The 51,666-nt window shown below is 32.7% G+C and overlaps 4 protein-coding genes across 6 annotated transcripts; 2 read left to right on the top strand and 2 right to left on the bottom strand.

Moving 5' to 3' along the window:
* The first annotated feature begins 4,145 nt into the window (after positions 1 to 4,145).
* On the top strand, positions 4,146 to 8,654 carry LOC123705465 (uncharacterized protein DDB_G0272720). Its single transcript, XM_045654243.1, has 4 exons — positions 4,146 to 4,267; positions 4,358 to 4,419; positions 7,030 to 7,337; positions 8,178 to 8,654. The coding sequence occupies exons 1-3, from the start codon at positions 4,250 to 4,252 to the stop codon at positions 7,310 to 7,312; spliced, it is 363 nt and encodes a 120-aa protein (XP_045510199.1). The 5' UTR covers positions 4,146 to 4,249; the 3' UTR covers positions 7,313 to 7,337; positions 8,178 to 8,654.
* A 1,300-nt stretch (positions 8,655 to 9,954) lies between these two features.
* Positions 9,955 to 13,307, bottom strand: LOC123705295 (mitochondrial thiamine pyrophosphate carrier-like). The gene is made up of 5 exons (XM_045654030.1): positions 13,024 to 13,307; positions 12,624 to 12,715; positions 12,011 to 12,206; positions 11,266 to 11,490; positions 9,955 to 10,195 (listed from the first exon to the last, which is right to left on the bottom strand). The coding sequence occupies exons 1-5, from the start codon at positions 13,255 to 13,257 to the stop codon at positions 9,983 to 9,985; spliced, it is 960 nt and encodes a 319-aa protein (XP_045509986.1). The 5' UTR covers positions 13,258 to 13,307; the 3' UTR covers positions 9,955 to 9,982.
* Positions 13,308 to 17,998: 4,691 nt separating this feature from the next.
* Positions 17,999 to 38,026, top strand: LOC123705262 (probable 3',5'-cyclic phosphodiesterase pde-5). 3 transcript variants are annotated; one of them, XM_045653968.1, is made up of 15 exons: positions 17,999 to 18,144; positions 18,842 to 18,922; positions 26,969 to 27,023; positions 27,836 to 27,964; positions 30,179 to 30,315; positions 30,959 to 31,015; positions 31,297 to 31,470; positions 31,956 to 32,111; positions 32,580 to 32,800; positions 32,919 to 33,203; positions 33,422 to 33,986; positions 35,045 to 35,203; positions 35,985 to 36,169; positions 36,551 to 36,746; positions 37,164 to 38,026. In XM_045653968.1, the coding sequence occupies exons 2-15, from the start codon at positions 18,848 to 18,850 to the stop codon at positions 37,623 to 37,625; spliced, it is 2,856 nt and encodes a 951-aa protein (XP_045509924.1). In that variant the 5' UTR covers positions 17,999 to 18,144; positions 18,842 to 18,847; the 3' UTR covers positions 37,626 to 38,026. The 3 variants fall into 3 exon arrangements, with proteins under 3 accessions (XP_045509924.1, XP_045509925.1, XP_045509926.1); XM_045653969.1 differs by having other exon boundaries at positions 17,999 to 18,151; XM_045653970.1 differs by lacking the exons at positions 17,999 to 18,144; positions 18,842 to 18,922; positions 26,969 to 27,023; positions 27,836 to 27,964 and adding an exon at positions 29,558 to 29,677.
* An 827-nt stretch (positions 38,027 to 38,853) lies between these two features.
* On the bottom strand, positions 38,854 to 42,535 carry LOC123705130 (macrophage migration inhibitory factor-like). Its single transcript, XM_045653766.1, has 3 exons — positions 42,382 to 42,535; positions 39,514 to 39,689; positions 38,854 to 38,955 (listed from the first exon to the last, which is right to left on the bottom strand). Exons 1-3 carry the CDS (start codon positions 42,487 to 42,489, stop codon positions 38,889 to 38,891), a joined length of 351 nt encoding a protein of 116 aa, XP_045509722.1. The 5' UTR covers positions 42,490 to 42,535; the 3' UTR covers positions 38,854 to 38,888.
* Between the last annotated feature and the right edge of the window lie 9,131 nt (positions 42,536 to 51,666).

The following is a 51,666-nucleotide window of genomic DNA, read 5'->3' as shown; positions in this document are numbered from 1 at the left end:
TTAATTATGGGTTTTAAAGGCACAGAATTGGTGAAAATTTTTACGAGTTGCGTGCCTCTTTCGTTACATATTTCCATTGTGTGGATTTGCATACTGTTTCACAATACATTCTCATTTAATCTCACATTATGAACAATAAATATAGGATTTATGTAATATCACAGATTAGATGCTGTAATATGTATCAAGTGTAGTCATCCAGTGGTAATAAACATTAAACATATTAAATTAGTACCTATTCCTTTAAACGAGTGTGTGTAATAGTGTGTGCAGTTTTCATGTTATTGATAATTTATTTATTTAACCTGCAATCATTGTACCACACCATTTAACATTACATAGTTGTATAGATTCGAGGTAAATTACAAATGGTGACCTTATCGTTTAAAAGCGATTTCTTCCAGGCCACCTAAGGTAAAGTATAGATATATAATAATTATTAAAACATAAAAATAAAAAAGGAAGTACTATAACATATTACATATTATTATTATTAATAATGATAGTTAAAATTATCACTCTAAGATCACACAGCCAATACAAACATTACCGGTTGTTAATGAAATCAGTCATCATATTTAGCGTGTAGGTGTAACATAATATGATACGACAGTTTGTTATTAATTTCTTAACGGAATGAATATATTGATGTTTAGGTTAACATTTAACTAGACTAAACACTGCGATAAATCAAAACACATAAACAATAAATATATTTGGATAGGATAAAGCAATAAGGAAGCATTTGTTTATTTATAGGGCGAGTCGCAGATTTAATATTAACTAGCTGTTTATTAACCGACTTCAAAAAAAAGGAGGAGGTTATCAATTCGGCCGGTATATTTTGTTTTTTTTTTTTTTTTATGTATGTACACCGATTACTCCGAGGTTTCTGAACCGATTTACGTGATTCTTTTTTTGTTCGATGCAGGATGGTGTCGAATTGGTCCCATAAAAATTTTATTCGGCTAGGCCCAGTAGTTTTTATTTTATGAGCATTTTTGTCTGTACTCGATGACTTAATTGGAATGTAGCAAGTAACTTTGATTCACTTCCCGGTAACCGATTGAGCTGAAATTTTGTATAAGTGTGTAAATTGGATAGCGATGAAACATTATCATGACATAGAGCTGATTTGATGATGGAATCGGAAGGTGGCCATAGGAACTCAGTAATATATTGACTCAACTTTATCGAGTTTGGGCTCGTTTGATTCGTGTTGAAAATTACACTAAAAAGTATTAAATAAAATTAACTGCGTTAAAAACAACCGACTTCAAAAACGGAAAAGTAAAAAATAAAAAAGATTTGATATTATTAATTGCTACATATTATTTAGATGTAGGTTTGAAGTCGGTGCCAAACACTAAGCACTTAGTATTAAGCCCGTGCACCGACATCAAACCTATTTAATAAATAGCATATCTAAATAATATGTAGCAATTAATAATATCAAATCTTTTTTATTTTTTACTTTTCCGTTTTTGAAGTCGGTTGTTTTTAACGCAGTTAATTTTATTTTTACCTACATTGCTCCGCGTGATGATATATAGCCCTAGCCTTCCTCGATAAATGGTCTATCTAACACCGAAAGAATTTTTCAACTCGCACCAGGGGCTTTAGAAAAAGTAACAATTACAAAACGATAACGAAGTTAGAAATCGCAAAAATGTATGGGATTGACATAGATTATAGATAGACCACGTGATCTAACGCGGCGTATGTCAATCCCATACATTTTTGCGATTTCTAACTTCGTTATCGTTTTGTAATTGTTACTTTGTCTAAGGCCCCAGTAGTTCCTTAGATAAGCGCGTTCAAACAAACAAACTCTTTTGCTTTATATTATAGATTTTTACTGATCGAATATATTGTTGGTTATGACTGAATAGCCTACTGTGCTTCCCCACGTCGACCTTTTGTTACATAACAACGACACAGATAAATAGATAATACTTATAATACCCTCAGAGGCCAGGAACTCCCCATAGATTACAAGTGAAGCAAGGGGTCATGCTTGTCTATTACACTAAATATATCTAGATTATAATTTTAAAGTACTGACCTTCCTATAATTACGCAAATCTTTATAACCCGGCAACATAGACCCAGCCATATTTTAATACATAAATATCTTCTGGAAAAGCAATCACTAAACAGATTAAGATAATAGTAATATAATTTATTTAACAATTCGTAATGTGTTGATAATTGCAAAAGATCCGGCGGGTGCGTGAGACCTCAAATTTGGAGGTTCGTTCTAATGTTATAAAAACAAGCGACTTTTTGCAACTCTTGCTAAATGAGTATGCTTTAATATCTAAACTTAATATTATAAAGCTGAAGAGTTTGTTTGTTTGAACGCGCTAATCTCAGGAATTACTGTTCCCATTTGAAAAATGTTTCAGTGTTGGATTGGGATAGCCAATATTGGGATATCGAGGAGGGCTAATATAGCATCACGCTAAGACCAACAGGAGCGGGTGTCAGAAATGGGGAATTTATTAATTATGAAAATATCATCTATGGATAGTTACTAGTTAGTCTTATAGTTAGTAAATCACCACTGTCTATTCTAGAAGCTTTTGTGTAAGAGGTATTACGCGTTAACAGGATATGGTATAACAGGGAAGTCCGGGGCTTTAAGCATAGGATAAGCGTAATAAAAAATAATATTTTAATAATACAGCATTCTACTTTTACACCCTTTTCTCAAGTAAAATACCTAAATATCTACTCCCATGCTTAGAGCTTATTGTCACAAATTTCAAAGTTCACCAAATTATTAGCATTGTTCATAAAGTTCTGATGAAAATAATATCAGAATATCTAGTTTGCTAATCACTTATTGGAATGGAGGCGTCAATTTACAGAGATATGATCGCATATTATTTTACGACACAAATATCTTAAACATTGCTTAATTCGCGCCAATTTTGACGCAACCTCAAGTATTGTAATGCATTAAATAATTTTACTATTAAATTTGCTTAAGCTATGCAAAATTTTTATTATCTGCGTTTTTTATGTAACACTTATTAAAATATTTTTTGGCGAAAATAGAAAGTGACACTTAAAAGCTGATTAAAATATTCTACAATTTTAATCAACTTTTTAATGACTGATGTATGATTGTATGATAAGATTAAAGGAATGAGTAAATGTTTGTATTGTAAATTTAATTCTTTTTTCATGTTTATTTTTTATTTTTTTTATGAAAGTTGATTTCACACTTGACCAAGCAAATTTTTCTTGATTGTATGACTGAATCAATGACATAATTTTATTATTTGGCGGTAATTTCAATTTCTTCTTGTTTTGTGTTAATTATGGGTGGGATTTTACTTTAGGACTATATAAATTAAAATAGATATGAATATTTTAATATAATAAGGTTAAATATATACAGAATAATTATTATAAATGTTAAAAATATGTGTTATTGTTGTGAAAACCACTCGCATAAATCGCAAAGCGTGCGCAAAAAAATAAGTCGCATTAGCAAGCTGATGTTATAACAATAAAATAATTATAATATAAATTATAATAAAAATTTGCTATTTTTAATGGCATAACTTTTCTTACAGAACTATAAGGTCTACAGAATATTCGAGAATACTAAGGTTAAAATTTGCTATAGATTATAGTTAAGAGTGTCTATCAAAAGTCAACATAATTCAAATAAAGTTTACGTTAAAACTCAGTTAACTTATAATGAACCATACATTAAATGTTAATGTTTACAAAATGAGAAAAGTATCACAATGTTTCCAAGACCTGAAGTTCTCCTAAGAGTAACATATTAAATTGAACTTAAATAAATCACTGTTAAACTATTGCAATTAAATTACCTGTACCTTAGGGATATGTAACTATCTTTCACATGTGGACACGCGATGCATCCAATTGCGTGAAGATTTTCGAACAGTTGCACATGAAACATTCCTTGTACACTTTAATAGCCCCACGTGGACCTCAACGCATCTAGAACTAAGCTACGTTTCACCCCACCTGCGGCTGCCCCACCAAATTGCGGAGTCGCCTTTCGATTCCCATACCTCCAAAACGAGCGCCTTTCTAAAATAGCCGGGTTAATCGGGCTAGTAGGGATGAACCAAGGGGCAGTATTATGCAATCCTTGGACACGAGACCGCTGTATATAAGCTTGGTTAAGGATCGATGTGAGTATAGACAGCCAGCAAGTGTCAGCAGGCAAAGTGTAACAAATCAGTCCAGCCAAATAAGCAAGATGTACGCGAAACTCGCTGTAAGTTTCGTGGCGAGAACAAATAGTAAACACATCGTTTAATTTAGTATTTACATATTATTTAATGTTTAATACACATTGTGGTTTCAGCTCGTTGCCCTCTTGGTAGCCGTTGCCGTAGCCGCGCCCACTCCTGGTGGATACGGTGGACAGTAAGTTTCTTTTTTATTTACTACCTAATCATCAGGCAAATGCAATAATTAGCAGGTCTAATAGACTACTAAATTTTAAAGTTAATCTTTGATTAAACTCATTTTAAACGACGCGATTGATCATACATAAATATTTGAAAAAGTCTATCAAACTTTTGCTTTAATTCGGGTGCAAAAAATAACTGTGTGTTGATGATTCTCGCCCCATTAACATAGTTAATGTTTGTTAAAATGTGAATTGTCTGGTTTAAACCATTTGTAAACAGCTTTTTTGCAAAGTCATCTCACGCAATATTATCACTAAACTCCTTAACATCTTCATCATTACATAATGCTAATCTCGAGCTCTAGTAACGGTTTTATTTCCTAATACGCAAGTGTTTTATATGTGCAATTATATATTATACGAAAACATTGTGTGTATAAAAACAACGGAAATTTAAAAATGTAAAAGTAAATCAAACAATTAATTAATAACGCGTTGGCACGCAATCACTTAGTATTATATTATGTTAAATTATATTGTTTATCTATTATAAGTCATGCTATAAAAAACTATTTTTACAATCTTAAAAATGGCATCTGTACGGACTCCAATATTATGCGAGTGAGTGATCTCATTTTGTGTTTAATAGCATAGTTTATAATAGTATAAGCTTCTATTAACGAATTTTTTCAAAACATAACTTTTAGTAATTATTTTGTGTAGGTACCCATATATTTGCTAATAAGTAATGTTCCTACATTGTTCCAACAATGATTGCCCTTATTGGAAATTATCTGCATAATCCTAGTGAAAGCCCAATACAGACTTTGTTTATTAATGCACCTTCCAGCTTATGTAATGCTAAACGCTTTGAATTGTGATCAAATACCAACATTGAATAAGAAGCACTATACATATAATCAAAGTGTTTCCTATGATTCTTAAACATTGTTATTTAGTGTCCATCAAAACTTTGGATATACCTATGCATGTGGTTATTAAATTATGTCATATCTAGGGTTATCAACTCTTTTTTAAATTAAATTAGTAAATATTCGATTTACTTATCTGTGATGTCGTACATATTTAAAGTAAAACTTTAAATAACTTTTTTTAAACATATTCTCTAAAGACTTTTGCCAAAAATTAATTTTCCAGTCTTATCGTACGTAAATCTTAAAATTCAAAACAATAATTATTAATGTTGAAACAATGTTTATGTTATCGTAACTTTTAGATAGAAGTTTTATTATAAAATTCTTGAATTCGTGAACAAGCCCTTGTTATATTTAACACAAAAAACAGGGCTGGCAAACCTAAAGCGAGATAGTGTTCTACATTCGGCGTGTTGAAGTTTTCAGAACCGGTTCAAGTAATCGCAAAAACAAAACATTCACTTGTTGTATAATAAGCTTATGGTGTTAAGGAAGTATTAGCGATCTTTTAGGTTACATATTTCTTGATTGGACGTGGTCATTAATCATTAACTTATGAAAATTTGACACGGCTTAACGTAAAATTAAATCAAATTTTAGTCATCATTTTAATAAGATTAATTATGAAATATACTTAAAAATTAAGCAATATTTTTTACTGTGAAACATAAAACAGATTTATTTTTATTTTGTAGATTTTAGCATTAGGAACAACCGGTCATTAAGACAGCAGTCTAAATTATTTACGATTATACGTCGGAAGCTGTGAACAATTCACTTTAACTGTTTCTTTTATAGCAATAGTAAAATGAATGTTGAGGAACGTAAGCTATTTAAAGATAAATAACAAACGTTCTGTATTCATGAATGAACGTAGTATAATTAAAAGAGCAGGTCAACTATCTATCGACCAACTATCGCAATCATTTGCATGGGCAATTTGCATTATATTTTTAAATCTTCCATGCTTTCTATGAGAACTATAGAGTGATAACAATAAAGCTATAAAGAGGGAAGTACACATGAATCCGTAATAATATTATAAATGCGAAAGCCTATCAGTCTATCTGTCTGTTACGCTTTCACGGAGCCACACCGCTAAATATAGGCTAACCATAACTTCATAAGCAAACATACTTTATTGTCAAACTAAATAAAGGATGGCATGTAATAAAGTAAAAAATAAATGTGAATTAAAAATAAATCTTTATTACCGCAGTAGCATCAGTTAATTCGCCGACGTAACCTTCAAGCGCAATGATAGTAATTTAGATAATAACAATGACAATTGCGGGTCGAACGTATCGCTTTCACTGAAGAAGTACATTTTCTTGCGGCCCCCGAGCCCGCAGTTACTTAACTCGATGCAATTGTCCTCGTTTCACACAACTTCACACATTAAGTGTAATTGGAAATAGTTCAATTGCGAATCTTCTTCCTTATTACCTGTAACATGCTCATGCCTGTTAGATGAGAAAATTCTTCACTTGACATTTAAGTAAAAACGTATTCAATTGAAGTGCTAGACTTTAATTGCAGTAAGGAAAAAAGGCATCATTGATATCAGCGTATAAAGGTCATCAAACGGAAAACTATTAGCTCTTTGTCTATCTGATTTTCGACTTCTTAAATACCCCCCATGGTTTTGTAGACTTGACATTATGACTAACAGACGCCCATTTGTTTCAGCAAACACGTGACCATCCACGTCCCCTACAAGGTGCACACGATCCACCACCACCACGTCTCGAAGGTGCACGTCCCCGTGCACGTCCCCGTGGTGAAGGAGGTGCCCGTGATCAAGGAGGTGCCGATCTACAAGCACGTGCCCGTGCCGGTGATCCAGCACGTGCCGTACCCGGTGATCAAGAAGGTGGAGGTGGAGAAGCAGGTGTACGTGCCCGTGCACCACCATGAGGAGCACGTCCACCACGGGTGGGAGGGCGAGTCGCTGTCACATGGCTGGAACTGATCGGTGCATTGTTTTTTAGGTTAAGGTGCGTATTTTTGTTTTTCAAGGACCTACACATAGGACTTGAAGTGGTTGGAATGATCAGTGATTGGTTATTAGGTTAAGAATTAAGATAAGTAAGCTTTATGTTGAACTTACATTATGACGGCATTGTGGTTCCCAGTTTGTATACACTTTACACATGCGCTTAATTCTAAAATGTCTGTAATGGGTGTTAATTTTGTAAATCTTGAAAATGGGTATTTATCGTTATCTAGTATACTGTATATCTAAATATTTAGAAGTGTTCCAAACAATATTAGCTAGTTACAAAACATACGTTTATTGTCTTAAATAACTCCAATAATTGCGGGTTACCAACTTACAAAACGTAGATAACATCTCATAATAAAGAGAATTAAATTGATTATTAGAAGAGCTGATTACTCAAGACTGTTTGCTCCACTTCAAGATTAGCAAATACAGAAGTTTTCGTATTAATATCTGTATAAAATTCGGTTATGTAAGATACGTTGCAAGATTCGTATGTATTTAAAGTAATTTAATATAGAATGGATGCGTCGCACTAAATTTCGCGTTTATTGATAGATAAGAAAGCAATATCTAATAAGAGGTATTCACTATTCTTAATACTAATAGATAGAGTAACAGACGTCTTGTCTTAACTCTTATTGTATTTGAGAAAAACCGGGTACTCACGTACCTGGAGCAAGGCCAATCAATGTGTTTTAAATGTATTCTCAACTAAAACCAATAAATCACTAATGACTGTACCGTACTGTGTATGGTACTGTACGTGTACTGTGTATGGTATTCTTCATGTACATAATACATAATAATTAATATAATTTCTTCTTATTTCCAGATAGCAGTAAGTTCACGCTTCAAATCATCGTCATTGTAAATACAAGAACATCAGTCATTTTTGGTACAAGCAAAGTTCAAAAAGTGTACAATATAATATAATGGAGTTTTGTGATATGATTAGGCTAGATACATACTATAATATGTAGCTGCGTATGATTTTTTATGATACCATAGATCGTGTGTAACTTGACTTTTTGAAGGCATTTTTCTGTTAGTTCATTTTAATAGTGTTAAATATTTTTGATAAAAAATAGTTTTGATGATTAATTTACAAATACTAGTCAATGAATTGAATTTCATTCGACCATCTTGTTAACCATTTGATTGTTATTCAGTATTAAAAAATGAAAGTAATGATACCTAATTAAAAGATTTCACAGCGTGTATCCAGCCTAATCAAATGTTTGCTCAAATAAAAAGTACCTTATTGTATATACAGGAACCAAAGAAAATAAACGATGAATGTTTGTTTTTATATGATTTTTTCATTGCATTTTCCCCAACATTATAAATACCCATTATACTTACCAAAAATCATGATACTATTAGAAGCTCAGTATTATTAACATGCAGATTACGTGACATTTGAGCATTTAACTTATAATCTAACTTAGACTCAAACTAAACAACACTTCACACTACATGAAATTAGACCACTTATGCAAGTTTTCTATTTTCTTATATTTAATACATATAATATAATGTGAATATTGAAAAAAAAATTAAATCTAAATACAAATATACATTTTCAATTCCATTAATTTTAAATCCACTGACCCTGAGTCTGAACTCATGGAAAAGACGTAGCAATTAAAAACCGACAATTTAGTGAATGTGTTCTTTTTTTCGATAAACTTATAATCGCATTTTAACACGCTTTTAGCATATAAGCTTCACCTGTATGAGCTGTATGTTTGTATGTAACCGTCCTTTAGACTTGATTTTAATCCATTCAACTTTGTACACTAAATCGGGATGACACTACATAGTATAAAACAAAGTCGCTTACTCTGTCCTTATGTCCCTTTGTATGCTTAAATCTTTAAAACTACGCAACGGATTGTGATGTTTTTTTTTAATAGATAGAGTGATTGAAGAGGAAGGTTTTTGTATATAATTTATTAGGTTTTAGACAAAGCGGGCGAAGCCGCGGGTGGTAAGCTAGTATCACATAATGACTTAGTTTTTTTTGCTATGTAATTTGGATAATAATCCTAAGTGTGAAAGATACTCTTACATGCCTTTTACTCCAAAACTTAGTCAATCTGGATTAATTCACATAAATTATTTAATTCCGGTTGTCTTGGAATAAAAATAAAATACACACAATAAATATCTTTAGCTGGTGAAATGTTAAATTATTCATATCGGTCCAGTAATTTCGGAAACTTCATTTCAAACAAATACACAATCATTTTTTTCTTTTCAATAATAATAGTGTAGACGAGGGAATGTATTAGAATAATTAAGTATGGGTTTCACAATCTCGTGATATGTATAAAAATATTTTATTTTAAAATCTCAAACTTATTGCATGTTAATCTTCGTAACGGAATTAATTTCGATATGACTGACTACGTCGAGTTGGTCAGGCATCCGCCCCGGAATGGCGCGAAAGGATGCGGGTTCGAGTCCCGCCTCGTGATCGATTTTTTTCTATTCTTTATAAATTGATATAACTAAATCTATTTAAAAAGAACTTTCATTTAGCGCCTAAAACCCTCTGATACCAAATAAAACCAAATAATTAATAACAAAGCATATAATTCCCTGAAACTATACAAAATTCAATACAAAACATTATTACTTCACTAAAAAATAGCAAATTAGTTCATACGATGTAAATGTTATTATGTTTGTCGACAGCGCTTTGTACACCGTGACTTGTAAGCCCCTGTAGAGACCAAGAAATCCTTCTACTTTCACTGTATCCGAGATACACTGTATTAAATTTGAGCATTTCACCAGGTTCCTTGATGTTGTGGGCGTGTAAAATTTATTTTCCGTTCTGTGGCTCTGGAAAAATAAAATATATATAAATAATGTAAGCTTGAAGTCTGAACTCTGAAGAGCATTTAACACGATACATCTAACAGCTTAAGTTATAAAAGAAATATAAACCTGAGTAACATAACCAGGTACATCAAAATTCAAAAACATTAAAGATTCATCGAGAACTTTTTTAAGTCGTTTAAAATTAAATTTAAAAGATGAGATTAATATTGAGTATTGAATATTGAAGTGATTTATAATTCATTTACGTATGTGTCTTTTACATATTGTGATCATTATTACAAAAGTTTGGTTAAGTAATGCCCTACATTATAAATTCCTTCAATGTACAGACACTGGGGAAAAAACAACTAACTTGAATGCTAATTATGTCGTGTTGAATTGAACAATTGACACATACGTTTATCAATCAATTATAATCACATTATGCTTCATTTCTTTTTTCATATATCAAATAAGTCAAGAGTAAAAGAGACGGGACAGTCCCGACAATCAATGTCAAAAATTATGAACAAGTATGAACATAGAAGCGACTAAACTATTTCCTAATAGATAGCGATTGAAATACGTGTTACATAATGAGACGGTAGTGAGCCCGATGCAGGCATTACTCGCACAAAATATCACCAGTCGACAGAGCCTACTTAATGGACGTGATTGGTTCATACTTCCCTCATTACGTATAGGAATATTACTGTTTCCATGTAGTTATAGCGATTTTATATTGTGTTCCTTGTTGTCATTAGTTTGAGCTTATAAGAGCAGTTGTAGAATATTTATATCTGTGTATCCCATTTACATTTCAAGTCACTATATTTCCTACAATATGCTAAAGCCCGATAATATAAAGTCAAAGTATCTGCTGCTAAGGGAAGAATAATGGATAGGGAGCACTATAAGTTAGTTGCATTCGAACAGAGATACAAAAGGTAGTGTGATTATTTATCTCTATTTATACGATGGACCTTTGCACTTACAGGCATATATTACACAATATACGATCTCCTTGATAATCCATCGCTCTTTAAAAGCTTTTCCTATGAAACGAATGCTACAAAAGTGACCATACTCACTGCGATTTGCAATCTCCTCTTCGCCAAATCAAACGGGTACATGATCACCTTGGACACGAACCCGGACACCAGGGCCCCTATACTGCTCGCCAATAGCAGATGTTCAGGCCTGTGCTCGTAGATCTTCACCTGCTCGCACAGCTCTGTGCACTTATGCAGGTAGTCCAGGATTATGGGCTGGATGAAGCTGAACACTGAGAATGTTATGGCCACTTGGGGACCCAGCTGAAACAAATTATGTATTGGGTTAAAGTGAGCTTGGTATAGTTTTAAAAATATAGTACCAAACAAATCTGAAAGATTCTACACTCTGACTGAAAATTAGTAGGAAGATAAATTTTATGCATGGAATTAAGGATATTATTATAAGAATTAACATCATATTTTCTGCGGCTGATGATGAGAACTTTACGCTTGTTTTTCAGTTCAACAACAAATATCCCTAACTTACCAATCCATAATGTGAAATTAAAATGAAACATCAATCATTTTTACCTATTAACCTTTCATAATTTATATTAATACTAGGCTTCGCCCGTGGAACATTAAATATAGTCTATATTACTCGAGGATATTGTAGATTTCGAATGGTGAAAGCATTTTTAAAATCGGTCCAGTAGTTTATGAGCCTATTCATTACAAACAAACAAAGTTTTTCTATTTATAATATGAGTGTAGATAAATAAAGGCTATACGGATCTTAACCAATTTAGAGCTAGGTCAACGTATCCAGCTACTATCTTACCATTAGCACACCAGCAGCCCAGCCCTCAAAGAAGGCAAGCGGCCCTCCCGACCTGTACACCGCTCTGGCTCCATTGAAGAACCCTCTGTACTGCTCCTTCACTAGCATCTGTCGAACTCTGATCACTTCGAGCGGAGTGACGAGGGTCGCGCTGCATGAGCCAGCGCATATGCCACATAGGAACTCTATGGTTCGTCTGTGACGTATTGGAAATTATGGAATACCTGGCTTTTGTGTTTGTTGGATTTGTCTCCATTTGGATTAGAATAACATTTGATAATTTGTAAAACTTAGGCGAGTAGCTTAATATGTATAATATAAAGCTTTTTTAGAATATTATTAGCTTGTGTTTCATTTGCCCCGGCAAAATTAATAGAAACATGGCCAATTAGTATTAAAATTACAATAGTTTACTAGACGATTTTTACAACCAAAGTAGATTTATATATTAACTATAATTTGCGTAGTTTGTTGTAAAATCTTTATTGCATTATTGTTTAGCTAATCAATATCTTTAAGTGATTGCTTTCATTGAATGCCAGGAGTTTAAATAGTTAATAAAGTACCTACAATATATTTTATAGCAAATACTACAAAGCGAAAATGTTCTTACTTATATTTAGGGTCATCAGTCGATTGAAATGCATATTTTGTTGTTAATTCATATACATAGAACTGACTGCCAGTTGATAAGATTGAGTGCATCTGGAATGGTACAGTTATTATTATTTTTTTTTGCATTTCAATTGTAAAAACACTGTAAGATTCTGTAACTCTTAAGTCTTAATGTAATTTGTAGATCATTAAACTTTATGTGGTGTTCATGCTCTCTTCTTTCAATTAATATATTATATACTTCCTTTTAGATATTATCGTTCTATTAGATAGTTATTTTGCTAATATATTATATTTAGCTTTAGCTTGGATTATTTGAAACTCTTCTACAAGATTTCTTAATAACGAAGATATCACAGTCTTGCATACAAAGCTTGTCAAATCAATAAATAATTTACCTGACCAAGATTGTGACCGTGCCAGAAAGCAAAGATGCCTTCCTCATGAAAAATCTTTTTAGAGGTCTCGAATAGCGTTCTTTGTTTCCGTTTGCTTAACTTCTTTTCTAACTGAGTTCTGATTTTGAGTACATCGAGTGGCTGAGTTACGAAACGTGTTACTGCACCAGACACGGCCCCTGCTATGATCTTTTGATTAGGCGTCATTGCATCGTCCTTAGAATAGCCTACCATTTTTCAAACATAGTGTCTGGGACGGAATATTAGTTTGTCTGTTCGGCATGTTTCCGTTTCATATTGTTCTGGTGTTTTGGCTAAATACGTCAGCTGCGACGTGGAACGGCTTGACAGAATATTAGTAAGCGATCGACGTGCAACCTCTTTTTGCATTTGAAAAGTTTGTACATGACCATCGATTGGTTTTAGATTATTATCTATGACTGTCGTAAGGCATAAAGCGTGTCCCAGACAGACGCGGCCTGCGGTGGCGGTGGCGGTGGCGGTCAGTTGGATGACTTGAAAGTTCTAGGAACGACATAGACAGACGCGGCCTGGACGCGGTCACAGCGCGGCTTACCGCGGCCGCAAGCCCCGCCCTCTCCGCCACCGCTTCTGTGTGAATGAGCGCGCGGACATGAGGCGGTCATTACGCGATCAGTTGTAAATTTTTGCAACAGGCCGCGTGTACCGCGTGAAATTATGCCTATAAACACTGAGTTGTTTATTCAAACAGTGCAAAATTACCCAGTTTTGTATGATACATCACATAAAGACTTACTACTCTTAAGAAATAGCTCTGTATAATTGGCGAATGCTGTGTTAACCTCTAATTATTTGTTACTTTATCGCAAGAACTATATGTTTTATAATAATTATATTAAAGAATCATTGTAAACAAATGTTGGTTGACCAAATAAATAAATACTAAAAAAACAACAGAATTAAAAACAAAATATGGGCAATAAAAGCAATAAAACTTCGTACGATTGGCCATTACTAACGTCCACTTGCAGGTGAGACTCGAGAGCTAATGTGCCGCTGTAGGTTAGAATGACCGCCACCGCGGCCGCGGCAGTATATTGTTATCACGGTCAAGCAAGAAGGCAACAGCAGATCGCCACCGCAGGCCGCGTCTGTCTGGGACAGGCTTAACTGTGGGCATAACGCACTGTGGGCACAGTATAACGTTAGATATGGAGTACTTTTGTGGAGTATATGACGTATTTTAGCACTAGTTAGGATATTAGCGTTTCTAGAAGTAGGTACATATGTATAAAACAAACGACTTGTAATAAATATTTGATTTTATAGAAATAGCGCAATGATTTAAACTATAATAGCTTTATAGTATTTTTTATAAGGTACTATAATTATTATAGCGTTTCGAATGGCTGGAAACGCATTCGCGATTTTGGATGTTTATTTTTGTGGAACATTTAATTTTTTATCTCTCTTTTAATTTTATTTTTATAACCTTAGATTACAAAATAAAGTACAGATGGAGCATGACAACCGCCCGTCGCCCTTGTCAAAGAAAATACGAAATCAAAAACAAATACGTCGCTGCACCAGTGCTATAGCGCATATAGTGTCATGCAATACGTCAAAAAGGGTTTGCAATTTTAGTAAAACAATGCCGTCTTGTGATAATAAAACGCTGTAAAATTTGTTCCCGAAAACAAAAAAAAAGATAAAACATCGTTTCACAGGTTTTCTGTAGATTATTTGGCTGATTTATTTCTTTATACGAATAATAATTTTACAGATATGAAGGAATACAAAACTTCAACGTATGTTGCCAGTATTTTGAAAATGAATTTGCCATTTTTATTGGTAAAACGGTAAAATGGTTAAAAGATCTTCAGGGTAATGCTGTTGGATTTTTCGATCGTGAATGTGATTATTTGTATAGTGCAGTAAAGGTTCATGATAATTATTAGATTATTTAATAAGCATAATACATTATTTTGTTACTTTTATAAAGCTTAAAAACGTCATAGTCGTTTTCGCTGGCGATTTAATTTATGTGAATTCCATGATGGATATGATGAAAATAAAATGTCCCGTATTCTCGACTAAAAACTACCGCTATCGTATTCATATATTATGAAAAATAAAAAATAATATAATTATTATGGTTAATATTGAAACTTTTTTTATGTAATTTATTTAATAAGAAATTGAATACAATTATTTTGTCCATATATAACTTTAGTAGGCAGGTACGTCTTTATGTAATACAAGAATTTAAATAAAAATTAAAACTTGACTTCTCATTTATGTAGGTATATAGCTTACGTCACTACCGCCACTAACATAATAATTCAGATCATTGCTATGAAACCTCACAACTCAAAATCGGTCCAACGGTTTATACTGCAGGGCGTGTCAAAGAAATATTATACATACATACATAAACTTGAAAAACATAACCCTCTTTTTTCCGTAGTCGGGGAAAAATTTGGGAAATTTTTCAATATCTGGAAACATTACACGCACACAGAAGCACCGTGTACGTACAGTGCAGTGGCGAAATGACAGCACACATAGCTTTATTGAAAATGACGATAAATTATTCGGTTTAGTTCGGCAACGCTCCATCTGTCTTTTATTTTGTAATCTAAGTTTATAACATTAAAAAATTTATTTATCTTACAAAGTCTTAAGTAGTTAAGCAAGCAAAGAGTATTCATTGTCGAATCCACATGCATACCTCTTGTTTCTATATATAATATCATTGGCATACCTATTCAAAGAATTCTTCCTTAAATATGACCACAATATGACTATAGATTGATGAAAGATTGACTGATTTTTATTACAGTTTATCTATTTGAAAGGTACGTGGGATTTATATAAACAATGATTAAACAATGAACGTCGGAATTAAAATTCAGAGTGTGAATCGTGACATGCCATTTTGTTGCTGTAGATGTTTTATTATTTGCAGTATGTATTGTTTTGAAATACAGCAAATTTCGAGTCATGTTGGATACTTGGTAACAAGGTAACCATTTCATAGTATTCGTACAAGTCACTGTCCCACTTGAAGGGATATGAGAATATTGGTGCCCATGTTGTAGCGAAGTGGTTAAATCAGCCGTTTCATTAATGGCTAAACTTTTGGTTAAACGGTGCCGTTTAATTCACTGGTGAACCATAATCCTGTGTTGTAAAAAAATAAAACAACAGTGTATCGTTGAAGATAAGTTAATGAAACAACCGTTTGATATAGAGCCTTAGCTTTTAATGAAAAGGCTGATTTATGCAGTTGGCTGCGAAATGCTATTGGTGTACATATAAGTTCTTTCAGTGTTTGCCGTAAATAAAAAGTTTTATGTAATTTAATTTAACTATATAATATTTATACCTTAAATAGTATCAAGTATTTAATAAGATTTAGATCCACTAATGTTTTAAACTTTGGTTTACTTTGCGCACTTACACGTTAACTTAAAATTAGCAATTGTAATTTTTAAATTGATGGTCAAATTCCGATCAAACCAACGGATCAAACATTGGCGTTGAAAATATTACGCTTATATGTTATTTATTCCATTACGATGTGACAGACGGCGAAACATATTTTTCTCTATACGTAATAACTATAGCCAGTTTCACGATTTTATCAGCATGTCGTGCGCACTGGTTTCCTAAATTTCCATACATTATAATATGTCATTTTCTGACAGATAAGTCAAACAGAACACATCCAGACGTTTTGAAATTGGCGAATTAGAATGTTTGAAGGTGACCCTCTGATATTTTAGAATATAATCATTTATTAAATAATTTGAGTGGTATAACCTGAATTAGGACTTATTTATTATTGTAAATCGACTATATCAAAAATATACATATATATATATTTAATTTCTGTTAGTATTTTTAATTCACTGTGAAACTTACTTTACGGAACGGATAAAAACCAAGGATTGAAAAATTGGGCCAGTGTATACAAGACTTAATGATGATAGTGTCTGGCTACCGCATTCACGTAAAAAATAAAAAAGTTGTTATGTCAAATATTTGGCGCGAAATTATGTCTGTGTGTTTAGAAAAAAATAAATTTTTTCGTGGGAATCAAATTAAAGACTACAAATAGACTAGGTACTTTATTAGGCACGTGTGTATTTTTGTTATATTACTAATTAAGTACTTATAAAATATTTTTTAAACGGACTTGTGGAAAATATAGTGAACAATAATTATTAGTGATGAAGGATCTCATTGGTTAATTAAATATATTTACATAATAAATAGGATTTGCATTGGCTGTTTGTTGTACGTTTTATAAAAAAAATATTTGAAGTGTATAATAAATAATAATCAAGGAAGTAGGTACCTACCTATACATTTAAAAATGTACCTCAAAAGTTAGACTTTTTGGGTCTGTATGTTGCATTATTATATTTGTAAACAAATAGTTTCAATCAAATAAAAGAACTTTATTATTTATATTTAGACATAACACACTGCAAAAAATACATTATATATTAATTCAATTTAGCGTTTTTAAAATGAAATGATTTATGTTATCATTTTACCAATGACGATTAAAAAAAAGGTTAGTACTTTTTCTTTGGTTCGTATCAATCAATAAAAAGCTCTAGTGCAAAGCTCATGAAGCCAAGACGTACATACGAGTGCGGAGTGGAGTATAGCATGTTTCAAGCAATTATTCCAATTACATTTAGTACGTGTGTGAATACGATGTCATTGATAACTATGTTTGGGATCGCTAACACTGTGGCTCCGGAAATTGTTTCCCCTGGCCATTTCAAGACATAATTACTTATTGTTTTTGGGGCACCGCTGCCAGCCGGGCGTCGGAACTGCGTAGCGTTGCTACTCAGTATCGGGGCACTATACTGATATACATAATAGGTACGTACAGTGCAACGTATCGCGCCGTTTAGAGTAATAATATTGTTTATGTTTTGTTATCAAGTTAATATGCGAATGTGTTGAAGCTTATCAGTCGCTTGTGTGAACTGAAGCTGGGCGGTCGCGTGGCCATTGTGCATCTGTGATTCATATTCGGTTTATTTGGAAGCGGAATTGTTTTCATTTGTTACTAGTTATGATAATGTAAAAAGTAGAGGACGCGACGTGTGAAGCGTTAGTAGTAAATATTTTTGTTGATTTTGTATATTTTGAGAACTTTTTTGCGAGTTGCGAATTTTTTTTATGCTTTTAATGCTTATGTATTTTATTGAGAAATCAAGTACTTATAATTAACATTATTGAAATACGTATTCAAATGCATATATTTATTAAAAGTAAACTTTCTATTTAACAATATGCTTTATTCATGCAGGCAATAATTAAATAGTTTTATGACCCATAATATCAGTTGAACGGAAGCGCTCGTTTCTATTACGTATGTATTATCGATGATAAATACGAAGAACCCGATTTTAGTTATTTTGTTATTGTCTTGATTTATTATATAACACTTGAAACAATGTAATAAATTAGAACATGTCTATATGTTGATAAAATGTGGATGTATATGAGTACCCTAATTTTAGGTCATTATTCTGTGCCTACTGAGAGGCGTTCATTTATTTATCGAATACATTATGTGCCTTTTCTTTGTACATTTATAACTTTAAAGTATATGATTTAAAAATGTTTATCTCACTCAGTGTTAATAAGTATGTATTTCTTTGTTATTAATTGCTTATTTTGTTTTGATGTGCTTTTAGCGATTGTATTTTTTGTAAGTGTTGTTTATAACATGTACCTACATTACATGTTTTAAGTAAGTAGTTAGTTTTTTTGTTCTTTTTTTTAATGTGATTACAATTTTTAGGTTTATATGATGTCGGGCCTAGAAAACGCGAAATTAGAAGATGAAACACCAAAGGATAATATAGAACCAGGAAAAAATAAGGTAAATTGAATATATATTCTAAAGGTATATTAGAAAATAGACACGTAGATAATTCAACTTTATTTTTTAATTTTAACAAAGTTTCGTTAGTTTAAAGAGGGTTGCTCCATGTGTAGTACCTATGCATAAAGCAAATAACTTAATAAAAAAAAGAATTATTCTCAGTCAATAAGTATTAAGTTAGTTAGTTAAATGAAGTGTTGCTTGGATAGTTTTTTTAAAGATATTGGTTTCAAAATATATACTACCCTAAAAAAAGTTTCGACGAAAATGCATGAAGTTTACAAACATATTTTGTTGTCGTGACGTATGCGAAACGTGGGTGGAAAGCTAGTACCTATGTAATGTTAACATTAATTACTTGTCTTATAGAAGTAATTAATGTGTTAAAAAAACACGCTTAAGTTCAAAGAGCGTTCAAAAATCAGTGTTGCAACTGCGTTGCAATTTATGCTGAGTGGCTACAGTTTTGGCTCCACTTCTTAGCTTTACTAAATTTATTTTAATTTTACTGTCTTTGAATTATATTCTAATATTCTAATTATATTGTGTGCTAATCGTGTTATTTCAATTTTGTGGAGTCAAATAAATGTTCTTTCTTTCTATCTTTCCTAAGTCATGAAACTAATAAAAAAAAAAATAAAAAAAAAATATTTTCAGAATTATTTTCTTCTCTTTATCTTTGATAAGTGCAAAAAACGTTTGAATATAAACTGTACATTCAAAGTGGGTCAAAATCGAGTCTACATGATGAGGGATGGGTTACATACAATCACACAAATAAAAGCGAGTTAAATAGAAAGTCTTGTTAGTTATCATACACTATTCCAGAATGAATGCCTGACGGCAATAAAATAAAAAAATAAAAAAAATGTGTCAATTATAATTATTTATTAGATTAATTGTCTTGTAAAGGCGGAGCTGGGGCGAGCAACTAGTACAATACCTATATTCTGTACTTGCAATACTTCTGTATGTTTACAAAGCGCTTTCATTGGCTTAACCTTTGGGAAGGAAAGCGTTTTGTAAGCAAAAAGTTTCGTCTTTATCGTAGTCAATGTTGTTCGTTGTTTGTCGGGACTCATTAAACAATTAACGTAGGTCTTGAATTAAAAATACTTTGTAAATGCTCAAGTACTACGAATTGGTTCGGGAAAGTGTATCAAGAATTTAAATCGAGTAATTTTCTTTGTACTCTAACGTTACTGGGGCCGTATTCATCATCATCATCATCATCATCAGCCCATATACGTTCCCACTGCTGGGACACGGGCCTCCTATGAGGGTACAGGCCATAATCCACCACGCTGGCCAAGTGCGTGTTGGCGGATGACACATGTCGTCGAACTTTTTAATTCTTCGACATGTCGGTTTCCTCACGATGTTTTCCTTCACCGTTCGAGCAGTGGTGATGTTACAACATGCGCAGATAAATTGAAAAATCAATTTATTTCCTGCGCGCTCGCCTGGTCTCGAACCACGGACTTATCGATTCGAAGTCTTAGGTCTCACCACTGAGCCACCACTGCTCAGGCGTATCGGCCGTATTATGACCTCTTATTCCCAGTCAATTTACGCCGTGAATTGAACTGACTGGCAAATTCATATAATACCATAATTAACCGTGGCAGTTAAATTCACGGCATAATCTGTCTGGAAATTAGTAATCATAAATACGGCCCCTGTTCATTAGATTTAAATCAACTGAACTATAGATGGCTAACAATAGCTTCTTATAATGATAGCTTTATGCCTCCAATAAATATTTGTTTTCTAATAACAGCATATTTCCCTAATGGTATTGGACAAGGGCCAATTAAAGGGGACGATGGAGTGTCTTTGAAACTTGTTATTTGTATGGGGTTTTCAATCTATTTATATAAAATAGAATCGCGTCATTCATAAGTGATAGACAGACTGTTTTTGTGATCTTTGATGTACGCATTTTAGCGATATGGCCATTGATTTTTTGATATTATTTATTAGATCAATCAGAAAAATGAAATTATTAATTTTTTTTATAAATTCTGGCAATTCTATCTTCAGGTCAATTACGCATTTCAATAGTTTAAAAGTGTTAATGGGTTATTTTAAATTTTAACAACATTAATTATTGCAATAGTTTTCAATTAATTAGTTCTATTATTATTAAAATCTTATTTTAATACAGAAAAAAAAAACGTTTTTATCTTTATAAAAAAATAATATGTATTGGATCAAAATGAAGGTAAATATTATTGTAATAGATTGTAATGCTAAACAAAACTAATTATTAATGCTTCGTCATTTTAATACAAGTTTGTAGAGACAATTTCCTTTAACGGGACTCAATTTCCGTTTTCCAACAAACAAGATGTAGTTTATAGGTATACAAAATATCTAGGAATTATTCAAAGGTATTGTTTTATCTCTGTAACCAGCTGGACCGACAGACGCAGTCCTGTCTTCGCAAGAATTTTCAAACGTGGTTGTAATTTTTTTTTATTTTTACTAATGTTTGGCGCTTTCTAAAGGTTTTATTTCATAAGATTATTTTCATGACAATAACGAACATCAAAAAAAAAGTTGTGGAAATCGGTTCAGCCGTTCACGCGTGATGGAGGAAGGGAAATAGGGATTCTTTTTTATATAAATAATATGTAGATTTATTTTAATGAGTCCTAGAATATAAATTCAGTAAATTGGCCATCATTTTGAGGAGTAAACAAAAGGACAAATTTATACAGATATACTTAATGCCGATATATTGATGAACTAGCGGTCCGTCCCGACTTTGCACGTGGTATAATAATATGTCTAGTTAAGACTCATTCAGAGATCACGTACACGTCATATCGAACAGTGAAAGAATTTTTGAAATCGGTCCAATAGTTCCTGGTATTACGCGTTCAAAGAAACAAACAAACGGATGTATTGATAAATGATGACGTAGTAGATACCAGTTACATGTGGCGGGAAATTATTCTTGTGCGGAAGTTTAAGAATTATTATAGAATAAATAAAAGTTTATAAAAATGATTAGTAGAACTAGCTAAAAATGCTGCGGTAAAATTAAGTAATCATATAGCTTATTTGTTATTCTGATCTATGACTTAAAAAAATCATCAAAATCAGTCCAGTAGTTTTTTCGTGAAAGAGTAACAAACACACAAACGGATTTATAATATTAGTGGGTCTAGAAGGATTTATAGTTAGGAGATATAAAAATGGAACGTGTAATAACAATATCTATACATATAATAAAATCGTAGGAAAGTCAAAACTGTACATTGAATATTTTTTTAAAAGAATACTTGATCCATGATCTATAATCGATATAGAAGCCAAAAACATAGTTTTTAGAATTTTTGTCTGTTTGTCTGTTTGTCTGTTTGTCTGTTTGTCTGTTTGTCTGTATGTATTTCCGAGCTAATCTCAGAAAGTACTGCATAGATTTACTTCAAATTTTGCATGAATATTCCTTAGAGGTCGGGTGAGGATAGTTTATACATATTATCATGATATCACCTTCGGGGGAGGAGCTGTGAACCTTTATTTTTCTTACCTATTCTGTGTACTACGACAGCGTACAATGTAAAGACTCATGTTTAAATGTTGGTTTCGAGTAAGCCATGCTATTATCTAGCTTTACAATATAAAAACTATGTCATTTACGTAATTTGGGCAGAGGAACAGTTAAATGAATAAGCAGTATAAAGAAAAATTTGAAACAGCGCCATCTATGAAGTGTTATAGAAATCAAACACACTTTAACTATTGGAAATTAATAATCAAATGACGCATATTTAAATGTTGTTTGACAATATCTAGATTGACACTATAAAATTATGCCATTTAAGTAACTTGGGAAGAGAAACATAGTTTAAAGAATGTAAGTTGTATAATGTTAATTTTGTAACAGCGCCATCTATGAGATTTCGTAAAAATCAAATCAATTTACATGTTAACACTACTGAACATAATGTTAGTAAAAATGAATAATTTAAATATAATTATGTTATTTATTTATTTAACTCTTTAACCCATATCTTCCGTTCCCTATAAGATATATATTTCGTGTAAATAATAAATATACTACATTTTTTTTAAAGTGAGGGTAGATGTTTATTATTTTAAGTAAAACTAGACACCATTATCTACAGTTAATCTAATGATTGTGTTCATTAGTTACAATTTTAAAAATCTTCGTGTTTTATAAATTTACTAGCTTACCGCCCGCGGCTTCGTCCTCTTTGTCTAAAACCTAATAAATTATATACTAAAACCTTCCTCTTGAATCAGTCTATCTATTAAAAAAACCGCATCAAAATCTGTTGCGAAGTTTTAAAGATTTAAGCATACAAAGGGACATAGGGACATAGGGACAGAGAAAGCGACTTTTTATACTATGTAGTGATATTTATAAAGCAATTGAATGCCATAAAACCAAAAATATCAAATGCAATCTTCATGTTTTGTGAATTTTCACCATCATGCGTTCCCACAAAAGGTAAGTTGTTACCTAAAGGTATTTATTTTTTATAATGATAGCAATTCATGTTTTTTGTTGGTATTATACCTATTACACTTTTAGAATGAAATAATAAAATGATGAATTCTTTTATTATTTTGAGGTGCATTGGGAACAGTAGTTTTTGATAAAATTTTATTTGTAAGTAGCTTTTTTTATAGATTTACAGTTAACTTTTGATTTTTTTATTTACAGATTCAATGCTCATAAAATTATATCGCCTTTGGAAGACGATTTCTGCTGATATTTTTACTACACCACTTGAAAATTGATGATTTGATGATAAAGATAGTAGCAGCGAGGATTAAGTGGAAATTAGTAATCATCCGCTTCGTCAATTTTTGACTGAAGTTAATGTCCAACGTCCAATGGTTCAATCATTGGAAGTATCTTGGGAAATTTTGAGGATATTTTTCAGGAAGGAGAGGAGGGGCAGCCAACCACATATCAAACTACTACGTTTTAGTACCGAAAAAAATGTTATTGCCAAATGAAACGTAAATTTTTCACTTACAACTTTACAAGTAATGTTTTTATTTTGACTTTGCGGGTCTGATTATAATATTTATCGTTATGGCTATCGATGTACCGACCGTACTGGGATCAGAGTACATGATATACAGTTCATCATCCAGGATTGCTAAGAGCATTTTCACACTGAAAAAGATGTTTTCTTTGAATCGTAGTTGCTTCATTTATTTATTTTTAATCATTTAACATAATATGTTTTATATTTTATGAATATATCATTTTCATTATTTAAGTAGATAAAATAAATTATGTAACGGTTTTATAAGAAAACACATTATATTTATTAGGCGACGGTGATTTCTTCCAGGCAAAAGATATTCATCAGCTCAATAAAATTGAATAGTATGTTGTTAGTTATTCTTTTGATTCACAATTGTAATGAGCATTTCCGCATGCAAGTTGTATCGTAGTTTAGATATATCATAGTTTTTACATATTAAAGTTCCAACAAAACCCTCAAATTTTTGAGTAGAGTTGAGCAAGATAATTTGAAAAATGTGCCGTGTTAAGTATTATAGAAAAGGTTAGTTCGTTGTTAATTATTATTTCTTCTTCATTTACATGTTGTTAGTAAAAATAAACTTTGACTAACAGTCAAAGTATATTTTAACTAATACTACTTAATATCTATTATACTTATGTTCAGTATTTATCTGTATTATTATTGCTTGACAATTAATATATTTTCATGTCGTATACCAAATTATAAACATAAGTTTAATGTGTAATTAGCTGGATTTATTTTTACACACTCACAGACTTATATTTTATGTTAAAAGAGTGTTAATAGTGTAAATCATAATATATTTTTTCACAATTAAAAATAATCCTTTTTTCTGATGGTGTTGGCATTGAATTAAACGGCGCTGTCGTTTCGTTCACAAAGAGTGATGTTATGAGGAGCATATTCGGTTCTCATATCATAAAAAATCTTTGCGAAAACAATAAACACGTGTGAGGCCGTCATGGCAGATCGGGGCGGTCTGACGTGAAGTGGGGACAGCGTTGTCACTGTATCGCTCTTGCCACGCTGGTCAACAGACTTATTCGATAGTTCAGTTTTGTATTAAGACCGCTGCGCGCTGTGACAACCAACCCGTGAGACAACCAAACCCGGTCTCCCCTACTATCCCGTGAGACTGAAACCTTCAGTGAGAGGGTATGACGTCTCACAGCTGATCGCAAACGGCATATTGTACTATCCCGTGAGACCGAAACCCTCACTGAGAGGGAATTACGTCTCACTACTGATCACGACAGTCATATTTTATCTCGAGAATCTGAAACTTTACTCAATATGAAGACCGTTTGACAAATGAAAGGGTGCATCATAATATTATTCGATCTCTTGAAGATGAACATGAGCATAAGCAATGACTAGAGTAGGGACGCGAATATTACAATTATATGAGACAAGAACGATTAATAAGTTTGTTTAATGAAAGATTAAGAATTGAAACTATTCGGTCTCTGGAAACGTACGAATAGCGAGAGGCCCGTCTTACTGCAGACAGATTTCGTCATAGTCTTAATGACTTGAGGTAAACAATCTACGAATTCGGTGGTGTGGTCTGACAAATATAAAAGGGGGTTTGCTTATAACCTCACAATTAATTACAGATCATCTTCTGTATATGCGATATTAACGTAGTATGTTCTTTTTGTAATGCTTTAAGGTGTAGTATGGAGTCGGCTTTCGTTTGAAGATACACCGGAACCTTTGAAATCACTACATTTAGAGGAACATACTGTCCAATGTAAACTGTTATTAGACAATATTCACTCTTATAGTAGTGCGTTTCAAATGATCCTTTGGTGCTCAAAAATTATCAGAAGGTCCGTTCATGCTTACTTTTAAGATACAAGGTCAAGTTTACCATTTGATAGGATCCCTTTTGCCTGAAGGTTTTTTAAATATATTTACCTAAGTTAGCCTAAGTTAACCTAAGTTTGTTTAAATATATTTTGTATTCGACTACAACGAATAGTGGAATATAAGAAATCAATATTTCTCAAATTTAAAACTGAACTCATTTCAGCAGGTTAATTCGTATGTATGCAGTTTTAAATCGACATTAGAAGCTTTTCCTCAAGATGGTGATATCGGCACTCAGGAACTCCCTGGACGTGTTATAACACCCAGGCCACAGTATTACAATTTTTCCTACAGTAGGGCGACGAATGTATTTTCGCATAGCAACGGAGGGGAACTCGCGAGTCGCAGAGGGTTAAGTGACGCGGGCCACGTACCACAAACATGCTTAGTTTGTGGTACCGAGCGCGAAAGATAGTCATCGTGTTTTTAGTAAAGTTACTATGTAAACTAACGTAATTTAATACTTAGGTACATATTCTATAATGGTGTGCTCAAACTGTTAATCTACATTTAATTTAGATTATTATTTGATACTAAGTAATGTAGAATTTAAATCACATTCATTCATGTTTTCTTCAGATTTTAAGATTTTCTTATCAGAGTGTTCAATTTGAATGTAGTTAAATTTTATAAGAGACAATAATTAAGAACATTTTAAAATAAAGTGTCACGTATTTTTTTTAAACGACGAATGACGAAAAACGACCTAATCGCGGACGAAGTCGCGGGCAACAGCTAGTTATTCAATACAATAACAAATTTATTTTATAGAGCGTTTCGTTTATTTTCATGTGTATTAATCGAATTTTTATGCGTGAAATATGGATTTTATGCACATTTTTTATTTAATAGTTTAAAATTCTGACGTTGAATTAAAACAATCTGATTGAAGCTGATAAACACGATAAAGCAATCTCTTTTTGATTATCATTTGTTATATTTATTTATTACAATATTTACTTCAGGTACCTAACAGTCATTTAACTGTACGATCCCAGCCAATTATTAACGTTAATTTTTATTTTTTATTAAATGTTTTAATTTTTTTAATTCACGATCGATAAATAATTTTAAGATTTCAATACATTTATAAGTGCATCGTAATGAATTTAGATATATTTGTACGCAGGCAACTTCTAATTCCCCGCGCTTTCTGCCCCCGATTTGCAACAATGGAGAATTGAGTGAGTATTACAATAATTATAATAAATAAGGTAAATTAGCTAAAAGTTGTACTTAATCAAGGGATCAAGAACTTTAATGGATTCTACCTAAATTATAAAAAAAATTGGATAATATTATATTTTCATGATTGATCATCTATAGAGTCAGAGAGATCGAGAGGGATGCACAGGTAGTTTCTCTGTAAACTATACCGTACAAAAAATAGATAAATTATAGGAAGTAGGTTTATTATCAATTATCACGCACTATACTAACAACTTTATTTACCTACGTTTTGGACAAAGCCAGGACAACACTGTTTTCCAATAAATTATTTTGTCAGGCATTTTGATAAGGGGCGTAGGGTCATTATTTAAAATCTAGTCCATCATCTAGTTTGATAATATCGTACCATTGTACGTTGTTGAAGTCGCTATCATTGTTTGAATATTTCGTGCAACATTGTCAATTAATTCATACTTACGCCTTTGTGCTCTGATTTCAATCAAGAATATCGACGAGGTCAGATACTGGGAAAACGTGAAATTAAATCGATTTTAAAATTTGTCTACATCCAGTATCTACGTTACCTTTACTCCAATTTGTGGAGGAAAACACAAAAAGGCTTAAACGAAAAGTTAAAGATATATGCGACAACCGACATGCACTTGGTGTATTTTGGCCTGAACCTACATCAGGCCTTTGTTACTGTATTGGGATATGATTATTTTCTTCTTTCGATATTCACTTTTTATTTATAGAAATAAAAATCGAATATTAAAGGTTAAATAGGTGTCATACATATTGTGTATCAAAATCTCATGTGTTCTAGATCGAGCTATGAACGAGAAGCCAAAACGAATAGCAGATTCTAAGACCTGGTCAGATTATCATAAAGTGTGTTTTGTTCAAGATTTTGGACAGACTCCTGTTAGACCAGCGCGTCGAACACAAAAATCACGTATGTAATTTATGATTGGTTTATATTATATGTTCTATTTTTGATCGTGGCAAAAGGAGGATCATCTTTTGTGAGTGTGTAAACATACATACTTTGGACTCTAGCTTACGAGATGCGATCAATATATTGTGATCGGGAATGATTTTGGGTTGAGAGGTCTTAATCTTTCAAAAACAATCTTATAATCGGCTTAAATTATTATGATATTACTTTCGAAAAAAAGATGAAATCCCTCTTAAGTAAGCTTTTATTTGAGGGGTTGGGGCGATCAACTACAACTTTCCCTAAAAAAATAGGTTAATGAAGAACGAATCATATTGGCAGGGTATTAAATGTTTTGCAGAAAATATCAAAAGCGCAATGCGACATTTTTTTTAAAAGTGAAGTCCCGTGTCCCCTAGTGGGGTAAGGGGCAGATGCATTATGCATACATCTGTTTCACTGATCGATTTTCTTTAGGGTCAAGTAGGTGATCAGTCTTCTGTATCCTACCAGACCGAGACATTTTTTTTTCTTCGTCTCCACCGGGAATCGAACCCAGGACCCCTCGGTTCTACGCTCACGCGTCAACCACTGTACCAAGGAGGCGGTAAATGCGATATTTAGGATGAGATTTATCCTGACAACCATACAACTTGCATACAACACAGTGTACGCACCCCTTAATTTCGAAGTGTAAGTGTAATAAAATGTGAGTGCAGATGCGAGTTTTTTTTCTTATTTTTATTAAGACAGAAGGATGTTTCATAACGAGAGAAATACCGTTTATACACATAAAAAACTTATCCAGGAGGATCCGGGGTGAGCAGCTCTACCAAAATTATATGCAATTTTGTACTAAGTATTAACTACATATTACTACACTACAAGTTAAATAACACTTATATTATTACCTACTATTGAATTTTCAGCACGTTACGTATATGATATGTTATTAGCCATTGCACATGTCTTAGGTTCTTTCTCATACTACTGTATTATTTATCAGTGTCAAACTTGGTGTCAAATATAAGTATTTGATTATTGTGCAGATCTATGGTAACGTGACATTAATGTATGCAAGTGCAATATATCTACAGGGTGACGTCTATTCAATTTGTAAATGATATTTGAATTAAGAAACATTGTTTTAATCAATGCAATCATGAAAAACTCTACATCATACATATTAATTTTGATTTTAGATTTAACTGGCTTTCCGTCAGCGCCTTTCGCCTTATTTCGCCCGCGTAGTCAAAAAAAACCGGCTTAGTTCCCGTTCCCATGATATTTCCGGAAAAAAAAACTCAGCAGCAATACTATAGATATGAGTTTAGCCCGGACATACATACAGACAAACAGACAAAAATTCTAAAAGATATTTTTTTGGCTTTGCTATCTATGGTAGATCGAGCGCCAAGTATTATATAAAAATATTAAATGTACGGTATTGACTTTCGTACAATTTTATAATATGCACATTAATATTGATATTCATGTTGTTTACTTTACCGATTCAAAACATAAACATCCTGTATATGCAATACGTGAGCTATGTAGAGTTTCAAGTGACATGCAAGCCTCGCAAAATATATACAATTCAGTTTTGAGAAATTAGTCTTTGTTAGTGTTCGAATTTGTCTGGATAAAGTTGTATCGAAGTTAACAACATTTGTGGAATATTTCGCGTTAAATTTTTATAACATTTTACGTCAATTGACACTGTTTTACATGGTAAATTTTGAACTGAAATCGTATAGATGGGATTTTTTTTTGCTTTTTGAATTACGTTCGTTGTTGATTAAGTTAATTCGTAATTACTATGTTTTCTGGACTTTATAATAGATAATATAATTAAAATTCAATAATCGAATGATTCCGTTCTGATTTAGTACTTTTATTCTTGTTAATTTAAAAAATATTATGCTGAATATGTACGTATAATAAGTGCAACGAATGAATGATAGATAACAGAGAAATAAATCAAGATCGAAATAGTGTGTCAATAATAAATTTGAAGAGCGAAACTATGCGTTAAAGTTATTCAGGGGTTACCATGACGTCTTATAGCAGGATTATTTACTGTGTAGGAAAGTGATGGTGCTAGATGTATATAGCTCTATCCTTTTCCACATCGTCAACAATATTGCTTTAAGGCGTAACTCCCAACACAGCTTTCTTTTAGACAGGTGATGTTGGTTTATTATAGACATTGGAAAGTAATAAAATTTTCAGCTCGTACCAAAGGTAGAGAGGCTATGAGCGTGATGCAGTACTTGGAGAACAATAAAGAGTTCCTGGAAGCGTACGTCGTAGACAGCATCCCGGTGGAGGAGCTGGAGCAGTGGCTGCTCAAGAAGACACGTAATCTCGTAAGTCAACCACTACATATTTATTTATTTATTCTTTATTGTACATTGGGTTTTATCTTATTTTATAAATATCTTAATTGATTTAAATGTACAAATGTAGAGCAATATCGCTCTAATCCATATCTCCCAGGCAACCCTCAAAGGCTAACCTACATAGTAGATATAAAGCAGTCGCTTCTTCTGTCGTAATGTATAAATGTATATCTTCAAACCTACACAACGGATTTTGATGCAGTTTTTTTAATAGATAGAGTGATTGAAGTGTAATTGTTGGTATATAATTTAATAGCTGCGCTCTGCGGATTCAGTTTTCACCTGCGTGGCTCCGCTCCTGTTGGTCTTAGCGTGATGACATAATATAGCCTTCTTCCTCGATGAATGGGCTATCTAACACCGAAAGAATTTTTCATATCGGACCAGTAGTTCCTGAGATTAGCGCGTTCAAACAAACAAACAAACTCTTCAACTTTATATTATACATATGTGTAGATTAGGTTTAAGATAAAGCGAGCGAAGACGCGGGTGGAATGCTAGTATGAAGGTACTACAACAACCATAATAAGAATACTTATATTTTATATAAAAAGCGTACTTTGCTGATGTTGAATATTAAAAATTCAATAAAAAATTGAAATCTTTGCAGAAAAGCAACGAACAATGGAATACAAACAAAATGACGAATTGCAAACAAAAGTTTATGGTAAGTAGTTTTGCCATTTTCTATAGGGCCTACATATACCTCATTGAATCTATCGACCACTATCGACATAGTTTATTCTCAATTTTCAAAATCGTTAGAACAGTTTCACATAAACTACAGAACTTAACTGATAAAAATAATTTGAATGAAACGATCAATCTCATGAATGATGAGTTTTAAGCTTATTATCTAAAATTTTATTTTTAATAATTAATTATTGATTTATTACATAAAAAATTAATGGAAACCAGTAAATATATTTATAACATACTGAATTTCAGACATTGATAAGGAAACTTCAAGAAGTCGGCGATGAACATTCTGTCATAAACGAAATTGCGTACTTCGTCAGTAACACAGTCGGGGCTGATGCGTACAGGGTGTTCAAATTGTACCCTGATCATATGAATTTTGTACAATACTTCACAAATAGCGCTCCAGGCGTTCATACCAAAGTAAGTTTAAACTGATTAATATTAAGGCTACGTCATTTTGTATATTTATAGGATGTTTAATATGTTTAAGGTTTATGCTTGCGGCTTCGATCCATCCATTGTTCCATTTTATACATCTCCTAGGTACACAATTTAACTTTAGTTTTTGAGATCAAAAAGCATTTTTACTAAATCTATTTAGCGCAGCGCGAAAGGGACAAATTTATCTGGTAACTAGTTTCAGGGCTTCGAATACAATTACAACGAAGACGAAAACATCTATAATTCATACACAATAATAAAAAATAAAATAAAAAATCTAAAATACATAATAAAAAATACATAAAACATTAACGTCTAAACTAGGCCGAGCCTATATCTTAGACGATAATATCTTCCCACTATGTAATATAGACCAATTATTCACAATATTACAAGCGATCACAAAGTTACAAAAATAATCATAACAAAGACGGTAATTTTACATTAACAAATTTATTATACAGGATAGTAGTAACTTAGAACGTGCAGGGCCTGAAGAAGTGGAGTTAGTACTGAAAGTGGCAAGGCGCGGCGCAACATGGCGGCTGTCGAAGAATGATATCGACATCTTTCCAGATTCTCCAAAGGAATTGCGTCAGAAGTTCGGAATTGATGAAGCGGTAAGATCGGTTTTGAAAAACTTCGATAGCTGTGGGGACCACCCTTTAGGTGGTACTCTTATGAATTTACGGAAGCGACATGCGAAACGAAATTTTAAATTTGATACTATTTTTTTTAACTTTATGCAACTATTGTCATTCTCAAAAACGGCTTGCTTTTTTTGTTAAATTGATAAAAATGTTACAAATATAGAAAGTCGTATTTAAAGGTACGTTCCTCTTTGCATATACATAGTTACTTTTCGCTGTCTTTGATCTGTGGTTATTCTTTAAACAAGATCTTTCTTAAAATAGTAGATTCTTTAAGTGCCTTATCAATTTAATATTGCAATCTTATTTTTAAACATTGATCGGGCTAAAAGATTGTTTTTCTACATTCCAATTCTACAGGGTAGACCGAATTGATTATCTGTAAAATTAATTCGATTCGCGGCGAAATATTTTCACGTTTTTCTATATTTTTTTCAGCAAGGACTTAATCACGTTTTGTATCAGCCGATATTGAATGCCGCGGGCAAAACAGTGTATGTGATCGAAATGTGGAGGTCGAATAACCAATTTGACAAGAGGGATGAGGAGATGAGCACCAATTTCGTTATTTGGAACAGTCTGACACTGCACTATTGCAACCTGTACTTGGACAAGACAAGGGAACGCAATATGGCCGACTTTTTGTTGGAAGTCGTGAAGTAAGTGGGATAGATTAATGGAGAATCTAAAAAGTGCTGCAGTTTTGGTGAAACGATTTAACGTATTAAGGAAATTTTAATATTCACATGTTCAATTATAAATAAAATGTATTTTCAGGGCAATATTTGAAGAAATGGTGTCTCTTGATCAGCTTATAAAAAGAATCCTGGAATTCGCCCAACGTCTAGTCAATGCTGATAGAGCGTCACTGTTCCTCGTGGACTATCGAAACTCGGAACTAGTTTCCACAGTTTTCGATCTTCAATTCGAAGCAGGACATGAAAGGGACATGGAGAAGAAGAAAATAAGAATGCCCATTAATCGTGGTATTGCTGGACACGTGGCACAGTCTGGGGAAACTATGAACATTCCTGATGCGTATTCTGATTACAGATTTAATAGGTAAAGTTTGTCAAATTATTAAATTTTAATGATTAATATTTTGTGGGAGTAAAACGGAATTGTACAGTAAATTAGTGTAGTGAATTTTTTTTAAACGTGATGAAAGAACTTTTTTGTTACATGTAGGTATGCGTTAAGAAAATTAGTATCATAACTAAAATTAGCACATAATTAACAAGCACAATTTCGATTGATTCATATATTGTGCTTTATTTCAGGGATGTCGATGAAGTAACAGGATATAAAACATCAAGTATCCTTTGCATGCCTGTAAAAGTCGAAGGCAAAGTGATAGGTGTAGTCCAAATGGTGAACAAAAGGAACAGTAACTATTTCGATCACGAGGATGAAGTGGCTTTTGAAATGTTCTCCACAGTCTTTGGACTAGCTCTTCATCACGCAAAGCTCTATGATAAAATAATGCGCAAAGAACAAAAGTACAGAGTCACTTTGGAAATTCTGAGCTACCACAACACATGCAGGGAGAACGAGGTGCAAGAAATACTCAATAGTAACCTTAAAGTCAATATAAATATGGACGATTTTTACCTGGACCCATATAAGATTGACGACTTTCAAAAGTGCAAAGCTGTGTTGGCTATGTTTGATGATCTGTTTGGCTTGTCCAATTTCGATAAAACATCAGTGACAAGATTTGTTCTGACTGTAAGGAAGAACTATAGAAGGGTTCCGTATCATAATTTCGACCATGGTTGGTCCGTCGCCCACTCCATGTATGTTATGCTGAAAAATGACAAGAACAAGAGATTTGATTATAAAATGGTGAGTAGAAATAAATTTTTATGTTAGATGGTAAAAAAGATTACAGTTTAAGTACCTAGGTAATAATAAATAAAAGAAGTTAGTTTAACATATACCACCAAATAGCGAAGAAACAATCTACGTATGTATGTAGTTTTTACTCCTTACAATATTTACACTTTTATAAGAACGTTAAATGATATTTCAAAACAGATTTGAAAGTTTCATCGTAATAAATAGAAACTTTTCATCACGAGCCGTGTTTGCTAGTTTCGCTTTTAGTGACAAATAAAAACTTTATTGAATTTCACTGTGTTTGAGTTTCTGCATCGAATGAACATGTACGCTCTGGGTAAATTATGTTGGACACAGTTTAATTTGCAGATTTATTTATATAATTTTTGATACGCAAATATGAATATAATCCAACTAATTGGTTCTCTCAAGGTTCCCTCAACCTTTTGTAAATATTTTGTATAAAAGCAATCAAAGGAACATGTGGGCATACTTTATATAAATCAGTCACAACCGCCCACCATCAATACTTGGGCGGCATTTTAAGTACAAGCTTAATATCCTTAAATTTCCGCCCAAGCTTTTTATCAAGGTCGATCGATAAGGATTATATTATAATTTTTTTCTTGCCTTATTTTCCATAAGATACCTTCGTTTTGTCAATCTCGTCAATAAGAATTATTTATTTTGATTCTCGCCTTATTTTGTATCTAATAAATATGAGAACCATTTGAATCAAATAATACAGTTCACTTAAAGCAGCCTGCAACATTTTTTAAACGAACATAGGCTTTAGTTTCACCCACTATATTTAAATCTGTATATAAAACTTTTTCAATAAAGATTCATTTATTCACTAGCTGTTCCGCGCGGTTTCACCCCTGTGGCTCCACTCCTGTTGGTCGTAGCGTGATAATATATAGCCTATGACCTTCCTCGATAAATGAGCTATCTAACACCGAAAGAATTTTTCAAATCGGACCAGTAGTTCCCGAGATTAGCGCGTACAAACCAACCAGCTTTATAATATTAGTATAGATTTATTTATTTTTTGTTTGATTCAGAGGTTAGCACTATTCGTGGCGTGTTTATGCCACGATCTAGACCACAGAGGATATACCAACCAGTACCTGAACGAAACTGCGTCTCCCTTGGCAGCTATGTATACAACCTCGCCATTGGAGCACCATCATTTCAATATAACTGTCAAGATTTTGCAACAGGTATGATAATTCTAGAAGTTTTTGGTAAATTTAAACATTAGTATCAGTGTGTTTCCTCCTAAGTATATATTTATTTATGTAATTATTCTTTTTTTCTGTTCTCGTCCCGCCAATAGTGGTCATTTTGCTTGTTTACCTTTTACCGTGGTTGCCTGGAAGAGATCACTATTAAGTGATAAGGCCGCCAAAATAGTTGTACTCTGTTCTATCTATAAGTAGTTCTAAGGTTACCTATCTGTACACTATTAAAGAGTTAAATAAATAAATTAGTGTTATCCAAAAGTCTTTAGAAAATTAAATTTTCAAGCATTGTTGTTATCCGTAATAGTTACTATTAGAAGAGCTTTTTGGATCGCTGTAGGATTGTATTATACTTGAATTATTTAATAAATAGCAGTCCGCCCCGGCTTCGCCCGTGGTACATATTTACGTTTTCTCTACATAAGAACCATCCTGGTACTTCAAGGAATTATAAAAAAGAATTAACGAAATCGGTTCAGCCGTTCTCGAGTTATGCGCTTACCAACACATTTTGCGATTCATTTTTATAGTATAAGACTAGCTTACCGCCCGCGGCTTCGCCCGCTTTCTCTAAAACGATTTGAGATTTAAACTTTCCTATCTCTCAAGTTGGATCGAACTGCACATGGTGTGCGAATTTTATTATAATCGGTTAAGTGGTTTAGGAGTCCATTGAGGACAAACATTTTGGCACGAGATTTATATATATTAAGATATATAGATTGTGATACTTGTTTGAGATCATAACTTATATTTTCAGGAAGGACATTACATATTCTCTCACCTTTCAAGTGAGGACTACAAGGATATATTGCGCTACATTAAATATTGTATTTTGGCAACTGATCTTGTTCAGTTCTTCACAAATTTGAAGAAAATGAAAGACATCGTTTATAGCGGAGATTCGAGAAGCAAAGGTTTTGACTGGGCTGCAACGGAGCACAGGTAAACATTTGTTTTCTAATTTATTATGGTTATTACGTATTAATTAATTTATCTAGTGGACCATTAGATACAGTAGGAGTATGAACTAGCTGTGCCTCGCGGTTTTACCCGCGTGGCTCTGCTCCTGTTGGTCTTAGTGTGATGATGTTGCCTTCCTCGATAAATGGGCTATCTAACACCGAAAGAATTTTTCAAATCGAACCAGTAGTTCCTGAGATTAGCGTGTTCAAACAAACAAACTCTTGAGCTTTATAATATTAGTATAGATTTAAACATCCGAGTATAAATGATATTATACTGTAGTAATTACTGTTCCTCTTTAACTTAGATATGATATATAAATTGGGAAACAAAAATAATTTAAATTTAATTTTTTCCCAGGAATTTGGCAATGGCCATATCCATGACGGCCGCTGATCTCTCCGCGTCTGCGAAACCATGGGATGTGCAGATAAAAACTGTTAAAGTTATATTTGAGGAATTCTATGAGCAAGGAGACAAGGAAAGAGCTGCTGGGAAAACTCCCATAGCTGACATGATGGATAGGAACAAACCAGAAGAACAACCACCGAGTCAGGTATTTAATGTCTAATCCATACTAATATTATAAATGCGAAAGTAACTCTGTCTGTCTGTCTGTTACTCAATCACGCCTTAACTACTGAACCAATTTGCATGAATTTTGGTATAGAGATATTTTGATACCCAAGAAAGGACATAGGATAGGTTTTATCCCGGAAATCCCACGGGAACGGGAACTATGCGGGTTTTTCTTTGACTGCGCGGGCGATGCCGCGGGTGGAAAGCTAGTTTGATTATATAAACATGAACGTCACGGGTTCTATTATGATATTTTATAGTTAAACAAAATAATCAATATTAACTTTAGCTTTGCCTCTTGTAACCTGAAATCTTAGTTAAATATGAAAATATATTTTAATTTTTTTAAGTTAATACTGCCATATTTGAAATTTGATAATGATTGTTATTGCAGGTTGGATTTTTGAGTCAAATCTGCGTTCCCTGCTACGAAATACTGCACCAAATATTACCAAGCACAGAGCCAATGTACAAAATGGTTCTCAAGAATCTAAGTAACTGGAAATCTCTAGCCAACAGCCGTAACAATCGGACTCCGTCTGACCCTCCATCATTGAATGACGATACATTGAAGAGCGTATCAGATTCTGAGTTAGACCATGATACTATAGAAGACAGATCTGATATACCAATTGATAAAAACGTTGTTGTTGAAGATAGCGGGGCAGCTGCAAGTAAAGATGATGATAAAATAAAAAGGACACTCCAAAGTATGCGGTCAGACTCTGCTTCTTGGGACGAAGAACAAATCGACAAAGCGTCTAGAGCTAGTGAGATTTGGAAGGTTGTTCCCACTGAAGATTTTTTGGCTGACGACGAAGGATTAGTTATTGGACAACACAGTTTCCGTTTATAAGCTATTGACGCATATTTAGATTAAAGAATAGTTTAACCTCTTCAATTATACAGAACTTTATTTTTAAGATTACTTCAATACTTCTTTTCATTATATGTTCATGAATATGTGATTTAGTCATTAATCATGTTACATGTGTGGTCGATAATAATAAATTAATAAATGTTAGGATAGTGAAATTGAATTATTGAATAATTGCAAATTAATTGTGTGACAGTTTAATAGTTTCTAAATTGTAAAACATATTTTATGTCTCCTATTAAAAAAATCGCTACGAATTGTGAAACTTGTAATACGAAGGCCGCAGTAACATACCAACACTATATATCCAACGCTCTTATATTTAGTTTTCTCTGTATTCTATACATAAGTTACATTGTACATTAAATTTAATAAACGTAAAAATTGAAGTTTCATTTCACATATCAATATTAAGCCCTCAAGCCAATAGATTATGAGTTAAGAAATGACTATCGACTATGTTCATACTATAAGTATTCAGTGTTCACGACTTCAGAAAGAAAAATGGAAAATTTTATTTAAAAGCAATTAAAAACAAATGTGTGCGTGTACTAGTGTACACACGTAAGAAGTGAAATTTCTTTATAACCTTATTTGTCAAAATATAGTGATTTACTATATACAAAATGACAGAAATACGTCGAATCACGCGTGGCAGAGATAAAAAAAGATGGCGCGTAACGGTAAAATGTCACGCGTGACGAAAAAATATTACACTAAATTTATTTCCAACCCCGATAAAGAAGTTTCACTTCAATAACAACATCTTAACTTAGTTCTGCACTCGCTATGAAGTCATCGCATAGAAATTATGAACTATCTTTATATATAAAAATGAATCCCAAAATGTGTTGGTAAGCGCATAACTTGAGAACGGCTGAACCGATTTCGATAATTCTTTTTTTATTATATTCCATGAAGTACGAGGATGGTTCTTATGTAGAGAAAACGTAAATATGTCCCACGGGCGAAGCCGGGGCGGACCGCTAGTAACTTACTAAAAACGTTTAAATAACATGTCAATGAAAACTAATGGAACAAGAATCACTGTAATTTCCTATAAGTCTTAAAGTCTAACATGCAACGTTGAATAAGTTTGAGAACTTCGTAAAAGTTTCCAAAGAGAACGCAGGCGATAGAAATACGCGAGAAATAGTTCCACGTATTTGCTATACAGATCTTGTAGGGGTTTAAAATAAGACGAGAATGTTTTTATATTATTTTATTTTTTTTGTAATTAATTCAGGCAAAAGTGACACCATTTTTCGCGATATTGTACGGTTGCATGTCGTAGAAGGTAAGCACAAATCTGAAATAAATACATAATTAAACTTATTTATAAAAATATTAATATAAATCAAATAAGGGATATAAAACGTAAAAATTCAAGGTGTTGGAAATTATATTGATTGTTATCTTAGTGGCATATTTTTATATTTAACTAGCTTTCCACCCGCAGCTTCGCCTGCGCAGTCAAAGAAAAACCTGCATAGTTCCCGTTCCCGTGGGATTTCCGGGTTAAAACCTATCCTATGTCCATTCTCGGGTATCAAAATATCTATATACCAAATTTCATGTTAATTGTTTCAGTAGTTAAGGCGTGATTGAGTAACAGACAGACAGACAGAGTTACTTTCGCATTTATAATATTAAGTATGGATGTAATAAGAAGACTAGTTTATATATTTTAATTAAAATAATATAAATCCAATATAAACATGTAAGATGCAATTGTAAGATTAAATACAAGATTTATTATGGTAATAAATTATTGTTTATCGCTATCAACTAAGATAGGTTTTAGAGTCTGCATTTATGCCTGATTAAGGAGCAATATTTGATCTGCTTTATATTATAGGATTTATACCTGGCGGGGCTAACTCCTAGTTCCTTTTCGACGAAATCTGTTACTTCTTTGGCAATTACTTTGTTATCTGCTGGACCTAAGTGACCAATTGACTCAAGATTAGCCATTGCACCAGGAATAGTGGAATCTCCTGCAAAGGATAAGACGCAATCTGGAGCCACCACGCAGGAGAAAAGCTGGAACAAATTTCTAATAATTATTAAAAAAAAAGACGGGTTGCACTCCGGGAGTGCCGGAAGAAGTGAGAACTTGATTATTAACGTTCTATGTTTGATATTTTGGAATGGTATCCGTCTTACGCATGGAATATAAGGGCTAAAAAAAATCTGTCTTACGCTTTTTCGATCTGGCCACGTGTCCTGACGCGAGTTTAAGATTTCATACCCAATGCCGCTAAAGAGGTTTTCACTTCAAAACTAAAGAACACGGTGAAACCTATAAAACTATTTTATTGTCACTGATCTCTTAAGTGTACAAAGTTTGAATTAAATCTGTCTGTCTGTTTGAAGTGGGTTAAAATCCAGTCTAAAGGAGTCGGTGACATACAGGTGAGAAAGCAGCCTGACACGCAGATTTGGACCGGGTTCAAATTTTCACTGAATTATTTTCACATATCCTTCTTTCTCACTATAAGGAACACGTAAAAACATATATAAATTGGTGTTGTCGTTTGGAAGCTATGCGCGCGCAAACATTTTGAAACGTAAATTAAATTAAACATTACATTATTTTACACATTAAGTAGGTAAGTGAAGTACGAAAAATACAATTAATTTAATTTTAATAGTTGTTTAATTCATCCAAAAATTTGTTAATGCTAAAGGCAATTCTTATGGAGAGAAAAAAAATAGAAGGGGAGATAAAGTGGCAGGAGTTTGAATTATATGAGCAATATACAACAATATTAATGATAAAATACAAACAATAATAGATAAAACAATTCATTGAGGTAAAAATTAGTGTATTACATACATTAAGATTTAAAAGCTAAGATGTATCTTAATTCTTATCTACGTTATATACTTGTAGAGTAATACGTAATATTACACTGGGTATTGGAACAGCTTAAAGACCCCAGTCCTACAAGAAACCGCATTTAAGATTCCACTTTTCGATTTAGTTCACGAGTAATTTAGTGCCAACCGTCCATGTCATCCTTGATCTCCATCAGGTTGGAAATTATCTTCAATCTTTACTTAGAATTTCTATGAAATTGGGAGTTATGCGGGCAAAGCCGCGGACGGGAAGCTAGTATTATTATACTAGCTTGACTAGTATGGCATATTATAGCACATCCCTGGCAATAGCGCATATATTTAATATAACTTTTGTATAATATGTTGTTGCTATCTGCGTCACTATTATCGAGAAAACAAGACAAGTTGATGAACATTGATAAAGCTTATCAAATAACATACAGCAATGTTTTTATTATTGACAGTGGAAAAATATTGAATTCGCAGATTAATAAAAATTGTGAAGTAATCTTCGCAGAGCGTGGACACAAAATTGAAATTTTCCAAAGTGGGAATAATAAAACGAGCAACGAAAAAAAACTGAGCGATGCTGAGCGAGCTGATGATGAGATACTTTTTTAACAACTTAGTCGTATGAATAAGAAAGCGAAAAATATACTAAACAAGTGACGAATATTGGTTGATAAAAAAAAAATATACCGGACGAATTGATTACCTCCCCCTTTTTTTTGAAGTCGGTTAAAAATACAGATTGAGCATACTAAAAGCGGTTTGTGGTTTATCCATTTGAGATATTTAAATTCTCAATGAGTGACTAAATTATTGAGTGAGCGATTAATTCACTAGATGAGCGACTACAAATCCTAGAATACATTGTTTCATTTCATAACCCTCTTTAAATAAATTTTATTGGCATATAATATATCAAAAATCAAAATAGTTATTTGATAAAATTGAACTCATAGTACGTACTCTGCCCATTTCAGTATTATTCAGTGATCGTTTCTATTCGAAACATATCTTTTAAGATAGAATGCCGCTGAGTGTAAATAAATCATATGCAAGATATTGATAGAGAAAACGCAGGACGTAACGATGCCATGCTAATCAATATAAGGTGGCTCAAATATTATGAAGCTGGTCATTTAGTATTTCAAGTAACTCAAATTAATGTTTGTTAATCTCTGTTCTATTGATTTTCCGCCACTTGCAGTCTGTCGCTCACTTAGTAATTCTGTTATTCCAATTAATTAATTTTGTCACCAAAACATTAAATTACAGGTACCACCTTTTACCTACCCCTTGGAAGTGCACAAGCAGTAACTTCTCAGTTTCTATTAGATCTTCGAAAAACAATAATACCACAGGCAACACTATGATATAAAAATCTAAACCATATCCTTTTTTAAAAATAATAATTCGATTAACATACTCCGCTAGTTCGTGAAGGTTAACGCTTAGTTTCTTAGGTTGCATCTTTTAGGTTTAGGTTATTTGTCAATCTTTCTACTTACTAAGAGTTATAGTTAATTTCTTTGAACGAGTTAGTTAAAATTCGCATTTCTATAATATCAGCCCCCCTAGCCAAGTGGCTTTCTGTTAGCGTAGCGTTCAATAGAATAGACTGCGAATGTATGGGATTGACGTAAGCTGTAGATACGTTTATCTACAACTTACGTCAATCTCATACATTCGTAGTCTATTCTATTGAACGCTACGCTAACAGAAAACCACTTGGCTAGGGGGGCAGTGCATTTTTCATAGCTTTTATGTTAGGCTTTTGTATTTAAATTTATTTAAGTACTTAATTCAACAAATGCTTCGATTTAGGATAAAGTTTAAACAAATAGTAAAAGTTTATCAGGTAATATAATAATATGTAGGGACTTACATTTTCAGGTTTCCTCAACACCTTTGCTAAAACTGGCAGTATTTTATTAACAAAGTCAACCGGGATTTTCTCCCTAGAGACATTCGTGAAGATTTTAAGGATAGGCATGGCGCGTGTGTGATGGTTTGTCTTACTAAACGATACTGCCCGTATGCATTACAATAAATTGTAAGTTTATTATATAAATTACTTATCAATGTTTATACGCATGATAAGATAATGTTGTGGTACTCCAAACGAATTCTATATGTAATATATAATATTATGTGGTTTTAAAAAATGCGACCATAACATTATCTTTGTTTGAAGTTTTATTATTTCTCGTTTTTTCTGGTATGACGCAAATACAAAAAACTATTGTATAATACAACTAGATTTTTAAACTCGTGTTTGCTCTACGATTCGGAAAGGATTGAATTAAATTTAGGATTCTGTAACATAATATTAGGTTCAGATAATACGTTATTATTCTATTCGGTGTGTAAAATTTGTGTAAAAGAATAAATTGATAAAAAATTACTAAATTTGCTAGAAGGTCATGTACATGGAATTATTTGTTGTTTGTTTTTGTATACTTGTTTCTTGTATACATAACGTATATATTTATTTAGTATACACACAGAGAGATCATACATAGCATTCTGTTAATATAATATGTATGTATGTAATTGTTGGGTTAGGTTAAGTTAGACGGTCCGCAGTCTAATGAAACCATAGACTAGACTTTTATATGCCCTTCGAAGTTGGAGACCAGACTGAAATATCTGTAAGTTGTAACCCATCAAGGTCTGACTCTAATCTACCTTTTTTTGATCAAGTGGGGAAATCTTGCAGATACCCACGACTGCCGGGGAAGGATCTGGGGAAGGAGCCGTGGTTTATGCCGTGGTTCCTACCGACCAAAACCTCAATGTGTTTCGTTCCGGGGCCATTGGTGTTGGTAGAATTCGTCCGCGACCATCCACGCTTGAAAATCCATGCTTTGCATTTGGCCTGAATATTAATGACATTTAGCCTAAACATAAATACCCTTGACCTTCTGTTATTTAACCCGCAGACCAGCCTGAAAAATATCAAATTGGCAACCCATCCACGTTCTGACCGCGCAATCTGCTGCTTAACCCAGAAATCAATTAACCATAAGCATCGTGTTTATCTCAACTTAACCGGTTAACATTTCGAGACTGAGACATAAAAACATATAAAACGTTCTAACCTGATTCTAAATAATGGCCGAATCTTGTGTTTATTACCGCATTGTTCGCAGGCTTTGTTACGTAAACCCCGGTCTTTGTTGTTTTGACAGACGTTTATACATTTGGATGTGGTATTAGCGTGGTTCAAGCTAAGTAATTGATTTAAGACATAAGACCTTCATAAGACACTAGGAATAAATATGAAAAAGTTGAAGTCAAAATATAGTTTTGGATAAAGTTTATGAAAAGATAGGATTTTTGAATGTTACTGATAATTCTAAAGATAAACTTTTTTTTACTCTTATGAGTTTAAATTAAATTGTTTTCAGTATATCCCTACTATTTCGACATCCTGTATAGTGTATTGTATATGACTGTTCCTTAAAAATCCAGAACCAAGAAGAGAGAGAGAGATCACATTGTAAATCCTCAAATTACAATGTGATCTTACAAGTCTACTAGCCCCTTTCATAGTCCAATTGAATCTGTAAAAAAACCGCATCAAAAAATTCACGAAGCGCGGGAACATACGAGTCTCGTAGATGTCGGTCAGGTTGCCATGACAACCGTATATGGACGAGAAACAACCCACCATCTCGTCTATTGGTACAAAGATCTTTATTACATATTACGATATGACCACACCTTGGCGTGTCTGAGATAATACTAATGCATCTTTACGTAAAGCATAAGATTACATTCGTTGATATCGTAATAATATTTTTGTGTTTTGGTTTAAATTGTTGCCGAATAAAATGTCTATAAACTATAATAGAGATGTATTAGCTAATAAATTTTAGTTGCTTCGTACAATTCTCATCGTTCTTTAAATGTACATCTTAATATTACCATACTAGCTGTTCCGCGCGGTTTCACTAGCATTACTCCGCTCCTAGTCTTAGCGTAATAATATATAGCCTATGCCCTATAGCCTTCCTCAATAAATGGGCTATCTAACACCGAAAGAATTTTACAAATCGGACCAGTAGTTCCTGAGATAAGCGCGTTCAAACAAACAAACAATTAACAAACTCTTCAGCTTCATAATATTAGTAGATTAGTAGATAGGCGACGTTTAATTTTTTGGAAAATGGTATTTATTACGCACTTCGTGAGTTTTTCCCGATTATTCTCTGAAGATAAAAAGCGACATTTTGATTCCGACAGTGGTATTTAAAAAAAATGACTAACACCTGTTAACCTGTAAAAGTTTCCACGAATAAAAAAGTTTTTAGTTATACTACACAGTATAAAAACAAAAGTCGCTTTCTCTGTCCCTTGACCATTTGTACCTATAAAACTACGCAACGGATATTGATGAGATTTTTTTAATAGATAGAGTAATTCAAGAGGAAGGTTTGAGTATATAATTTATTAGGTTTTTGAAAAAGCGGGCGAAGCCGCGTTCGGAAAGCTAGTTAAATTATATAAATAACTTTAGTAATACCACAGGTAAGGCAAAAACGTGACACTTGTAAGGGAAATGAAAGCCCATACATACATGTACATCACATAACCTTTCAATAGTTCAAAGTTGGCTTCCTCTATCATTATATTCAACTGAAGATGCATAAGTAAAGGGTTCTTAGTGATTGGGGACATTAATAATTCAAATCCGGGAATTAAATTCTGATTGGTCAAGTTTTCAATTGAACTTTTCGAGAATCGAAGAAAGACTGAACGTAGACTATATGTTATTATGCCCGGGTTGATTATAATAATTGATTCATAAAATTATTTAATTTTTAGACTAGATGTAAGAAATATACTAAACAAAAGACAGGTCCGAAAATTGTAGTACAGAATTAAAAAGTTGAAAAAATGCAAACTTATATCGTAAAGGAGTACTTACTTACCTATATTATTGGAAGTAAAACATTATCGTGTTTTTATGTAAGGATCCCCAAAACAAACAATAAGAATTACTATAGTTACGTAAATGTATATTGTATAGATATAAATTATAGGCACGATTACATAGCTCTATTATCACTATTAGTTATTACGTCTAATAGTTTTAATATAATAGATTTAGTAATGGAATGCTTCTGCAAGCCTTTTCTCTTTGACGACATTGATTAATTAACGGAGAGTTATATCACAGATTAAAAGTTGTTCGCACGAAAAAATGGTAAAGGCTGTGTCTGTAATAACCCTCTGGGTTCTGAATATATTTAATACTAGCTTTCCGCCTGCGGCTTCGCCCGCGTTTTCAAAGAAAAACCCGCATAGTTCTCGTTCCCATGGGATTTCCTGGATAAAACCTAATTTATTTACCTACTCGTGGATAATGTAGCTTTCGAAAGGTGAGAGAATTTTTTAAAATCGGTCCAGTAGTTTATGAGCCTATTCATTACAATTAAACAAACAAAGTTTTCCTCTTTATAATATTAGTGTAGATTTATTTTAATATATTTGCGAAGAAAAATTCAATTTTTGTAAAAGTAAAATGACATATTTTTTTACATTATGATTTTTATCCGTAAAATAATTAATAAACTATATAAATGATAAATTGGTAGAAATTTAATATAATCGTAAAAAGTATTATCGCCATTATACAAATATAAATATCGAATAATGAAGACAAATTATTTTGGATTTGAGTTGCAAGCGTTGCTAAAACAACCCTAACTGAGGGGGATTATTTAGGAAGAGATTATTTAGGGAAGACTTAATGGATGGTCCTATTGAGGTGGGTGTAGCTAGGCAACATACATAGACATGTTTTAGTCTAGATATTATATATTTATTTTATTTGTTTCATACGTTCCTAACCGTTATTAGCCTGGTCTTCGTTATAAGTCCGTTCTGGATAGTGCTCAATTTTCTTAACTAAATACTCCACAGTTTACTATAAAGAGGAAAATTAAATCTTTATTGTTTGTTTGTATTGGTTAAATGGAAAAACATGTTAAACTTTGTACTGAGTGAAATTCTTTCTATAGTTCCATCTATTTAATTTAAACAATTCAAGAAATTCAGCATTTAGGGGCACAACAAACATCAAGCTCTACAATTGTAATTTTAAAACAAGTATTTGTTTGGTATGAATTGTTTACAGATTTAATATGGGTTTAGATTAAATGGAAGTCTTAACTTCGTGGCTGTTGAAAAAGAAGCCTTGTAAACTCTTCCTTTATGTTTAATTTTTCATTGACGTGTTTCAAGTCGTCAACCGTTTTGTTGGACGTAAATAGATTTGTAGGAATTGTTTGTTTTTTTACACATTTCATATTATTTATGTGAAAAATAAATTGAATATTAGAAACAAATAATATATAACAATACTGTTGTTAAACAATTGTTTTTACGAGGCATCAGTTCAACATTTAGATGTTAATTATTTAAAAGCTATTATTTACAATACTACACCCTTTTAGGAAATTAAATAAATTGAGCTTTCGTTACAGTTCTTATTATATACTTATCATGTCAGTGTAAATTACTTGACCGGTAAGAATATTGACATTTCTCGCGTGTCGCCCCAACTTCCTACGTAATTGCAATCCTTTGGTGAAAGTATTTAATGTTTCTTAAATCCTTGGTTAAATCATACTAAATATACGTTAGTATGATATAATATAGATAATAACATATATATAATCAAATGTGATTAGAAGCTTGAGGTGATACTCGACGATATAAACGCCCAGCTTTTCTAAATCCTAATTTTTAGGTGACACTTCCTTAAATAATAAGTATAAATGTTATATGAATTATTCGTTCTGGACACTATCCTTTAGCATATAAATAATTATTGTTCAGTTCATTTAGTGCCGAAAAAAATCAAAACATACATAAAATATATTAAATAAGAGGAATGTAACCTTTTAGAATCTAACTAATGAAATTTCAAAATAAAAATTATTTACCATTTACTTTTTATTGCTCGAGACCCAGGCCCCAAATACATACCACGATCTAATCCGAGATTACAATTTTTTTTAATCCCTATAGAAATCAACGTCAATTGCGAACATAACCGCTAATAATAAGCTTGTTATATAACCTTCAAAATTGAAAATCCAATTGCAAATCGATTAAAAACTCAATTCCATACTGAACTCGTTACATAAGACAAGGTCGTATTAACTTACATAATGATAGCTAAAGTCAAAATACTTTCTCCGTAATTACCATCGTAGTTTATTGCATCAATTAGGCACGAGAACGATCGCAGATTAACTTCCCATCGTCGAACAATGCGCGGACAAACGTAAGTTCAAGACTCAAGAACATTTCATTCATGGGCAAAGATTAAGGTTTATTGTAGATGTGGCACTATGTGTGAATTTGTTTTTATGAAAATTTTGAAATTGATTTGATTTTTTGATTTTTATTATTTTTTTGGGGTTTATACTAGAGGTATTTTTTATTGTTATATTTTTGTTTGAGGTAACTAACTTTTAATTAGTTATAATTTATAAAATAATTGGTACTTATATAAATATTTCTAAGGTATGAATCTTGAGACGGTATTGATTGAACAGCATAGTTAAGTTATGGATTAATCTTATAAAAATCTTGGGCCTATCAATGGTCCCTATCTCAAAACTGCCGAATTTAACAATGATCTCTACTATGAATATTCAAGGCTTATTCTATACCATAATTACTCACTACTCTATAGCCTATGCCATGGTAAATTGTGAGAACTCGACAATCAGGAAGCATTGCTTGTCACTAGGAAGATGACTGTGATGGCACCGTCTTGACCGTGCCTATTTCCTAGGAGAAAGTTACGTCATTATGCCATAGAGCCTGTGAACGCGTTTGAGAACAGCCGAGCTAAAAGCTTATGGTTAATATATGATAATATATATGAAGACCGTGGTGTTAGGTTACGATTAAAAGATACGACAGAGATACCAATAATTGTTCTTGTGATTCTTTCCCTGTCTGATAAGACAGGATAAGATAAGATAATAATCATATTTCTTGAAATTATCACTTAAATAAACTTCTTTTGTTATTTAGGCAGAATTTTTTATTACCTAACAACTTTTAGGACTCATATCCACTATCATTGTCATCTTTTAGTAGCGTCGATTGAAAATGAAGATCAAATCAGTCGTTAATCAATACTTTACAAAAGCTTAGTACAGTTTCCTTACGTTATTAATTTATAGCATACAAATAATTTGAACTAGTATGACCTTAATTTCTGCGTGTTTTAAGGCGTTAATAGGGGCTAGCGACCTTGGCGACGATTTACTAGGCGGAATCGGGGGACCGGCGCGAATCTATCGTAGTAAAAGTACGTATAAAAATTATTTAAAAAGATATTTGGATATTGAATCAAAATTTAAAACAACCATGCCCTGTGTTTCAATTTCATAAACACACTGTAAAAACACTACAATAATTGACATTATATTGACTTAGCGTTTTGGTTTAAAGTACAAAAATCGACCTCAGTTCATGATTTTTTTCCAAAAAACCTGATTGTAAAATAAACAAATTAAAACAACCATGCCCTTTAACATATTCGAAACTTTAATATACATTTTTTTAGATATGTACGTAAAGAATCTAAGAAGATAAACGGTTATAACTAGAGTTTATTTTCGGTATCAAAAGGGGATTCTACCCGATTCAGGCCTTAACTATTTATTTATTATCCTATAAACAATAATTATGTAATCTTCATGCCTTCACGCACATATTACATCAGTTATCAGTCTCCTCTCTGACTATAAAAATGTTTCATCGCATAAGTTATTTATAATATGGCTGACTATAAATTACCATTATAATTATTGTACTATGTGTGCCAGAGTAACAAAAAGATAATAGTAATTAAGCTCAATTAATTACTCTGTCACGTCTGTTGTCACGAAATGTTAATAATAATTAATATATATAATAGTTTACTTTCGAATTTCTACATTCTTAAACGACTGCACAAAAGGTTGTACTACATTTGAAATGTCAGATTTCACATATAATATTAATTAAAAAGACAGCAAAAGATAGCATTAATTTAAATGGAATATTCCATTCAACTCCGATACAAGGTATACTAAGGTACTCATTATTTTGAATATTCAATTCCTTACATATACTGCTTTGTCATGCAACTGTAGGTACGTCGGTGTAACTTGGGAATAAATATATTTTTCTCCCAAAATATTATAGTGTTCAATATTTTAGCTAAATTTAATCTTATAGTTTACTTGAATGATTATTATAAAGCTTCCATCCATCTTTTCCAAACTTTCATGTTTACGCTAAAAAATTAAAGTTAGGATGTCAGTGACCTTTTTGTTACAGAACTTAACTTACAGAACGTCACCAACCCCGTCGTATGTTCGTAGGTAAAAGAATCTAGATAGAGAAAATCGACCTATTTCCCGCTGTTCAATTGAGCTGAAGCTTTTACATTCTTACCTATAAGTATCAAATTATATTATAGACTAGCTGTACCCCGTGGTTTCACCCGCATTGCTCAGCTCCTGTTGGTCTTAGGGTGATGATGTATAGCCTTATACCTTCCTCGATAAATGGGCTATCTAACACCGAAAGAAATTTTCAAATCGGTTCAGTAGTTCCTGAGATTATTGCGTTCAAACAAAAAAACAAACTCTTCTGCTTTATAAAATTAGTATAGATGACATCGTAATATGCTTTATATGTTTACCTGTAAGGCGTGTATTGTTAGTAATTAATCTTCCACACTTTCCTTCCTATTCCTATTAATTCACCGCCTCCTTGGTACAGTGGTTGACGCGTGAGCGTAGCACCGAGGGGTCCTGGGTTTGATTCCCAGTGGAGACGAAGAAAAAAGTATGTCTCGGTCTGGTGGGACACAGAAGGCTGATCTCCTACTTGGCCCAAAACAAAATCGATCAGTGAAACAGATGTATGATGCATCTGCCCCTTACCCCTCTATGGGAACATGGGACTTCACTTCACACCTATTAATTCACCCCTAAAACAACTAATTGGCTATCACCAGTTTTTGTTGACATTTCTCAGGTGTGAGCAACTTAATAACTAACCGCATGGAAATGGATCTGCTCTTCAGAACAATACGTTATGCATACGGAGGCAAGTGCTCGAGCTCTTACGTAATCAACTTTCTTCGTAAATGCCGTAAGTTCGACGTACTCCAGTGATCTTAAAGTTTGTACTGATATATCTAAAGACATAAATCAGACATATATCATAAGATTGTTATCTGTGACAGGTAAAAATAGCTTCAGTTTATATAGAAAGGCAAACAATTGCCTGAAGCAATGGAGGTTCATTCGTGGTCCATGAGTGGGAGACGAATATGTTCCGGCACTAATTGTCTTATTCTAGAATGTGGGATACCGTATCCTTGTAACATTACAATGCCAGTATGAACTACGAGTATGTATACACTTATACAGTATGCTATCTGGTTTCGTACAATACGTATAATTCGGTTCATATAATCTTAGTATCATTCTCTCTGTTCCAGTGTTATTCCCCTTTCATTTTGAAGTATATCATATAATTCACGAACAAATACCTCTCACGAAAAGCAAATGATTGACAAATGGGAGTAGCGATGAGGTACTGAATCTATTTGAAAAGCTGTTTTCTATCTAAGTTTATTTATTTTCTTTTATAATTATAATAGGTTATCTTTCGACTTATAAAGCTTTTCATATTTTACGAGGACATGTGTATCTCAATGTAGATCGTGACCACTTAGGCACGAACAAATAAGTTCTCGTATTTATCCAGGAGGATTATACATTTCCTTTTAACCAGTATACTACATCACAACTCAAATAAAAAGGGCTGTAATATTGAACTCATTCCAGCCTAGAAACTTTTTGATTAAACCAGTCATCAAATGAAATGAATCCGCTCTGTATGTCAGTCCAACACAGCACACAAACTATATGCAGCTTTTGAAATAAAATGGCTTTATATTAAAACCATTTCCCATGTTCATTGCTTACTCAAAGAAATATTAAAAGCTCCATAAATTCAGGGAACGCGTCACGCGTGTGCGTCTCCACATGAGTAGGGTTGCGGGTCAGTGGGATGTTTAGAAAAATGTCAATATCATTATGGAGGCAATTATTAAAGCTTACGAAGGCGTCTTAAG

The sequence above is a fragment of the Colias croceus genome, chromosome Z (assembly GCF_905220415.1).
Source record: "Colias croceus chromosome Z, ilColCroc2.1".
In the NCBI taxonomy this organism is placed as follows: domain Eukaryota; kingdom Metazoa; phylum Arthropoda; class Insecta; order Lepidoptera; family Pieridae; genus Colias; species Colias croceus.
Note: the sequence above shows the minus strand (reverse complement) of the source record. Positions and strands in the feature narration are given on the sequence as shown.

Excerpts from the sequence above, each read along its gene's own strand:
- LOC123705262 (XM_045653968.1), top strand. The coding sequence starts at position 18,848 with ATGATGTCGGGCCTAGAAAACGCGAAATTAGAAGATGAAACACCAAAG. Across the intron at positions 27,965-30,178 it reads GCGTCGAACACAAAAATCAC|CTCGTACCAAAGGTAGAGAG; the intron begins GTATGTAATTTA and ends TAAAATTTTCAG. Across the intron at positions 30,316-30,958 it reads TCAAGAAGACACGTAATCTC|AAAAGCAACGAACAATGGAA; the intron begins GTAAGTCAACCA and ends AAATCTTTGCAG.
- LOC123705130 (XM_045653766.1), bottom strand. The coding sequence starts at position 42,489 with ATGCCTATCCTTAAAATCTTCACGAATGTCTCTAGGGAGAAAATCCCG. Across the intron at positions 39,690-42,381 it reads TGTTGAGGAAACCTGAAAAT|CTTTTCTCCTGCGTGGTGGC; the intron begins GTAAGTCCCTAC and ends AATTTGTTCCAG. Across the intron at positions 38,956-39,513 it reads CTAGGAGTTAGCCCCGCCAG|ATTTGTGCTTACCTTCTACG; the intron begins GTATAAATCCTA and ends TATTTATTTCAG.
- LOC123705295 (XM_045654030.1), bottom strand. The coding sequence starts at position 13,257 with ATGGTAGGCTATTCTAAGGACGATGCAATGACGCCTAATCAAAAGATC. Across the intron at positions 11,491-12,010 it reads GGGCTGCTGGTGTGCTAATG|CTGGGTCCCCAAGTGGCCAT; the intron begins GTAAGATAGTAG and ends AATTTGTTTCAG. Across the intron at positions 10,196-11,265 it reads AGAGGAGATTGCAAATCGCA|AGCCACAGAACGGAAAATAA; the intron begins GTGAGTATGGTC and ends TTATTTTTCCAG.
- LOC123705465 (XM_045654243.1), top strand. Across the intron at positions 4,420-7,029 it reads CCTGGTGGATACGGTGGACA|CAAACACGTGACCATCCACG; the intron begins GTAAGTTTCTTT and ends CATTTGTTTCAG.